This window comes from Melospiza melodia, chromosome 3 (genome assembly GCF_035770615.1).
Source record: "Melospiza melodia melodia isolate bMelMel2 chromosome 3, bMelMel2.pri, whole genome shotgun sequence".
Taxonomy (NCBI): Eukaryota; Metazoa; Chordata; class Aves; order Passeriformes; family Passerellidae; genus Melospiza; species Melospiza melodia.
Window position 1 is genome coordinate 64029982 of NC_086196.1, and position 72089 is coordinate 64102070.

Below are 72089 nucleotides of genomic sequence, written 5' to 3' on the forward strand. Positions count from 1 at the left end.
CGTTTCATCAGGCAGATTCTGCTCTTTAAGGTATTAAGCCTGGAGACGAATATAGTTGTAATGTGATGAATTCAGTATTTTCAGGCCTCTCTGGCTTCATGAGACTTCAAAAGTCGGGATAATTCAGATTGCTTTAAATTTTTATTTTCTAAAAAAAAATCAAATTTGAAAAACACACTATTGAGGATTTTTGTTCTCAGAAGTAACAAGCGTTAGATCAGTCTGACTTCCTTCATCATCACAAACAAAATTTAATGTAAATATGACATGTATTCTGACTATTATCTCTAGCTCTCATAACAGAAAAATTCTTTGGTTAATAGACTTTTCTTTATGTTCTATAGCTCAGAACACTACAGTATTCTCACTAGTTTTAATGTGTCTCTTCACACATGATAGACCTTTCAGGCGTTGCCATTAAGGGACATCACTATTTCACATAATAAACTGGTATAAATAGGAGATTCCATCCCAAAATGTGTAGTCCTATTAGGAATGGGAAAGTGGGTATGTCCCAGTTTGCAGTGTAAAATGCTAATGTCACAATGTATATTAATTTGTAATACTAAAAGAACCATTTCCACAGATTTTCTCCTATGTATCCATTTAACAGTTTCAGGCAAAGTAAATGGCACATAAATCTTAATTAAATAGATTTTAAAACAAATCTAAAAAAAATAACAAAAAAAAAAAAAACCAAAACCACCCAAAAATTCCAATGACCAGGCATCATCATCAGAACAGCAGGTCTGGTCTATTTAAATTTCAACAATTGCAATAGGAAAGAAAAGACAGTGAATTACTTACAATTTGTCTCCATGCCAGCTTCAAACAAACAAACAAACAAAAAATAAATCCAAGTTAGTTTTTAAATATGTCTACCTTTTTAGTCACAATTATACACATGAAGCACAGAGACACACAGGACCTCGTTCAAGTGACAACACGTGTAAGTGAATTACCACGCCCCGTGTTCACACAGCCCATCCTAATCATCTCTGAGGAGCTGAACAGCCTTTCTGTTGCACAAGAAATTGCTGGGATTGTGATCAAAACTCTTTGGGGTGTGCCCTGAAACACCAAATATTGGGATGTTTGTACTATGGACAGTTACCTGTGACGTGCCTTAGCTGGTTCCCCTTGCTGGAAGTCGTCAGGCTGGACATTTGGCCATCTCAATATTGCCACAGCACGAGCTGTGTGTGAGGCCTTTGACACGCCATGTAGGACTGCTTTTGGCAAACCTGCTCCAGGATGACCACAGAGCTCATCCTAAAAAAGTTCAACTGTAAATACACAGGGAAGCCCTGGGAGCAGCAGGGAGCACTGGCAGTGTCCCCCAGGCTGGTTGCTGAGGACAAAGAGCGAGCTGACTCAGCCCGCACTCCATGCGATAACACGACAGAGGATGAGCACACAGGCAGCCTGACAGGCCACCAAACAGCACTGGATCCCAAGCCAGACATGGTAAGCGAGGAATAAAGGAGACTCAAACTTTCTTTCCACAAATACACAACAAGAAATCTCTTATTTGGAGCAGTGACCTAATGCCACCACTGAACAAAGCACAGCTGTGTTCCTGGAAGAGCATGGCCTTACAGAGAGTCCAGTGGAGCAGCTGTGGCCATGCTGTGGGACATTCTGAGGAAAGAGGTGAGCCTGCACTATCTGTGGCCACCTTCCCCATGTTGCAGCTTCCATGCAAACAACATTCAAATGCACAGCTCAAAAGCTGCAATAATTTGACAGGCTGGCTGAGGGGGGAGCTAGGGCTGGGGGGTTGCATGCCACAAAGTATTCCATGAATGCTTTCCAGCCCTCCACACAGGCAGTGCTGCCTAACCCAATCCACTGTTTCTGAGTCTACCTACTCAAGTACTCACAATAAATCAAAACAGCCCCTCACAGCTTTCCCTTACATCCCCATTGTAAACTCATACTAATTTCTCATCTCACACAACAGCATTTAATCACTGTAGGATAAACAAATCAAATCAAATCAAGACAAAACATAAATGATTAAAACCTGCAGCTTCAAATTCTGTATTTCTAGATCTACAAGCTCACCTACAGAAAATCGTAGGTGATGTGCTGATCCAGGTCTGGATCTCATACAGGAGGAATCCAGCCCTGTCATTTTTAACATGGGTTCCAACACCAGTTGAGCTAAACAGGAGCTGGATTGCAATGATCCTGATGGGTGACTTCCAACTCAATCCTATTCTGTGATTCTGTAACCCATCACACACATGCCTAGCACACCTTCTAACTTTCACCTTATGTCTATGCTGACCAACAACTGCACAGTAAGTTCTGGGTGGGGATGATACATATGCACAAGTTAAGTAAGCTGTAGAATTTGGAAAGTCATTCTGTACATAAACACATTGTAACAAAGTTTTAAACTTCTTTTGCATGTTTACTGATTAGTTAAAAAACCTTTACGTGAAGACGTTTTCCTGAAGTCTTTCAGTCTTTTCCTCATCCATGCAAAGAGAGTGGCTTGGCAGAGAGAAACATCCTCCCAAAGTACAACTTCAATAAGCTTGAAATCTTTCAGACAATAAAAAGTATGTGTTTGTCAAAGCACATATTCACTACACAAGAGGTCACAATATCATTTTTACAGGAGCAACATTCATTTCCACAGACTCTCCACTCGGTAGAAAACCCTGCTATCCCTGGAATCTGAATAAATGATGAGGTGCAGTATTTTGCAGTCCCTTGGAGAGAGAGGAGCAGGGCACTGTTCTGCTGAAAGCTCACCATTCCTGGAAGCCCTCACATCAGCACACTCCTTGGTAAAGATGCAACCACACTTCCAGGTAGCTGCTTTCATTACCCAGTTCACCAGAGTAGTCCAAGCTTTGCTGAGTGGCATTTTAATCACATTTACTATTTTAATCTTCTCACATTTATTATAGGTGGTGTCACAACCAGCTCTTTGGTTCCATAACCTTTAGATAAAAGAGCTGAGATCTGGACTTAGATTGTGGAAGGTGGTCCCAAAAAATTTCATGCTGTTTAAATAAAAAACCAAATGGTTCCTCAATCTCCAAGATAAAATGAGATGATTCAGATTTGTGTATCTGCAGTTTTGGGGAAAACTGTAATTAGCACAAAACTCAGATAAAACAGTAAAGCAAGTGCAAAAGGCAGTTTAGTCAAGAGAGAGGCAGTGCAGGGAGGGCCAGCTAGAAGGGCATGCATTGCTCACCCTTGTCATCAATTTGACAGCCAGCAGAATGGTTGCTAGGGGCTCAGCCATCTGATCTTCAGAGATGTCTTATCCAATTAAAATACTTACTAAGGAAAGAGGTTTTAAAATAACATCTAGAGATGAAAAGTAAAAGAGAATGAAAGGAAATGTTTCTAAATCGATAAGCTTTCTAGCCATTGCAGGATGGAGGAGAAAAACAGTGTTTGAGCAGCAAAGATGGTCACAAACAAACTTTTCACTAAGAAGCTCAGACATCAAACAGTGTTCCAGAAGGAAAGGGAAGAACATGTCCCTGCAGAGAAGTGATGACTAAACTTGAAGGAGAGAATCTAATTACTTGGCTTAAGCATTCATTTCTGCTGTTAATTAGGGTATCTCCCAACAGAAAAGCAAAGTCATGATTTAACACTGAGGACCATAAGACTAAGGGCAATGAATAGAGCTTTGAGTGGAGATGCTGATTTAAGACTGTGAGCAACTCTGAAGCATAGTGTTGATCAGTGTCTACTTGATTGTTACTGATTAGTTAATTACTTAGTTATTTTTGGCAAAACTTGCTGTACCACAACAAATTATAAGCTATTACTGAGTCAAGTTAAAATGGACATAGTAAGACTAGACAGGAGCCCTTTGAAAGAACCTGAGGGGGGGAATTATACTGCAGAAATTATCCTTACACAGAACTGAAAGCAGCTCACTGCTCAGAGTGCAAATTGCTCATGATATGGGTACAGAATTATCTCTGTACTCCAGGAGAAGGCAGCCCAAGGAGAGCCCTGTCCCATTAACCAGGGCAGATGGGCACAATATCTTACCTTGTACAGGACGAAAGGGATGCCAGACCTGGCCCTATTAGGATGGAGGGATTTGGTCTGTAGGCTTACTCAGGCAGGAGCCAAGTCAGATTCTCTCCTGTCACCCAAAAACTTCTGGCTAAAGGAGGATAGTAAAAGCTCTCTAACCACAGGGCATGGAAAGCAAGGTTGGGCACTAGATCCATTCTCTGCCCAGCCTGAAATGGGGATCAACTCTTGTGCCTAACCCCTCTCTTTCCACCTACAATAGGTATCCCCAAGGAAGCCAAGGAAGATTGAGCCACATTCAGAGCCTCAGACCATCCTAGGCTTCCTCTTGAGGTGGCACTGGTCCTGGGAGGAGCATAAGGATTGGAAATGGAAGCTTTGTGAAGAAGTTAAAACTGCCAGAAAGCAGGACTCAGGGCAAGCTCTGGAGGGCACCAGTGCCGGTGAGGCACACAGTGCATGCAGCAAGTGATGACCTGCTGCAAAGTGACTTCCAAGGCATCCACCAAGAGCTGTAGCCAAGTAGTGCTTCAGGGCGGTGCTCGACCTCTCTGGGCAACTGTATCTGGAGCCTGTACCAGTCCTAAATTCCAGCCAGAGATACCAGACACCTGAGAATTTAAGGAGGTCTTAAAGTGACACATACCAGTCTTGCAAATAGCTCTTTCGAAGTTTGTGCTGGAACTATTTACAAGCACTTTTCCTTTACCCTCCAATATAACAAAACAAACAAACAAACAAGCAAACAAAGATATAGTTGAGGTGACCCAGCACATAGATTAGGACTCCTTTAAGTATGGAATCAAGATGAAGCTAAAATAATTTAAGGGGGGAAAAAAAAGCTGAAGCTATTGCTGTTTCTAGCAAACACTTGAGTTAAAGTCCTACTCACAGAATGTTTCCCACTGGCTTTTTCCTGAACAGCATAAACACTGGCAGCACTCATCTGATGGTCAGCATTGACTCCACCACATCTGGAACAGTTTAAGCCACAACCTTCATGCAAAGCCATGCCCACAAAGTCAGGAAAGCAAACCTGCAGTTTAAAAGAAAAGCTGGATAGCTCAGGCTCCAATGGTCATTTAGAAGAACAAGGATGAAAGCATCCTCCAACCATAAGTACACAACGTGTGCCAGGCTGGGGGTGGAGAGGAGAGCATCATCACAAGCACTGCTAGGGCAGAAAAGCTGAAGTATCGAGGCGTCCACACACCCGTAGTATGAATGGCTATACAAGCAACCACTTGAAGGGAAAGTGTCTTTTTTCTTCTTGGGACATAATGAAACTGAAGACAAACGGTGTATAAATAAAACAGGGAGCTTCTGTAGTACAGAATGATAACAATCTCAGCAATTCCTCGGCTCACGCCAGGAAATTCTCCTCACACACTGCATGCAAGTTTATCAGCCTTATCAGATTGGACACAAAAAATAAAATTACAAAAGTGAGGAGGCAAAAGTCAGTGTGTCCACAATGGAGCTTCTAAGGAGCAAACACCACTTTACGTGGGAAAACCCAAAGTATGGCTTAACAAAGGCTGGGTTAGGCCATAAAGGGCATTTGGCACTCAGTGCCACACCACTGCGACCCTATGAATTGTGTGCATCATGTCAGCCATCCCTGAGCAAAACCACTCAAGTGCAGATACACACACCTACCTCAGCTCTACGGCCCGCTGAAGCGAGTGTCACACACGTGGTGCTCCTCACCAGAGCACAAACTGTTGCACAGATGAATCAAATATCTTCACTCTTCTTCCACGAAAGGGAAACGTGAGCAGCAACACATCCCACTTGCCCCATGTCCAGCCAGTCTGATTCCAAGCAGTTCTTTGAGGTCCTGTGAAGTCTTTGTCCCACTCTCGAAATCAAGATGAATTTACTTATTCCTACTAAAGTAACAGATGAGAGCTACAACTAATGCTATTCTGAAGATCAGAAACCCTGTAAATGGCGATTTTTATTCATCTGGTAACTTTTCAGGAGAAGCGGTGAAATCTCCACTGAAGGTTTACAACTTTGACTTCCTAGATACCCCATGACACCTGATGGGAAAGTGAAAGCAGTCTTCCAAGCAGGTCCTGCCAACATTATTTCATCCACATCCAAGCTATCAGATGTTGGGAAGCGCAGATGTGAAACCACCCTAATGTTCCTCACACCGCCAGCTGCTTCAGAGGTGAAGCGACAACACAAACCTTTCTTATGGATTCGTTTGTCCAGGTCCTCTGTGTTCAGTGGCAGCAATGCCACTTCAGCAATCTCCACTGTGCTTACAACTCTTGCATTCCATCTAGGAAACCAAATAAATGCTTACTGGACCCTTAGAAGCCCAAGAACAGATTCTGCCCTGCACAACCTGTGCTAGTGTAACAGACAAGTTCTTTGCAGGGCCTCTCCTATATCTATTCCATATACTGACATGTTCTCTTCTAGGTACCTGCCAAGTCACAACACAGCAGCTTTCTAAGAGACTCCTAAAATTCCCTTCCCTAGCAAAGTGATGCAGAAGATACTGATTTTAGGAACTTTAGCTTCAGAATACCTGGTGTTTTGCAACCCTTTTGAAGTATTACTGTGCCTGTATTTTCCTTAGCTAAATACATAAAATACTTAATATAATATTAGGATATCTGCCATAAGTTTTACATAATTTGAGCTTAATATTTAAAACCCACCACTACAACAAGTGAATCAATTTCCATAACTTTCCTTTCTTAATCAATTACAGATTTATTTCAGGTGAGTTTAAAACACAAAGGCTTCTCCATGTACCAATGAAGCTAAAACTACACGGGCAATCTCTATATAAAACAGCCAAAACCACATGGTTTGTTTTCAGGGTTTCAGTTTTCTATTAGTTCACCAGTGATGAGATATAAATACTCCAATGAAGCCTAGACTAAATGTATTTTTAGGAGCAGTGGTCTAGAAAATATATAATTAACAAATTAAGAAGCCCAAAATAGTTCCACAGAGCAGCCCACAACACTTCTTCAGCTTGTCACATGGTTGTTGCTGTGCCCAGCTAGAACTGCTCACCAGCAGCATTTTGCTCAGTTTTCATAATTAGCTATAGGGTTTGCACTAATTTGCTTTGGGAGCAGCTCCCATCAGGCACAGAGCAGAAACACTCTTAGTTTACAGGATGACATCTACATCTGTTCCTGAGTTTGTGCTCATGAGGGCTGTGCTCTAGAAGACACGTCTATGTCACAAAAACATGTCCTTAGCCCACAGCTGGAGAGACAAACACTTTAAGTGATTTAAGTGAAAACGCACTAAACTAATTGATGAATTTCAGGGAGTGATAAAACTTTTGAAGACAACAACTATCAGTCTGTGGATCTCTTCACTCAAGTATTTTAGATAAAAGAGAAAAGAACTCTAACATGAGTTACTGATTACTTTGTGTTCTTGACATGTGCAACTAAATATTTGTAAAACTATGCATTTACAGCACGGACTTAAACTCATTAAACCCACAACTTTTTGCTCCCAAACAAATATAAAAAGAAAACAATATGGCAGTTTATACCCTGTTTATTAAGACAGAGCCATCTATTACTTAATACACTGGTTGGGTAGCCATAAATCACATTATTTTCTTATTCTATTAAGATGCAAGACAGTTTGGCAACCAAATAACAAAGACAAATTAGGCAGGGTGGAGAAACATTTAAGCTGCAGTGAGTTAAAAACCATCTAAGCTGGGGAGACCTACACCAGCAGAGTTACACAAGGTGCTGGCAGCGGGTGACGCTCGGCACGGCGTGCTTGCCAGCCAACTCCTCGAGTGCCCAGCGGGCCTGCCAGGCCCCTCAACTGGAATGTCAGAAAAGGTCCAGGGACCGTCGGGATGCCGCTGTTTTGGACACTGACCAAAGAGCGCGCCACCAAAGCTACAGTTTCTGTGTAGGGATCGCATAGTTCTTTGTAAGAATGAAGGCTTCTGGTAAGAAAGTTTATAGTGCAATCTGAATTAATTTGTGCCCACAGTGTCATTATTCATTTTCCCAAAACAGTTTAAATATAATTGTGTAGGAATTTGATATCTCTGTAAAGATATTACAAAGCAGTGCTTATACAGTTGGTGACTACATAGATTCAATTTTAATAAATACATCTCTTCAAGCTTTTGCAAAACTACAAGCACGAAAGCAAGAAGTGGCAAAGCAGCCAAGTGCTTCTGTATCTTCCGAACGCTATTAAAATTCTCAGGGCTCTAAGGAGTTCAGATACCCTATCACACAGGAAGCACACCCCGTGTTCAGTTAACAGCTGCTCAGGGAAGAGCAAAACCTATTTCTGCTTCCTCTTTGCCAACGTGCCACCAAGTTACAGCTCCTGCTGAGAAGTCAGAGAGGTTGCTTTACTCCAGACAAGCAAGTTCAGATATGTTTCTGCTTGTCAGCATAGCTGCGTGCTTAACATGGAAATTTGTAACATGAGCTGTATTGCACAGAGTTACACACTTTTTTTCCTACTGAAGACAAAAAAGGGTCAAGCACCAGGAGCTTCAGCTCATAAATTCATTGTGTTGGCCCTAGGGAACCTTGCTGGTAACAGCTGTAGCCTTAATGCAAATTTACAAAGGGAACACTTACTCAGCTTGAAAAGCATACACACAACAGTTACCCTGATAACAACAAATACAGTATCAGGTTAACATCCTGTTGATAGACAATTTTTGTAAATGGAATATTTTATAAAATTATAAATGGCAATGCTTCATTGAAATAACAGATTTAATTTGCTTCGTGAAACAACTATTCTTAAATCAGTCTGGCAATATGCAAGCAAATTAAGTAAAAGCACCAGATTTCAGTTTTCAAAAGATTGTAAGGTTTAAGTCATCAAGAGATTGTTTGGGGTTTGATTTTTTTTTTTTAAAGAGTCTTGATTTAAGACTGTGACAGGGGAAAACTTCTAAAAAGCATCTTCAACAGATCCTTATCTCATTGCAAAACATTAACTTTAGGTATTTTGACATAAAAACATCAAACCTTTTCCTTTTCAAAGTCCTCATCAGGAACATTTTCAATTAAACAAAAAAGGCTTAAAATTCAGATATTTGAAGTCAACTACATTCAAGAGATACAACTCATGGTCAAGCTAAATGATTCTCTGTACATAATACTGCAAAAAGGAAAAGAGCAATTAGCAGTGTTACACCATGTTTCATAGGGATGAATACTTTAAAAGCCAACTGATTTGATTTCTACTTTAAAATAAACAGGTATGAAAAATCTCCTTTGGTCACAGTCCAGAGACAACTGTTTAGGTAAGTGTGATGACAGCAGGAAAAAACACACCAATCAACTGGTCATAATATATAGAAGTGCAGGTGAAGATATAAATACAGTAGTCCTTTTAATTGCAAAGCATGCCATACACAGACAGAAAATAGACAGAATTTTTAGAGTTCCAATATATTAATGCTCATCATATTGGTGTACTTCAGTAGCTTCAAAAAATTCCATGAATGTAAACATGCTTGGAGGCATCTTATTAACATATAAATATACATGTGCCTAATACTTGCAGACCAAGGTTTGGCACATACGTGCTCACTTCACAACAAAACTTTAAAAAAATGAGGCTCAAAAAGTGCTGTCATCATTTTAAATGTGAGTTTTAAATGTCTTAAATGGAGAAACACTATTTTAGAAAAGAATCAACTAAGACTCAGTTCACATTTTTCCATTAAATACTGTCTTTCAAGAGAACTTTGGAAAAAAAAAAGAACCATGATGCTTGCAGATAGATCTCTCTGGTACTCAGCAACTTCTGACAATGACAATTTCTGTCTTACATGCAATTCTGCAGCAGAGAAAAGCTTTAAAGCATTCTGCAAATATTTTGGCTTGCACATGGAGACGGGAGCAAACAGGTTTTTTACTAGAGAAATTCAGAATCTTTGCTTGTTTCTATGCAGTGCTGAACCTTAAAGTTAAACACGGACTTAAGGATTTGAGTGACATCTGTAAGGTTCATATTGTCAAACACTACAGAAAAACACACATCTTTTCACAAGTCTATGCTTCTGATTTAAGGACTATCATTTTGCAAGCAGTAAGTCTTCAAATGCGAATAAAATTTAAAAGTACATAAATGCAAAACATTAATTAGCAACTTATTTTCTTCACAAGTTCCATTCTGACAAGTAAATTATCTGGACAAGTGTACTTGCCTTACAAGTATTTTCATGAATTATGCATTTAAAACTGATAAACACCATAGACCTGATAAAACTGCTAAGAGATCCTAAACTGATAGACCCTTCCTGGATACTCAAAATATAGTATATTTTCCTTTCTCCAATTCCACAGGGGCATAAAATACCTTTGGTAAGATTCCTCACAAAACCCTCCTACAGAGTAAGCACTTTCTATAGCTCTTTCTGCTGAAACAAGAGCCACCTCAAAAAAACACTTGACAAGACTGAGGCTCAAAAACTCATCTGTCATGTAACCAAATTAGACTGGAATAATACAAGTGTACCTTTTTACATTGAATCCTACTGTTACATTTAAAAAAAATAAAGCAGTCGTTTGTGCACCTCTTTAAGAAATGTTTAATATTTTCTAAATGAAACCAGAATGAGAAACACAAATAAGAAGTCAACTATTTGCATTCTCCACCTACTAGCATTTTAATGCCTTTAGAACTGAAAATGTATTCATTAAGAAATACACTGCAACTGGAATAGTCAACACTCAAGTCCATCAAAATTTAAAAAGTGATTCATTTTAGCATAACCACACTAGCAAATTATTCTGTATATTTCAGTGAAGCAGAGCTTTAAAAAAATTGTAGAGAAATAGATAATTCATTTTTTGCGTGTTTTAGGGGAGCAAATCTCTCCATAAAGATTATTTATACAAATGCAAGAGCAAACTTTCTGAGATTAGGGTTTGGGGTTTTTATTTTTCTTTCCCAAAGATTCCACCACATGATTAAAAATTAGATGAATGTGTATTCCTGACCACATTGACAATGGCACAGCTAGTTCATGACAAGCAACTGCAACAAGAGTAAATGAAAAACAGGTCCCTGCACTGGGACAAAGCTTGGCTGCAGGCTGACTGTATGACACTAATATTGAAAGCAAGAATTGAAGTAAACTCATCTGGCATTCAGATCCGACTGAGGGAACAGTGAGAACGACACAGTGAAGGTACACTTAGGTGCAATTTCATGCTGGTGACTTTTTCCTCTTTTTATGCTTAGAGCAGATTTTAAACCAAGAGTTGCATATCCAATGACACATACACAGTTCAAAACTTAAGAGACCAAGAGCACAGTTGTACACATAATTACATAAACTTAGTATTTACATATTCTAAACAAAGTTCCATTTTAACAGTTGAAGTCTTTTAACACATGAAAGAAGATAATCTACTACAAAGAATGCATAACGGGATCACAAACTTTGCACAAGCATATAAACACATGTTTTAAAGTGCTTTCTGGGTGCTTCAGATTAACCCCTCGCAGTATGAGCTATTCTGTAGTGCTGTTCCAGTCATTAGAAAATTATTTAAATCACTCCTCTTCAGGTGCATTGTGAGTTCAGGAATAATGACAACACCATTGATGTAAAAGCTTTAGGCTCCACCAACATAAACGTATACATTACTTAGGTTCAGATGAAGTTGTCAAATACTTTGGTTTATCATAGCTTGGGATAAATATTTGATAGAACAAAAATTGCACCTCTCCACTCTCGAGTTTGTTTTTTTTTAACTAAAAAAATACCCCAACATAAATTGACAGTATTCTTTGGTAAAAACAGGGCATTTGGCCAATTTGTGTGTACATCTATTTATCAAAATAGTCTAAAAGTGAACAAATGCCGCTGCTGTACTGTCAATTTACAGGAATAAGCATTCCTCAGTGGGGAGTATCAAAATATTAACCTTAGCAGTTACCTATACAAGCTGAAACACCTTCAGCAACCATTACAGGGGATCAGTAATGTTTTAGAACATTTTTTGCTTAACATTTATCCTTTGCATTACAAAAACCTGTAAAATGCTCTATGCCTGCAGACAAGTCCACTACCTTGCAGTGACTACAGAAACGTTATTCAATGGTGTACACTGTCAAGTTGCTGTAACAAAAACCAGGAGTAAGGTGTGCTGACCAACTAATACTCAACTGCACAGTACTTGTGCATTACCTATCCTAAATACTAAGAAAAGCCTATTAAAAATTCATTTAACTGCTACAAGTTAGGTGAATATATAAAAACAGAGCAGATATACAAGTATAACACTGAACATACTGTACTTTATTAGCACAAAAAGCCAGAACAAGGCACAGCAAGCAGAAAAATACATCAATAGAAGGGTTAGTGTAGCATACAAGAATAACGTTTATTGTACTTGCAGCCAAAGTGTTTCCTACCTCGCACAGGTCACTGCCGTAGAGAAGGAAGGAATCAAATACTGTAGCAGCTGGTAAAGAAACTAGGGAGCACTCAGAATTGGTACAAAACATTAAACAGGGGTCAGGGCATTCCAACAAGATTTTAGTGCAAAATATCTAAGATAGAACTACTTTTAAGTTCCATCTCCAAGTAAATAAGCAAACAGAAGTTAGAATCTTGTTTCTAAGTAATCTGTTGAAACTATCATCAGTGCATATTACTTTAAAACATTTTTAAAAGCGCAGATGGAAAGATATTTACAAATAAAGTGTACCAGTACCTTTGAAACCTGACATTTGCTTCAGATATGTCAGATTTTGTACTCTGATTATAATAATTCAACCACTTGTCATGTTCTCCATAAAAATATCAGACAACTTAAAATAATTAAGAATTTTTTTCTTGTCACTATTACCTTCCACTGTAAGTTACTAGCAGTCAGGACACCAAAATCTGTTTTGGAAAAAACCCACAACCTTCTGTTTCACAGCAATAATCTAATTCTGTGTCCTGCCACAGAAGCAGCAATTCACACTGGAAGGTATTTTTAACTGTCTGAGACAGTACTACTTTTGCTAACAATGCCACTTAAATCTCCAAGTGTTTGTAACAGAATTACAGTACTGAGCAGGCATATTCAAGTCTTAATGATTAGGAAACATTATACACTGTGAAAAGCATGATTCATCTGTTAGCCTCAAAGCACCATTAACTCTTAATGGACTGCTTCTAATGAACTGCTCTTCATTACAAGAAAATATTCACCAGTATTTGGAAACTTGTCTGTGATCTAAATTATTACTTTGAGTTGAGGAAAGTTTTCAAGAAGAGAATTTTTAAAAAAATACTTCAAATATTAGCAAAATGCCCCTCCGATAAAGCCTTTCTTTAACAGCATTTAACACATTACATGAATGCCCCATGGGAAATGCCTCATAGTTTCTTCATCCAATTACTACAGCTATAAAAGGGAAACAAAATATTTAGAAATTAGCAAAAATATTTTCATTAGGCCTTAATGAAAAACGTGCAGAATTGTGTCTGCTTATTGTTTCCAAGAGGCATCACAACTTAGTTTGATTAACAGCAGGCAGCATCTGACAGGATACTAACACTCAGCTTAAATAGGGTATTGCAGAAAAGCTAGACGCCATCGGTGCGCTTGCTGCAGTTAAACTGTAATACACAAAAAAAAAAGCACGTTCCAGAAGCTTATTTTGATTTCCTTTTACTTTGTTTTTATAGGTTCCCGCTCCAGCCATCGCACCCTGACTTTTTGTTTATAGTGATACTCCTTTAGAAAGTCTTGCAACATTGAGGGTAGAGGAAGGTCATCGATTCCATCGTACGTAGTGCACCTGCAGATTACCGCCCGGCAGATATACTGCAGACTAAAGGGGAAGGTCCTGTTCAGAGATACGGTGAGCAAGGGTTCAAAGAACATGCAAGAGCTGGGGTCCTTGTAGTGTTCCAGAAGCCCCGTAACGGTGGAGGAGTGGAACACACAGGGGTCGTGGGCATCAAAGCTGAAGTTGTGGTTCCACTGCTCGATGCGCGCGTGCAGCGAGCGGTTGTAGCGGCGGAAGCTCACCGAGAAGAGGTAGTCCTCCTGCGCAGAGTCCCTGAGCAAGAAAGTGCCTTCGGGTTTCCCCTCCAGAAGTGCTTCTGCCTCGTAGCGGTCCATGACGCCCCAGTAGCACGGGTTACCTGTGATCTGGAGCAAGTCTGGCACGAGGCAGTGGATGTAATCGATCTGAGTGTGCACTTTCCAAGCCCCCTGCCTGCTGATATGGCCATGGCTCTCTCCCGACATCTGACGCTGCTTCTGCCGGCGCGACTGCAGGCAAAGCGTCGTCGTGTCCTCTTCGGAGTCACAGCTCCCTGGAGGTGTTATGGTTTTGTCCCCGGTCAGCTCAGTCATACCAGGGGCTAACTTTGGTCCCAGTTTATACAATGGATTTACCTGTGCTGTAGCTTCAAAAGTGTGTATTTGGGCATTGGGAGGGGGATCAACCCCTTCTTCAATACTAAGCCTACGTCTCTCTCTGAGTCGGTCTTCTTCATCTTCTGTGGAAACCAAGGAAGGATCAAATGTGTCAAAGAAAGTTGAATGAGGGCTCACGGGTGCTGTGTGTTGTTTAATCAGATGCCACTTCTGGGCCAGATCTGAGCCTGCAGGAAAAGGGCATTTCTCAAGCATTAGTTCAGAGAGGTGGATCTTTCTTTTGTTAGAAAACAGAGGTTTGGACTGCTTGCTGTAAGTTCTCATGGGAAAACACAGCCCAACAGTATCTTGGAGACGCTGCCGCAGAGAACGGCTGCCCACTGTCCTGCTGGATACCGCGTCCATGTCATGGACTGAGCTCACCCCGTACCTTCTCTCCCTCCTCTGCAAACCGCTTCGTGTTCTACCAAATCTTTTCTCAGTATCCAAGGAGCTCTGTGTTTTGGTAGAGCAGGAATGCTTCTTCTTCCCACCCCAAGGAGCATGCCGAGAATAAGAGTCCCTTCGAGTGAGCCTGGCTCCTGTGGTGACACATGAGTCATTCTCTTTCTCAATGCTTATTTCAACAATCTGAGGAATTTCTGTGACACAGTTTTGGTTCCGCCTCGCTGAATTCTTTGAAGGACTTAAGCCTAATTGCAAAGCAATGTTTTCTCTCAAAGGACTGCTGGGCTGTTGTTGAGGCAAGTCACTTATCTGGATGGCTTTCTCTTTACCAGACGAGCAATTATTGGAGTTCACAACTATACTTTCATTTTGGCTTCCACCCTCATGACTAAAGAGGTTCTGGCACCTGTATTTGAAATTGTTCCACATCTTTCCCACTTTATCCATGGATTACGTTATCTAAATCAAGAGGAGAAGAAATATTAAAATAAAAATACAGTTTTAAAACATGAGGATACATCTTCAGTTATCATTTAAGTTACAAACCCAAGATGACTATTATTAACTAAATGAAATACATTTTAAAAAGTGCCCTAGCCTTTGCAGGGTTATGTGGAAGCAAGATGCATCACATCATTTCAACATTTAGAAAAATATCCATATTTTTGATTCTTTTCTAAAGGAGTATTTAGTAAAATCACCACAAAGAAGGTGTTTAAGAAATTGCAAACATTTCATTTACAAGTAGGCCCTCCTATTTTTCTGTAGGCATGGAGGTAGGTCTGCATAGTTGTATTTGATAAACAGGAAATACACAATCTAAAATCCTTCATTTAAGAAAGAATTTTTAAATCATATGTTAGGTATGACTCCCTGATAAGCTTCCAATAAGCAGCAGTAAAACAAATCCTGAATAAGAACTCTTCAAGTCACTTCAGACTAGGAGAGCTGTTAGTAAAATCCAACAAGTGCACTGCAAATGTCTAGATGCACCACGTAAGAACAAAAGCTCCAGCTGCACACCACATAAATTCCAAGATATAGCTTTGTAAGATTAAAAGAATTAGCACAAAAATAGAAATTTAGGGGGGGAAAAAAAGCATTCATCCTTATTAGATGAGACAATCACCAAAAGACAATTTTAGAATTACAAAGTCTCTGATACATTAATATAAGCCATATGAAACAGCTGAAAAAAAACCCCAGCAACCAATGGTTGGCTTTATTACTCAAGATATAAAAGAATGAAAGAGCCCAAGGAGCTTTTCTATCTTTAGTAGGAACACTTAAAAAGAAAGCAGCTCTACAGCAGAAACACGATGACAGTGAATCATGAAGATACTGTAAAAAGATAAAAACATTAGCAGTGTGTATTCTGAAACTACATCTTTAGAAACTGAGTTTGATAATTGGAACAAGACTGCCAAAATTACAGGACTGCCCTAGGACAGAGAGAAACAGGCTAATTCTGTACTAAAAAAAGTCAGGCAATGCCAAACTAAATTAGATCTAATTAAGTTCTGAGAGAAGTGCTAAACTTAAAAGACTAAAATACGTCATCTTATCTAATTTAACTCTTTATGGAAACTGCTCTGTTCTTTGGAAACAGATTATTTTGCAGCAACACTCCTCTGTTGCTGCATTACTTTTCTGTTCATAACGGGAGAGGAATCTGAAGCAGTGACTAAATGAACGGGGGCTCATGACAAAGTGGATGATGAACAAGTAGGCAATGCTCTGGTGATCCAGCCCACAAGTCCTTACAACAGGAGCACAGCTGTAAGCCTACGACTTTATAGCAGAGTCCACTGAGACTGGAGAAGAGTCAGAGGCACAGCTTACATGAGAAACATGAAAGTGAACGAATTTTAACACCTGACTGTGATAGGAACAAAAACCAAAAGCTTTCTTTCTCACTCTGTCATCAGATGATCCAGCAAACCCAGGTACCCAACCGCACTAAGCAAGACCACAAGAATTGAGTGTGGATGAGAGAGCTGAGGAAAAGAGGAAATCAGGCCTCCAGTCTCTGAAGGTTACTGGTACAAGTTACCTACAACAGTGCTAAAGGACAATCTGCACAGCACCCACGTGGTTATTAAGGAGGCAAACACTTGCAGAGCAATGTTACACATAGAAGATGCTACACAGGTCCATGTATACATAAACACTGTAAGCAAATGAGCAAAGCACGTCTTCCTGATTAAAATAACAAAATCATTAAATTCTTTTTTGTTCTGGAGTTGTCTGGATCAAGCTGGGGAAATTCTAGGAGCAGCAGAATTACTAAAATCAGACCACATACAAATTTGCAGGAAGCAGCCAACACGTCTCATGTCATTGAAATGATCATAGCTGTTTGTGGTGTCTCAGAATACCCATGCTGACCATGGAGGAGCACATGTTTGCTGGCTGCCAGCCTGTCAACACAATATATATAAGGTTGACTTCTACACTTTTGTCTCAAGTTGTAAGTTTTTTATTCTCTTCCTAGACAGAGAGATGTTTAAAATTTTTGGGAAGAGAAAAGAATGAGATAATATACAAACACCATTCCCTTGGCAAGTCAGGCTAGAAAATGTACACATTTTTGTGACAATGAACTGGAATTACTTTTCCCTCCAAACAATTACATGCTATTCAGTGGTGTCTTTTATTCTGAAATTTCTCTTTATTGCTCTTCCTTTGTGCCACTAGTCTAAAAGGTCTTAGGGTGGAAAGTTCTCTACATGTGCCCAGAAAGCTTCAAGAATAAATAAAAATAAAAACCAACAAAACACTCCACCCACAACCCCTCCAGCATACTGGCTTGACAGACTGTACTTTTCTGAAGTTAAATTCAAAAGGTTAAGTACTTTTTGTCACACTCAAGAGAATAAAGATACCTTTCTTACCCAGAAAAGCAAATGAGTCACTGAGTCTTGTCTTGAGAATATACCTCAACATGAACTTGCTAGATTCCTTCTTTGACTTGTGGACATGTTTACTACAAAGGGAAAAGCAGAAATTTTGTTAATAGTTAGAATATCTTTTCATTTAGACATTTACTGTTAATCACTGACATCAAAGGGATATTTTACTATTTATTTCTGAAATGTGTCCATGTAACTGCCTGGTCTTTATATATTTTTAATGCATATTAACATAAACAAAAAGCTTCACAGAACTTGCTTTTTCTATACATTAACAACATTTGTCAAGTAGTCATGGGAAGGACTCTGAAATAAAACTTTTGACAACCAAGAGCAAAGCCACAGTATCTGGATCATTGAAGTGCCAGGCACAATGGGCATAATCAAGCCTATGAAATGGTTCCCCCACATTTTGGTTTCAAGTTGTGGTTGGCAGTGCTGTCAGATCACCACATACTGTCTCTCCTCCTTGTTTCCAGCTGCTACATCACATCAAAAGGCAGCTAAAAATACACACTTTTCTAATATTACTTTTCCAGGTAAGCAACTGCTGTACTCTCCACAAGGATGTTACACGATTGTGAAGCAAGAGCAATATGAACCATGATTCTAAAAATGGGAAAGTGGAATACAAGACAAGTTCTTTATTAAAAGAGTAGGTCAGCAGTTCCCTAAAATAATCATCATTGTTTTTCAGAAATCCAAGAGGAGTCGAGGGATTTAATATGCTCACACCACTGTCAGAAATCTAACAGTAACAGAACAGAGCAGATTTATTTGCTTCTCCATGCTAGATTCAAGAATAGCAGTAAGAGTTAAGAGAAAACATTGGGAACTTATACTAAAGCTTTACACACAGAACAGGAAGAAAAATATTGAAATGTACTTCAATGAAAAGCTACAGGGTTGAGCAATCTCTAAGTGGATATTAAAAGTTAATATTCCTATGTAGAAACTCCAGAGCAATGGCAGCAAAGTCCAAGTATTACTAGTTTCCATTCCCTTCTGGAGGCACTAAAATTGCTGAAACATTCTTAAAGTTAGGCCACACTATTGCTATTGAGATTCCATAAAAGTAACCTTTTCAGAGAGCAACAGAGTGACAAGCACCAAGGATTTAGCCGATGAAGATCAAAGCACAAGTACAGTTCTTCTGCAACTGTAACGTTTACTCTCACTTATTTTGTTCTGCATTATGTTCCTAGCAAGTTTACAAAGACAAGACAGTCAAACCTATTAAAGTATGTTCAGTGCAAGGCCTTAACAGAGCAAATGCAAGGTAAAGTTGCTAGAACAAGGGCTATCCAACTTAAAACAAAACCTTACTTGGAACATTAGCTCATTCAGCCCTGTGAAGTTCGTCTTCATTGCAAACAATACCAGAGATACTGTTTTACTGGGCACAGGTGGCAAAGGGGCTGCATGCAAACCATTTTAACTCATCAAAAATTCAAAAAACCCACATGGATGCTTATCCTGAAGTGTCATGCTTCATGGCACTAGCTTTATATGGTCCCCATTATTCTCAGTTCTGCTCAGAAACGTGAGCAGTCAGTACACGCCTATCACATCACCACTGCCAGCCAGCTGACACAGGCTGTGGGACAAACTGCCAGGTGGCTCCAGGAGGGAGTGGTTTCTTTGGGAACCAGCCTTCCCTAATGGAAAACAGTTCCTTGAATTTGGGCAAATTGTCTCAGTTAGACATCTCAGACTTGTGTTAGAATAAAAGTTGAGTCACTGGTAAAGTATTTAAAATTCAACCTAGTGATTTTAAATTACTTTAAACCAATGTGCAACAGATGTGTGGTTTCACAGATTTCTTGTGGCAGCACTAAGCTTGACAAAATAAAAATTGTTTCTGAACTGGTTCTAAAGCCATCCTAGTTTTACAAAGGAGCACCGCCAGTGGTTATTCTAGCCTAAACAGGAAATCCATTTCATTCCATCAAAATCCACAAAGTGAATCCAACCATTTGTAGATTTTCTAAGAAAAAAAAACTCAATTATTTCTTCTTAGAAAACTAGAGGTTCTACTGATGTTCTTAACACAATCTCTTTTCAACTAAAAAGTATTTCTACCTACTTTGAACTGGCATAAATGATCTTAAAAATAACATATAATAAGCACTCTATAGGGATTACAGAAGCAATGAGCAGAAATACCTTAGTGCTATACTCCCATTTGCAGTAAATTTAGAGACATTCAAATGCATGAAGTTTGCATGAGTGTAGTCTTCAAGTATTCTGAGAGCACAAATACTGAGACAACAAAGAAATTTTAAGCAATATGATAAAGCTACACTTGCAACTTCTTTGCAATCCTAAAATATCACATATTAACAGATTACTGTGAAAACTCAGACCATTCCTTCCAGAAATGTCACAGGCAGAAAGATCTGCCTAGATCTTGTGACTTTGTCACAAGGAACTCTATTCAAAGTCAAGGCTGTGCTCTGTCTGGAAGATAATACACTCGTTTCACTCTCACAGTTCACCCAATTTAAAATTTACTCAGTATGGTTTATTATATTCAAAGTATTAACTTCTAACAATGTACCATCTTCACAAAAGATGATACACTGCACAAACTATGATATCTTACAGAACAGGCTAAAAAAAAAAGAATCTACAAAGTGAAGTTGCTAGAAACCTGCACACTGTTTAGCTCAATATTAGCTGGAGCCTGCACAGGCAAACTGGCTACCACATTCCCTGAACCTGGTGCACGGACCACAGAGGTACAAGCAAAAGCCTGGAGGGAAACACTGCTTCTATTTGTGTCATTCCTCAAAATGATTTGCTGAGCAGTGGCAAGAGACTCTTATTAAAGACATTGCTTCCATTAAGGGCTGCTTGCTGAAGAGGTCACTGCCCTGTGTGCCCGCTGCCAAATGCCCACTGCAGGCTCCTGCTGCAGGGATGCCCTGAGGGAGCTGCTCCCACCAGTGCTCCTCAACCTCATCCAGTCACAGTGAGGAAGGCTGGCAACCCCTGCATCTGAAGTAACCCACTCGAGGAAGGAAGGGCAGTACTAAGGATTACAAAGCAATTTCCTCCCTTCCAATGCACATTCCAGAAATAATGAATTACTACTGTAATACTAGAGATAACGTTTCTGAAAAACAAGGAATTTGTTGGCTCAAGAGGAACCATGCATTTTTCTACACACACAAAAATGTTGCTCACTGCGGACAGCTCAAAGAGCTGATTTAGAGGCCTGGAAGGAAAAGGTGGCTGCATCTTTTTTTTAACTAAAAAAGGTAAAGGGGCCAAGTGTCTCAAGTGCTCATGAAAGCCTTATTAGGATAAAGTACTACTGGTTTTTAACTATTAGGCTTTGATAAATTGGAAGTGCAGTTGCATAGGAAGATGAATACGAAGGTTTGAATCCCCAAACCAAAACTCAAACCTGCCAGAAAAGAGGTAAAGGATACAGAGCTACAATTCCAACAACACACAGAATTGGCCCAAGTCAGCACTGCAACCAAAAGAAATGGCGTCAGCCTCTTCCTGGCCACCTGTGCTGGTGCAGGAGGTGGTCTGTACACCATATGGCTGCTCAGTCAACCAGCTCAAGGAACTGATCCAGACTAAAATGAATTCTCAGAAAAAGTCTCAATCATTTACTCCATCTGGTTTATGACTTCTGTACAAACATTCAAGTTAACACATGGGAGGAGCAGATGAGGAGGGAGGAAGCAGCAGCCAGGGCAAGATTGCTTCCTTCCACAGCAGCACTGGTTAGTTCTGCTGAAGTTATGATGTTCTTAGATGGCTACTTCGAAGAGAAATCTCCATTCTCAACTGTGGGGCTCTGGCTGCAAAGAAAGATATTAAGACTCTATTTAATGTGCTGCTTTGAACACTTATATTGAAAGCCCAGCCACTGAAAACCTTTACTTCAAAATTAAAATGCCGAGTTGGCTTGATGAGTTCTGCTAAAACACAAGGAAAGCTGCAAGTTTCAAGGACTTAAGCTGGCCGACTGTCAAGTCAAAGCCAAATAATGATATTTTGCCATTGCTCTAACCTGGAGCAAGAAGTAAACTCCTCCTCCCCCTCCTTGGTGCAGATTTGCATTGAGCAAAATTCAGTCTTAGCTTGGACAGCTGATGTTCTGCCAGTTTCTCCTTAAGCAGCTACACATTGGTAACTTCAGTCCAAAAATACCGCTCCAAGACTTTCAACAGTGCAAACATTCTTGTAAGCCCCTTACTAGGCTTTGGGTTTCCAAAAGGACAATTTTGGGACTATGTGTGTTCACCCTGCATTGAAAAGTACTGTACAGTTGCTATCCATTTCTTTGCTAATCAGAAAACCTGAAATCCCTGAGGCAGACAAGCCATCAATAAAAGAACAGAAGGTTATGGCACTGAATCCAAACTAGAGACAACTGCTTTTTAAATACTTCTTTCCCTCTACTTACACAAGTCTAGTAGGTAATAACCATCATGAGGAAAGCTGGTAGTTCTAATTAGGTAAGAATCACAGAGCAAACATGAGCTTCAGATATTAAAACAGAAATAACACCATACAAATTTACCAAGAACTCCACATAGTGGTAGATTTCTATGCTAGAAACTGCAAATTCAAGACAATGGCACACATCAATTCCAAGTCAAGAAACCTTCAAATCATTTAGGCAGCATCCTGATGGCAGCCACTCATTGTAACATGTAAGTCCACACAAGCAACATTAAATTAAAGCAGTTTCCTTTAAGCTACCTCCATACACCCTAAGCAGGCAATTCAATTTTACCTTAACATTTAAAAAAACACCAAAAACAATGAGCATTAAGTTAGCAAGGTAAAATACCTGCCATGAAAGGGAACTCTAGGTGATTTAGTGTAGTAATGGCTCCCATACTGTTACATTTAACTCTTCTCACACAGAAGCTGCCACTATACTTTTTAAAAATTCATGTGGATAGAATAAATGGTTCCAGTCAGTGTTCAAGTCAAGTACAGCAGCCGTCTTGATGACTTCTGCAAAAGCCATAAGTACTCCAAGAAAAATGATGGAGCTCTCCCCTAGTAGAGAGGAATTTGTTTCTACTTCTAAGAACACTAATGAAGCATATCCTCCTCTACAAAGTTCTAAAATATAAATAGGTATCAAATTGATAAAAAGAGTGATTTAATGGTTATTTGTATGTAATTCTTGGAAGTTCTGAGTTAAGAAATAGCATACCTTAATAGCTGTGCCTCACTAAAAGCAAAGGAAATTGGAAGCAAGGTTGAAAAGATGAGTCAAATCACATCCCACATCTTTGACAAGCTCAGTAAAAACATCCAATTTAATATATTTTGTAAACAGAGCATTTCATTCAATTGCAAATGGCCTATTTTCCAAACACAATCCTTCTGTTCTGGGGTCAATTTATACTGGTTTAACAGTCCTATTTCTTCTCACAACATTTTTCAAAAGCTCAACAGCCTGTCTAATGCCTCTCCCTCACCACTGTATCCATGCCCCCCATCAGCTTACAGGCAGCTCCTGGACACAGAGCTTTGCTCATGCACCCTTCCCCTGTGTCCTTTCAACCTGACCAAGCAAAAGATCATGTTCTCCAACACAAACTAGCTACTTGCCACCTCTTATCAACTGATAAAAACAAAGTTGTACTTGTCTTTCTCTAGCAATGTACCTAGAAGTGATCACATAGGGAAAAGCATTATTGCCATTCATGAAATTTGCAGAAAAAAATAAAATAAAACAGTCTTTCTCTCAAATTTAAGTGAAATGGAGCCAAAAGTTCAAAAGTTTCTAAATCCATGACAGCTGAGAAGACTAACAGCCCAAGCTGCTACCCAGCTACAGCTATGCTTACAGCAAGCAGGAGGTGGCCTGAGATGGACAGTCCTAATAACAAACTTATAAAGTGACCTTCATAATGACTTAACTCCCAACTCACATTCTATCATGCCAGAAGTTTGGCAAGTAAATGCTATCACTACAGCACCACTGTAAATCTTAGATCAGTTTCTGTACAGAATACACTTCAATAAAATAGAAAACTGAGTAACTGCAGAATGAGACCAGGGGATTTAATCTGCAAAGCATTTGGCAAGCAAGGAGTTAAAATCCTGCCTAAGACTAGCCCACAGCTGCTGTCAGCAGTCAGGCTTGTCAAGAGAAGCTCTGGGCTGTCTTGACAAGACTAATTGGCAGCAAGCACCTGGTTCCCCAGGCTGGGCCTGGGGAGGGAAAAAGAACATAAACCCTGCAAAGAAGAGGGAGAAGCAGCTGGAAGGCTGCCACTAGGTCTAGCCTGTTTCATGTTTTCACTTCAATCCACAGGCAACTTTATGCTAGACTCTACCCAGCTAGAGCTATCAGAAACATTTCAACTTCCCAGCTGAAGGAAACCTGTGCTTTGTGGTTCTGTACCTGCAAGTTCTGCCAGTGAGCACTCACTAAGCCTTGGAGTGCAGGGTCCTGCTGCAGCACAGCCAGCTGCAACATCAACACCTGCACTAAATTCCAGTGCAACTGACATTTTGGTTTTCTAATGCCACCATTTGCTTAAAGGTGTTACCATACCTTTAAAATTATAGACTAAATTGCCAGAAAATCTAAACTAAGACTGTTCTGGATATTCTGTACATTGAACACATAAAGCATGAGCAATGACAACTTATGAACATTGCAAATTAAACTGCATCTTTAAAAAAAGTAAAAAAAAAAAAAAAGGTTTAAAAAATCCCCAACATTCTGAAAAGTAGCTAGAAGTAGAATGTATGAGGAATTTTAAGTGGGATTTCCAGAAAAGTTAAAAGACTTTAAAAATATTTTGACCTCTTCTAAGAATCAAGATTTCAGTGAATGTGAAGCTTTCTGAAATTCTGCCCTTGTTTTTTTCAGATTAAAACTCAAGTTAAAAAAACTAAAAGAATTAGCCTTGCAGGTTTAGCCCCTGAGGCAGGAAGATCTTTCTTAGGGGTAAGGAACAAAAAAAAAAAAATCCTTTAGTTAGTTTAGCTGAGTTTGTATAACTGAATCAACAAGCATCTACCTATATATAGACATACACAAAAATTGATATATGAAAATATGTATAATATCAATATACATCAGAAATTTTTGTGTGCAAGACAGTGTAAGTACAAACATTAAAATGTCAGAATTAAATTTCTTCAAAGCAAATTGCTCAGCAAATACATTGATTATGTCTTGGCCCATTTTCACATCTTAGGCGTTTTAGCTTGCTAGTCAAGAATTCTAACAATGCAGAGCAGCACTGAGTTTCCACATCTTAAAACTGGAAATGTGGAAGTGTACTTGTACATAGTCTCAGTCTGAAAAACACTTCCATCAATAAGCATTCATGCCAATGGATGGTGCTTGGGAGAACAAAAGATTCCAGTGGAACAGCTTGATAGTCAACCCATGTTAGCAGTAGAAAAACCTCACGCAAAGAGGCAGAGTGTATCACTGCGCTCTTACCTGGGACACCGCATGAACTATTGCAGCATTCCTTTAACTGCTCATGATACTAAGCAGTACCAACACAATGATCCATAGGCAATATCTAAAAAGAAAACACCCCAGGGTAATGAGATTAAAAGTTACTGCGTTTAGTTACTGCTCTAGCAAAAACAAAAAAATGTTTCTCTGCCTGACAGCAAAGGGTCCAGCCCTTTGCAACACCTGCTCTCCATTTATATTTCAAGACTACTAGTGAGTAATCTAGAGGCTCTCTTGGTCTCCACTCATGAGCTTCATGACTCAGTGTTTTTTTAAAAAAACAAACAAAAACAATTATAAACACCTAACCAAAAAACCCCACCCCAAATACAAACCAAGACAAACAAACAAAAAAAAAAACCCAAAACCCACCCACACCACACTTTCCTTGTGCCATGCAAAACCAGGAATGCCCATGATTCAAAACACAGGATCAAGACATACCATAAAAGCTTCAAGGAATAATATCTAACCCTTCAACAGTCAGAAATGTAAGACCATGACTACCTGCACAGGATATGCATTGCAGAGACTGAACAAGCACTGATTCAGTTGCCTCAGTCCATTACAACTGAGGTGCTAACTAGATTATTACACTACTATCTTATCTTCAAGGTGCTAGACTCCATTGCACAGGAAGATGAAATAGGACAGCAAGATAGATAATATGTGGCTACATCTTTCTTCTTTGTTTTACATAAAGCAATCAGTTAAATAAAACTATTTTAATGAAATGCTTATTCTAGCAAAGAGGCACCTGTGCATGTTCCATAAGTGAGCCCCCACAGGATGAGAATTTTCTAAGAAAAATATATGTATTTGGTTAGCTCCTAAATTCTTCTCAAAATATAGAAATGCTTTGTCTTTTGAAATCACCTATCCAATCCAAAAGCTGTCTCCAGTTATCACTAAAGGATTGTCCCAGCAAGACCCTAGCCATGAATCACTAATTCACTGGTTAGCTAATGGGCATTCCTATTAATCAATAGGCAAATGGCCTACCTAAAAAGACAACTCACTAACCTGTGGTCCCACTTGAATACCTGCACACCAGCTCATTCAGTATTGGAAAGCTGCTTGGTATCCAAGGGCTCCTATCTGACATGGATGAACACAACTTACAGGCTGCAGGAACTCCAAGAAGATGCAGACCAGAAAAATGAATCTTCGCACCACCATTGCCAGCTGCCTGGCACTAATAAAACCTGTAATGCTCTTTGGCCCTGTGAAAGCAGAGACTCAGTTGCATGAATGGCCTACCCTGCTTGAGCAGGGAGGTTGGACCAGATCATCCACTGCAGACCCTTCCTTCTAACCTTACCTATTCTGGCATGCTGTAATGGCTTAAGAGGCTGCATTCCATGCAGGAAGAGCCTGCAGCACCACAGAAAATTGAGCAAACCTAAATCAATGATTACTGAGTGATAAACTTGTCAGAGGGCAGCTATTGAAGAGTACAGTTCTTTCTAGGTTGTTTCTCATGAACAGAATTCAGCCATAGAAAGGGCACCCTAAGGGTGATAGTCCATGATAATTAATCTACCACTGCTTTGCTCCTATTAAAAAGGATATTCTTGCTTTCCTCCCATCCCCTTGCATCAGTTCCAGCATTCATCTGACCTCCATTTTCACCATAAGCTAATTGTTGGAAGCATCAGACAGACAAACAGCACTTCAATGAGAAAAAAGAAGCCAGAAGAGAGAAGTGATAGCACGGAGGTAGGAGAATTTTAAGTCTTATACCAAGAGAAGGAGGCAAAAGAACCATGTCTACCAGCAGCAGTGAGCCATTAATGCTGGTTTAGCCATTTCTGTGAAACCTACTCCTTAATGTTAACCAGATTCTCCTTATAACCTGAAACACGTTTTATTAAATCAAAATCTTAATTGTAAAACAAAAACTAAAACAGCTTCAAGACTAACACTCATCTAGAAAAACAGTGTACCCTTCAGAAGATCAGGAACTGTAACACTGCTAACAGGGAAAACTATTAATATAGAAATATAAGAAAAATTCACCTTTATTTTTTCAGAAACATGGTTCAACTGCTACATGAAAGACCAGACATTTTCTGGTATTTTTTATAAAGAACAGGAACATTTTAAGAGCACAGGAACAACCTGTTCAATAAAGAGTTCAGAAAGTTTTGATCCTTAAGTATCCTCCATGATGAAAAATACTTTGATTCTTGATGCAAAAAATAAATTTAAAAAAAGTCATTATGAGACATGGCAATTTCCACATCTAACAACTTTCACCCAGGGGACAGGAATTCCTGAAGAATAACATTCAGCATGGTGATCACAAGAATAAGAATTCCAAATTCTAGATTCAAAACTAGATGAAAACGAAGAAATTTTCTTAAAATACTTATGCACAGTCACAGCTGGAGCACCCTTCAAACCATTATATAAAGTTGTAGGGTCCAAATAACTAAAACCAGTTGTGCAAGTTCAGAGATCTCAAACTCTTCTGCTACAGACTGGCAGGACTCTGCCACTTAGGTGGGGGGAGGGAAACCCCAGAACACTGCCTAATGTTTGACTGTACACAAGGCTGCAAAATTCTGATTGCACTGGCACCAGTGGCACACAGACATGCAAAATTAACTTGTAGGTAACTTAAAACATGTCATGATTTGAAGAAAAATTATTTATCTTCATAAGAATTCTGATCAGCAGGCAGACTGGAACATTCTTGCAGCAAAATCTGTTTGCTCCTATACTGAATGAACATGGAAAAGAAGCACCTGATCCAGCAGGTACCAACTTCCCAAGAAGTTCACACTGCCACAGTGGGCTCTGCTGCTGGTTCAGAGGAAGGACAGCAAAGAAACTCAGGAAAAGCTCTCTCACACAGCTCCAAACACCTACATAATTAACACAGATTTTGCTACAGGGGAAATGCTTCTGAAAAAAGAAATTTTCAGCTGTGCTGTGTCAACAGGCAACCCATCTTTCTTAAAGTTTAAACTAGTCACCTTAAAAACAGCAAAGAAAGTCAGTCTACTTGGTGGCCCCAAAGTCTTTTCCCAACGGGACATGATTCTGAAAATATTTTTTCTCTTTTTCCTTTTTACAAAATAATTTATTTACTACTTTCACCTAATGCTTCCTATCATCAGGCACATTCGATTGCTTTCTCTAGCTTTCTGATTTGGTCAGAATTTCACAGGCTAGGTAGCAACTGAAAATAGTTCTTTAAAGTCTAAGTTGTTGGAAAAATGTCAAAAAACTTACATTTTGGTCGCCTTTAAAAAGCCACCACCTCATTTTATAAATGCAGGAAGTTCAGCCTTTGTGTGGAGTATCTTCTGCTACCTTTACAAAGGTTCAAATAAACTTGGTCCAGTTTGGAACTCCTGAAGAAAAATACCTTTAGGTTCATCAGCCTAGTAGTCTTTTGAGATTTTATCTGTGAAGGTCTCTAAAGAATCCTATTGAGTTTTTTGGCTGTCACAGCACTGAGTCCTGACCAAATGCATAGACCCTGTGTGTGGGCAGTGACTGAGCACCCCCTACAACCCCAGCTACATACATGGGCGTGATGAGTGACATCCTTGTGGTGCTCAGAAGTAACAAAGGCATTCACATACAGAAGAAGCCAAGCTTTAGCCCAGTATGGACACCTCAGCTTCTCTTGAATCTCTACAAAAAGTCACAGTCAAAATACCAGTGTTGGCAGGAGCCTGGAAGTACTGCAGAGCCAATGGGGCAGGAAAGGAGGAGGCACAAGTGCATGATTCTGGAGCTGGCACATGTCAGGGCTGTCTCAGAGACTTCCCAGCTGGCTTTGTGCCATAGGACCCCCCTCAATCAATTCATTTGGGACAATTCTGGCTCCCATGCTCCGCACAGCTTATTGCAGGCCAGAAATGTACTTGAAAGAAAAACCCTGCTGAGCATACAGAATGCAGAGAGTCTCCAGGGTACCCCACAAAAAACAAAACAGAAAACTGTCATGTCCAGATCAGAAATTTTCAAGAAGAGAACTGGCTCAATTTTTACAGATTTTCATGTAAAATTAAAACAATACTGCTCAGCCAGAGGCTGCCCACAGACAAATTTCATGTAAATGTTCCAGTTCAGAGGTGCACTACAATATTTCAAAGTAGAGATTGACATTAAAAAAAGGCACAATTATTCTAGTTCTGTTTCTGAAAACAGATGAAGAATTTTGGCAAAAAGCTTTAAACAAAATTAAACTCAAGGCAAAGAAAAGCCTCTAAGTATTTTGGTCCAGGAGGTCAGAGATCAGGAAAGTTATAAATGATTGAATATACCAGCTCTCAAAATTTTTCCAACCCTTCCTATTATCTGTGGAAGAAACAGATGAAGGAAGAACACCACTGGGAACAATGACTTGTGTGAACTCCCACTTTCACTTAACCAGCAACGCTCTTTGTTACAGAAGTCTACAGCTGGATAACAAAACAGGGTGCTTTGTCAATGATACAAAATCAAACCATTCAAATTGTGCATTCTGACTTTGCAAACTGCTGGGTGAACAGCTGGACACTCTAAGAGTTATCTGTGTGATGACCAGTGTCAGGTTCAGTGAAATGACAGCACAGGATGGAGCCAGCAAACACATATAAAACATAATAATATCTTCCTTTCTAAAAATTCCAATTGCTTGTTTACTCATTGTGATCAGGTAACATTAACACTCCATACCATCTTATTTTTTCCTGAAAAAATCTGAAGGTAAATCAGAGTGACCTTTGCAAGCCTCAGAGACAGACTCAACTGGAAGACTTCATGACCTTGATCCCAAACAATGTCATGCTCCATCCTAAGAGAGCAAACAAGTGAAGCAACATGGGCATATACAGGGACAAGATTCTCTTAAGTTAATACTGACAGTAGAGGACTTTTAGGCCTACAGCAAACAGGAGCTAAAGTCCATAAGGACAAGATCAGACCCCTCAAAGAAAAACCCCACCTCAACAGTAAGAAAATACACAAGGACAGTATTCCTTCACTCTTCTGACTCTCTTACAAGCAGTCCTGGACATTCTATTTAAATTCCATCATATATAAGTAACACCAGAAACAGCCATGGCCATTAACTCTTTACATCCAGTCACTGTTGTTCAACTCCCACTATGGGCAACTGTAAGCTATTTGAAGTATCACCACACCAGCACTACCTGCACCCAGCCTAAAATTACTGCAATACCTTTGAACACAGCTACATTTGGTACAAAGTTACCTTTGTCTAATTACTCTTTTTTGTTGTTGTTGGGTTTTGTTTTTTTTTTAGCTTGTTTGTTCTATAGAATAGAGTATTTCAGTTGAGAGAGACCTACAATAATCACCTGGTCTAACTGCCTGACGAATTCTGGGCTGACCAAGTTAAAGCACATTTTAAAGGCAATGTCCAAACACCTCTGAAACACTGACAGGCTTGGGGCATTGACCACCTACCTAGGGTGCCTGTTCCAGTGTTTGAACAAATGCCTCCCAATGTTCAGTCTGAACCTGCCCTGGAGCAGCTTTGAACCATTCCCACACATCCCATCTCTGGATGCCAGGCAGAAAAGCTCAGCACCTCCCTCTCCACTTCCCTTCTCAGGGAGCTGTAGAGAACAATGAGGTCATGCTCAGCCTCCTTGTCTCCAAAGCAGACAAGCCCAAGGCCCTTGGCTGCTCCTCACAGGACACTGCTTCCAGGCCTTGCACCAGCTTTCTTGCCCGCCTCTACTTCATGGTACGCTCCTTTGCTGCTGCTCCTCACCAAGGAGGCTCAAGTCTGTCTTTCTGTCTGCTCCCACAACAAGCAGAGTGCATGAATACACAGTTTACCCCCAGCTATTTGACTCCTGCACACACAGGACAGGTCTGCTTGTGCAAAGCCTTTTGAGTAGCAACTTTGTACACATATTTATTTGAGCCCCAGGCTCAGCTCCTGCATAGAGGCATCACTTCCCTTTAGAGCTAAATACACAGTTCAACTCCAAAATCAGTAAAAAGACAAAATAACATGCAAAGCTAAATGAGTGGGAAACAAAGATTAGGAGTACTGCATTCAGCTATACTTAAAGGATTTGCAAGCAGTGCTATACTGGTAGGCCCACTAGCAAGATTTTGTAAAAGAGAGTTACCTCTGTACACCGACATTCTTTTGGAGATTTGGCTTTCTTTCATCACTGTCCCAAATCAAAGACCAGAATGTTTTCATATGTAGCTGCATCTGTAACACCACAATTCTTATCTACAAATCACAAGGGTTTCCAACAGCAAAGACCAAGACTATTTTCCCATGCTAACAACAAACTCCTCTATGTTTGCAAAATGCTTCCCTTTGGATCATTCCTTATAGCAAGACTATGATGTTTTTATAAAAGAAAAGTGCATCCTGGGCATAAGGAAAACTTACAGTGATTAATGAAACCACAGAACTAAACATCCTTCAGAAGAGAGGCATCAGCTGAGCACTCTCACACGCTATTGAATGACTAAAGTACGTCATCCTGCTGCCTCAGAGCACCACTGCTGCCTCTTCAGCCCTCCAGACTGCAGGAAGGCACATAAACAAGCAAGGCAGAACAGAAGAAGTTCTCTTAGGTATGTCATCCATGATGTCAGCATATTCTTAAATCAACAACTGCTAACTTACTGTCCCCTCTGAATTCAGAATAACTTGAAAAAAGACAGGGTACCATGCTTTAGAGATGACGACCTTACTGTTGACAGGAAGCCTGGCAGCAGCAGGTTTTAAAAATATCTCAACATCAATTTGCTTCTAAGAGTGAAAACTAAAACACTTGCAGAGAATGGCTGTCTATTTTACAGGTAAGCTGTACTCCAGTAACTTCCTCACTAAATTAAATCAGTTTTATACTTTGGGCAACAGCTCACACTACATCTACAAATTACCTAGGTAACAGTTTTGAAAACCTTACTAGCACATATTCCTATATTTGCCTTTGGCAGAAAAAAGTTTTTGACTCATTTTTACGTTCAATTAATCCACAGTCACATTCTTCATAAAAAGACTTCTGGAAAAACTCAACTTGCTGGAAACAGTAACTGTAATTACTGACCCTCTTGAAGTCAGCCAAAATTAAATTGCAAAGTAGATTTTCTGGCATTCCAGCTAAAACTTAATAGTACAAAGAAAAGCAAGTCTACAAGTGAAAGAAGAAACCAAGCCCAGCATTTGTGAGAACCCAGAAAATGAGATACAAGTGGGGAGTTCATAGGGAAAACTGAGAATAGACCCTGAACATTCTCCTTCTACATTTGTACTATATAACAAAAAGAGTAAAACTTCTGCTTTGCTCATCTTTGCAGTATCAAATCTCTGTCCAAAAAAAGCATTATTATTAAAAAGGACAAATAAGACTTCGTGAAATTTCATAGTAAAGAACAAATCATAAACTGTAATTGTATGGCATTTTATCTCCTTACATAACATTATTCTCTTTTCTCTACAGTTTCCAGGTTTGTTTTACTTATCGCTCTCTGCAATTATGAACCAAGTCAAACGAAAAATCGTGGTGTCTCTGTATTTCTCAGGAAAACAGAAAACCCCACTGCAGGTGTGCCATTAGGAAACTTGTGTGAAATTGCACATGCCACTGTCAATGAAACTGTCAAATCAAGATTCTTTTCACTTATTACAGGCTTTAAAGCAAGTACAAGGATCACACATTCCTCAACCATGCACAGATATGCTACTAGTATGCCACATTAACTTTACTAGCATTAAAACAATTGGCTTATCATGGTGCAAAATGAATGAACATTTCATATTTGACTAACGCTTAAAAATATAGAATTCATGGGCTATGTAGACATTCTGAAGTTTTTGCTTCTACTGAATTATTTGCATAACAGGAAAAAAAAAAGTGATTTCATTATGTGATAATTTTTGAGCCTATAAGCAAGAACTTCCAGGACTAAAACCCAAATAATTTCTACCTTAAAAACCATTCCCAAAATAAGCTGAAGATCTGCAGTTACTGCTATCTATTGTCATCTATGATACTCCAGGAGAATATTTTCTACCCACCTAAGCTATTGCTGAAAAAGGGCTGTAAAGTTCCTATAGAGCACACTAGCAACAGGGATTTCCATATGTATTTAAATATAGGTACTGTCAAAGAGACAAGCAATGGTACATTGCTATTTTTTTCCATTTTTAAAATTCTGATCAAAACTAGTTGTGAAAAAAGCTAAACATCAGGCACCAAAAACTACAACAGTGATCATCAAATGTGGGGAAGGGGCAAACCAAACAACTCAAAGCAAGGACATTTCAAACTTTCAAGCTGCTTAAGAAATCGGGTTCTGGCCTGAAAGGAAGTGTAAGTTCAATCAACAAAAAGTCAGTTTTTCCTGAATTATACAGAACTACAGAACACAATATTTTTCCAAATCTAGTGCCATACTGAATCTAGGTCCAAACCTTGATCTAAGATACAAGATGCCTACTACTATTTCAGACACCAGTTGCTCTACTGGTCTGTGTCTGGACCTTAAGGCACCAAACCTCGTTTATTTTGTTCACAACTGTTGGACAAATATCAAAATAGAAAATTTGTTCAACACAGTGGTCATCAGTCCCCCTCATAAGCAACTCTGAGCGGTAGTGTGTGCAATTCCTTGACAGTTTTGAATGTAAAAGTCACAATCATTCTGACAAAACCACTGAAATTCCTTTGAAAGACACTTCACTCCTAAAGGAGTTTGAGAGAACAAAGCCATGTTGTATGCTCATGGGGACTAACAATTCTACCAACAAAAATGCTAGATCCTCTAGCAAATGCTTCAGACCCCAAGGAATTTGAGAAAACAAAGTCATATCATCTGCACATGAGAACTGATACTGGGCAACACAGACTCTTGAGGCACAAAGCTTTCTCACTTCTCACAGCACAACTATTTGAGCATTATAAACATTAAAACTCCTGATTCCCAGATTTTATCTTTTTAGTTCCAGTAAAGGGAAACAGAACATTATCAGGTCAACCTGAAAGAGTGTGTGTGTTTATTAAAATAACTTTTGCTAGAATACAATTCAATAAAAGTACCTCTATATTATAGTCTACTATGTAGATTAACTGAATTTGGAAATAATTTAACTGAGACATGAAAGAACCAAAGAAGACCTAAGAGAATTTAATTTGGAATTGTCATATTGGAAGACTAATTGCTAAGTTATCTTTCTAATAAAGAACAAAAAATGGATTTTCTTTCTCAAATAGACTAACTGAATAGGGGTAAAAAAAAAAATCAGTATTTCTACAACTTTACTAGTGCACATTATGCGAAGTGTCAAGTATAAAGCCAGATTTTCTGAAAAAGACCATTTCAAACATTCTCAACTAAAGAGAACTAAGTTATGGAAAGAAACCAACAATTACAATGTCATAATCCGGATGGGACAGAATTTGTTAATTGCCGAACCAGGCTATATGCTAATCATGTCAGCAAATACTAACAGGCAGACAACACACTCCTGAAATACAGTAATGGGATGTAACATAAGAATAGCCCTGACCATCACAGGGTACACCTAATAAAAATCCTGTCTGGCCAATACATGCTGCTCAGTAGAGAACACAACAACAGGTGAACTATTTTTTAACACAGTCCTCATATCCTTTCACAGAGTCATTACTCTGCAGTTCAGTGTTTTTAAACCCAGAAATAGTACTTTTGCATTCTCCAAGATATACTATACAATCAATACTTTCAATCTCTTAATTTAAATCTAAATTATGACACATAATCTGTTTTACATCTGTAAGAACCAGAGCTCCTGTTGTCAAAGCTCTTGCTTCCATAAGTAAAGTTTACCAAATCTTAAGAACAATAAATATGAGGAACTTCTTTGGTAGATAAACCACACATATTTTTGATGATAAAGCTGGTTTGATACTGAAACTTTAAATCTGATTTACATTCCAATCTACCATCACTGTGACAATCTGCATTAAGGTCTCAATGTACTATGAACAATAAAATTAAAGCAAAAATCAAAGATCAGGTTTGTTGCCAAAATTTTAGATCATGTCAAATGTCCAAATGAGTTAAACTGCTGGCAAGAACCTGCCAAAATACCCAGTGAGATACTGGCAGCAGAAACTTCACTCACTGAAAAGAGACTTTTCTTACCTCAAGAGTGCGGCTGGATGAGACTTAAAAGAGAACAAGTCACTGCAGTCTGAAGGGACAAGGTAACACCATCACCCCTCTGTACCCCCACGCCCTGTCACACAGCCCAGAGTTGGTCTCCCTTAACCCACTACCAACTAATGCAGAGGAAAAAAGAAATTAGAACAGTGTGGATTAAATCAACTGGTTGAATAAAAATGGAGAAACTGTGTCAGAGAATCTGGAGACTCCAAGCGGGTAATAACACAAGTGCAATTTAAGACAGGTCAAACAGAAGCTTTATTAACCACGATCACAGTGAGAGAACATTGAGAGCATCTTTCCTGGCTCTCTGCCAAGCAGCTGCAGACCCCCAAACCATACATTGTTTCAGAGAAAGGCAAGGAAAAGCAATCACATCAATGTTAACAAAGCCAGGTACCCTCCCTGGGAGGGATGGACTCCTTAGGTCTGCTGCTAAACAGCCACAAATCTAATGAGGACTCTGGCACTAAATAATGTGACAACATGGAGACGGCTGGTGGTGGAGCCTACAGGGGTGGCCTGGTATTATCCTATCTGAGATGCAAAGTTGGAAACAATCAGACTGCTAGCTTTTGGTTGAAAGGAATGTTGTAGGAGTAAAGATAACCCCTTAGCCAGACCTCTCAATCTTAACTGTTAATAATTTTACCACCGTAAGGCTTTGACAGCTTAAAAATACATTGCTGCCTTCCTCTTCCAAGCCAAGAGTAAGACCAACAAATGGAAAATCATATCTACCAAGTCAAAAACACTGCAAGACACAACTCAATTGAAATTTGAACTTATTCAGCAAATCTTAAATTAAAAAAAATATATATTTGATAAAATTGATGAGTTAGTGCTCTAGTGGAATGATTAAAACGCCTCCTTCACAGACCCCAAGTATAAAAGCTCCCTCAAACCAAAATTCAGTAATAGGTACTTTTTCCACAAGTAAATCAGTCAGTAAATCAAACAGTGCTGCACATGTCTTGCTGCAAAACCAAAAACCCAAGGTACAGAGGCAGAGTATGTAGTTTGATATAAAACTAGATGTACCTAAGCAGATGAAATCCCAAGAATCAGAAGTTAGAGACATCTTGAAGATGGAAGTTCCCTGTTTAGGTTCTTTTCAAGAAACAGGGTCTACCCCATTAAACATGTTCATCTTTAGCTAGGCAAGTTCCATGAATAAAATTAAGTAAGTCAAACTGGCATAAGCACCACTGCAAGCTAAATTTTTGTTATTAGAGGCCAAAAAGTCGAAGAAATTCTCTTGATCAATTTTCATAAGAGTTTTGATCAAATCTAATTCATTCAACTGCTGTCCCTGAGTCTCTACTAGCCTAATGGGAATATTAGGTAGTAAGCCCCAGACATTTTTTATCCCAGAATTACAATTCTTAATCCTGTGACTGACATTTGAGTCCTGAGCAATGAGGCCCAAGTTATTTCATTTGGGAGCCAGGCTGACCATTGAATTACTATCAGAATTCATTCTGCTGAGGAGGAACAAAAACATATCAGATTTAGTACTGCAGAAAAATTATTTTTGATTGCTCCTACTCCACTTCAATTTTTAAGCAACATCTCAAATTTCACCTCCGTAAATGTGCGCCAGTCTGAAATCACTGAAGCACTTACAAAAACCGTAAAAGTTTCTGCCTCTTACAAACTGGTGCTCACTACAGGTATTGCAATACAACAGTATCTTAAGGAATGCTTCACAATCCACAACAGCAGTAAAATATTCCTTGTAAAAACCTTGAGTTTACACAGACTAGTTATGTAGTGCACTGAAATTGCTATTATTCTGCTGCAACAAAAAGAAAACCAGATTTCTGACTTCTCTGATCCTTCAACTACTGTAAAGATTCAAACTTTCACAAAAAAGGAGTACTGGTTTAAATGCTTCAGTTGATAATGCAGTACATAATCAAGGAGTCTCCAGCTAGCCCTGAACACACTGTATTCGGCTACATAAAGAAAATACTTCAGAGTCCTCAAGAAGTATTACTGATCTGGGCCAGCCTCCATCTCCCCCTCCTTCTTATCCCAATCTTTCATAGATAGGCTTTAAATGCTTTGCAGCTGTCCAACATTAAGGCTGAAGAATTCAACAACCATGGCACTATAAAAACACAGGGTGAAAAGCAACTATGTTCAGGACCTGTTACAGAGCTAGAAGAGGTTCCTGACTGCAAACTTCTTCACCAAAATCTGGATAAGGTCCCGAGAGCAGATAAACCTGTCAAATTATTCCTTCTTCCTTCCAGATAATTCTTCAAGTGAGTGCCTACCATATAAACTAGTGCAGACTATGCATAACTGCATTGAGTTTTAGCCAACCTCTCTCACAGCCAAAAATATCAACCACCACCACTGCACACATTTTCTTAGTGAGATTTTCAGAAGGTCTGCATAATCTTGTAACTACAAAGTTAGTGAGCCATTTCATATTTCCTGAAACTAAACTGCACATCAGATGATTCACCAATTAGTGTATTCATGAAGCTTTAAGAACCAATCAAAATTTCATTTTTGTTGAAAAATTTAACAGAAATGTCCAGCTGTATGCATGGAGAGAGCATGTGGGCTCTTCTCCTTTATTTAACTTAACTAACAGCTACGTTAGCTGGTGAAAAATATTCAGTGTGTCAAAGTTAATTTATCAAGCTGACAAAGTATAAGGGCTCCAGAAGGTATAGCATACATTTACTAAATTTTAAATACAACATTTTAACTAGATATAGCTCAAAGATTAAAATAAGCTGTCCAACAAGCAAACCACACAAATACATATCACTCCAGGGCACTTCTTATTTAATGGAGCAATTGCATGCTTGTTTCGAACTAATGCATAGGTCAGCATATCAGAAAAGCTGATCATCCTTCAGACCTCAAATCCCATAAATCAAAATGTGTTCTTTTAAACTAGGTGGATATCTTTGGAAGACAGAGGGCTACTCAGTACAGTGCAGGCCATGATCAGATGGAGGGGAGGCACTGCTTGTTGTACAACCACACCTTGCACCCCCTGGAAGCCTCTAGGCACAAACACAACCAGGTAAAACCAAGTGCTCATTTCCCCCTAAGGCTGAAACTAGGAAGCACAGCTCTTGGGAAAACAAGCCAAGGAAATCAGCCTAAAGCAGACAATTATTCAGGAATTACTTAACTAACCAACCTATTCCAATACTTTGGAATAAAAATCAGTATTTTAGGAGTTTATGACGAAGCCTTTACATCAAGTTATTTCATCTATGAAGTCAGGAATGTACAATTTAGTAAACAAAAAAGGCATCCTGTTTAGATTTTACATTTGTGTTCGCTATTTGCAACAATAAATAAAATATCACCAGTTTAACTAAATTTTAAGAATAGGTAAAATTGCTGTATGGAAGTTACATGGAGTGATCTGAATCCACGAAGTATCTATCAAAAATTTAGCTTTTTTGCAGGAAGCTATCAGAGGATGAGGTGCTTTACAACTATTAATAAAAACCATCACTGTTGTTTGATTAGACTAAAATCCATCTCTAAGCATAATGAATGAGCCCTAAAAATGCATGTTATACCATCTTTGGTTATATGTCCATCAAGGAAACATCTAATTTGAAGAACAGTCATCTCTCTAGAACCTTGCTGCAGAGAGACAGGTTTCACATGTTGCAAAGAAGATTTAAAAGAAACCCTTTCTGCTTGAACACAGTTGATTTCTAATCCCTTGCATTTGCTCCCTCTTTATTAGATGTACCTGCCATCATTAAAAGAGCAACAGAAGAGAAATTCTAGATATTCCTACAAGGACTTATTCAGCCATTTTTGCAATGCTCTCATACACATGAAGTCATGTCAAGCTACTGCTACCCAACTGTCTGAATTCACTGCCTGATTTGTATTGCTAATGCAATGCTGAAAACCAGAGCAGAGGCAGGGCATTTAGACCAACTGGAAAATCAGAACAGATTTCATCCACTCAGTCCACCAGGTCACAAAATTGGTTTGTTTTCTCTTTCTTGTCGCTTGCTTTGGACTGACAAATAATTCACTCTGCCATACTTAGTCATGTACAGAAATGTAAAGAATTGGATTGTTCTGACAGAAACTCTATTGCTAAGGCTATTGCTTCGATATGAGGTCCATTTGAGTATCTTGGTTTACAGACTGACAACTGAATGAAGTAGGAGGTTGCTAACTTGGAAACTTGCCTCCTTTTCAAGTGTCTCACTGCAGCAAACTCATCAGCTGAGGATATTCAAGGTAACAGGGGTTATGCTCAGGCTGAGAGCTGCATGAGATCTTCAGCACAAGCTTCTCATGGCACAAACTTGCATGACACAAGGTCTTGAGGTGCACGGATCACACTTCCAGATTTCTATGGATGTAACATTCCCAAACAATACTGAAATTAGCTCCAGTGAAAAAGCATCTTTGGTTTGTGTGGTATGGCCTGGGATCAGACCTCACAGTATGGGATATGGTGCCACATGATGAACAACATAAAATGTATTGCTTACAATCAGAAACAGTGCAGAAAACTTCAACAAGCTTTACAGGAGAGGGGAAAAAATACAAGAGGGGAGGATTCTGTAAGTATTCAGGGAATGGAAACAGACTATTGTACATGCTGGGTTCATAAAACCACATCACCAGATTATACACAACCCTGATGAAACAAATATTCAGGGACAGAAATGTATTCCATGGGATTAAGCTCCTGTGATTCAGTGCAAGTATTGAAGTATAAAGTTAACAACAACAGCAGAAATAACTCGATTTACTGTTCCTACAATTCCAAGAAATCATTCACAACTTCGAATCAGATGCGTCTAAGGACCACTTGCAAACTTTTATGCGCTCTCACGAGGGAGCCCGGCCCGCTGCCCAGCGCACGCCGCTCCGCAGCGAGGGTTAACGGGAGCCTGGCCGCGCCGAGGTCCCTTCAGTGGTCATTCTGCCAGGACATTTCCATACGGACAAGCCGTGCGCGCAGACTGGGGCACAGGAGAGCGCCGAGCGCTCCGCTGCTCCCGCACCGGCCGCACCATGGCCCCGGTGCCGACCCCGGGCAGCGCCGTCCGGCCGGGCAGGTTCGATGCCCGCTCGCGGGGCTCCGCTCGAGCCCTCAGCGGGGGCCGGCACCGAACGGAGCCGCCCCCCCGCACCGCTCCGCGCCTCCCCCGCCCCAGGCGCCCTTCTCCCGGCCGCGGCTACAGCCCAGTCCTCGCCGTCTCTTCCCCCGGCCCCCGACGCCCTCGGGCCGGGACAGGGCGGCAGCTCCCGCCTCCCTCCCGCACGCAGCCGCGGCCTCGGCGAGCGGCAGCGGGGCCGCGGCCGCCGGGGGGCGAGCGGCGCAGGCAGGTCCCGCCCGCCCGCCGCGCCCGCGCCCCGACCGGAGGCAGCACCTACCGCTGCGCCGTCCCGGCGGGGGCAGCAGCGCCTCAGCGCCGTCCCGGCGGGGGCAGCGCCCGTAGCATCCCCGGCCCGGGCCCGCCGCCGGTGCCGCTCCCGGAGCGACCGGACCGAGCCCCCTCCCTCCCTCCGCCCAATGTAAAATAGTTCCCCGGGCCCCGGAGCGGAGACACCGGGAGCGACACCTCGCCGGCCAATGAGAGCCGGCCTGGCCCCCCGCGGCGCCAATGGGAGCGGCGGGCTGGCGGGGGCGGGGCGTCGCCCAGCCAACCGGGGCACGGCGCTCGCACTGACCCGCTAGGCTGTCTCCGGTGGCCTCCATTGACCACCATCTTGGAGTCGGGCGCGATGCCCGCGCCGGGAATGGGGCGGCCGGCCGGCGGCCATCTTGGGTCCGGGCGGAGCCACGTGCGGGGGCGGGCGGCGGGGAAGGGGCGGCCGAGCGGAGCCCCCGCCCCGCCGGCAGCCGGAATTCCCCGCGACAGCCGGCGTCAGGGGCGGGGCGGAGCGGAGCGGAACGGCGGGGGGAAGCTGGTGGCTTCTCACAGTGCGGCTCCCGGGACGCCGGATGCTGCGCAGGCAGGGACCGCCCCGGCACTGCGCCTGCCGGCGGCTCCTTGCGTGCTGCAGGGAGCAGCAACAGCTTAACGCGTGGAGGCCCTTGGAGACACGTCGGTATTGTGGAAAATGCGTATTTTAGGATTGGCTTTTCGCAAATATTAAAATGAATATTATATGTGTTGTGTTAGAAAGTAATGCTGTATTAATTCTCTTAATTAGTGTGTTTAATATAGTTTTAGGTTATAAAAATTGTTAAAATATAAACTATGCTATGTAGGATACTTTTTTTAAAGAAAGGACTTGCAGTGAGATAGCAGCCACAGGACACCTAAATCTTTCAGAGAAAGAGAATTTATTGCCCCATTATCAGGAGAAACGAACTTCTTCCCATCTGGAAGGCGCTGTTAGGATTCAGAGGAAGAAGTTGACGATGACCAGACAGAATCCTGTGTTTGAATGGAATTTATGCATCGTGTATGAGATGTATGAATACGCAACAGGCTATTGTTTTTAAGCGTTAATCCTTTGTTAACGTGTGCCCTTTTTCGGGCCTGTGCTGCCCAGAAAAAGGTACCCGGGCGTCCATAACTCTTTGTTTCTATTGTCTCATATTGTCCTAATTCAAATTGTCCAAATTATTATTACTCGAATTGTATTACTATTTTTATAACTATTTTATTACTATTAAACTTTTAAAATTTAAAAAAACCCAAGTGATTGGCCTTTTTACAGTGCTGTTGGGAGCAATACCCCATTCAAAGCAGTTTCATCTCCCTTCCCCCGTGTAATGGAGAGCACATCCATGGCTTGGCCTAAGCGCAGATGAAGGAACATCCGATCGCGTCGGCAAAGGAATCGCTCTCTGCTGCACCAGTGCAAAAAGATGGCTGCTATTCCAAGTGACAGAACATATCACATTTTCCTGTGTCTGGCAGGCACACTGGGACACTACGGTGCATTCAGATGAGGAAGGATGCAGGACCCTTTGGAGGGAAGGGTCCAGGGTTTACTCTACTGGGAGGCAGCAGCAAGCAGAGAATGGCAGGAGCCAGTTCTCTCGGCATCTTTCTCAGAGGCTTTTGAGGAGGACACAGAGCGTGTGCTCAACAAGCTTGCAGGTGGTGCTAAAGCAGGAACAGTGAGTGCTGAAGGATAGAGCTGCCATTTAAGTGCATGTAGACCGGGTGGGGAATGACATGATAGGAAGCCTGTGAAACCCAGCAAGGATGAACACAAGGAAATTTGACCGGTCCTGCACTTGGGAAGGAACAGGCCTCTGCAACAACACAGGGTGGAGACTGATGGGCTGTGGGGCAGCTTTGAAGCAAAGGATGTGGGGTCTCGTTGGACAGCACATTGGTGTCAGGCCAAGAACATCCTGGGTCATACTATTGGAAGCATAGCCAGTAGGCCAAAGAAAGAGATTATTTATTTCTGCTCAGCTACTTGTGGAATAGTGCATCCAGTTTGGGGTCACAAAATGCAAGGAAAATCTCAACAAACTAAAACAAGTTCAGTGGAAGCCACCAAGTGCTCCAGAGGAAGGGGCAGCACTTGCCCTGTGAGCAGATTTTGAGGTAACCACCCTGGATTAGCCTGAAGAAGAGACAACTTAAAATACTTCAGTATACAGAACACAACCTAGCATCTACATTACCAGCAAAAAACCCCAAAGATTTAATAATACACTGTATAAGCAATTCTGCACCTTGGAAGAGGATGAAAAATATAATGAAACATAGCTAATGGATGTTAGTTGCATTCAAAATGATACTGATGAGGGCAGTGTGTGAATTTACATTTCCAGAGTGGGGTAGCACTCATGAAGGATTCATGTGCACCCCGCACAAATGCAGCTGAATTGCCACTTGGCAGCCCTACATAAACAGTGCAAGAAAGAATGTGCTAACACGTAGCAACAACAGGCAAAATAAATATAGAGCCAGCATAGCCAGGATCTGGTTAACAGCTCAACGTGGGAAAATGCAAGTCCTGCACCAGGGGAGCAGCAGCCCCAGGTGCCTGTACGTGCAGGGGGCTGTCCCAGCAGCTTTGTGGGAAGGTCCCGGTGGGCACCAAGTTGAACACGAGCCAGCAACACTCCCTTGATGCAGAGAAGGGTAGCAGCATCCAGGGCTGCATGGTGCCAGCAGGTTGAGGGAGTTGATTCTGCTCCTGTCCTCAGCACTGGTGAGGCTGAACCTGCGAAGCTCCCCAGTACAAGGGAGGTACAAAGCTACTGGAGAGAGCTCAACAGAGGGTCGCTAAGGTATTAGGGGATTGGAGCACCTCTCCTGTAAAGAGGGGATGGAGGAGATGGAGCTGTTCTGGCTGGAGGAGAAAAGGCTTAGAAGAGGATCTTACTCAGGTGTATAAATACCTGAAGGGAAGATAGAAAGAGGATGAAGCCAGGGGTTAAACCACAAGAGTCTTTTCTGCAGTTATCCAACACTGACTCCACTTGTATAAAAGTTCTATGAATCAGTTTTAACCTCAACTTATAGGCTGTTTCGCTTTTTAATTAATTCTGTAGCAAATGGTAGCATTTTCATTTCCAGTACGCAGTAAAAATTTTTATGCTAGATACTTAAAACTTATCAGAAGTATAAAGTTTTAGAAACGTAAACCCTCAGATTTGCTACGTCTCTTTATATTTGTAGAGCAGGTCCTCTTGATTTTACCATTTTTGTCAGGATTAAAGTTCAGCCAACAGTTTTCATCTAATGAAAACACCTGCCATTCTGGCCTGCTACTAGGACAAAGAACTTACAACTGGCTGGAGAGAAATAATCAACTGCTTTGTTTCATTTTAAAGATCTGATGATAGGATGGAGGAAAAGAAAGGAAATAGGTTGCTACATGCTATAAACAAGAAGAAAAATTCCTAATACCATTCCTAATACCAGCAGAGCTAGGCTGTGGGCAGAGCTCAGGAGAATGGAGACTGTGCAGCTGGTGGTTATCATGTCCAAGCTGGTGGTTATCATGCCCTGACCCACACAGCTGTAGGACATACTTTGATTTTGTGAGGGATCATTGATGCAAGGGACCAGCTCTCAGTCCTCAAAGCATGATGGAACTTGCTGTGGCTGCTCTGCACTACTGTGTGGGGCTCTGAAGAGCTCTGTCCATAACACTGGGAAGGATATGAGAAAGCCATGGACTGCGGTGGGTGTTCCAAACTATGAGGCTGCAATGAGCCTATTGGAAGAAATCAGATCACCTTTCTTAGGGTGTGCACACAGTCTTGAATGAAAAGCAATTCCCTGGGGAAATTTCTGGGCAACCCCATCTTTCATATGGCAATTAATTTTCCTGATGGAGGGGAATGATCTGTGCATTGTAGGAGGACATGGGGATGCTGTGAGGAAACACCACTTGGAAGAAGGTGATCAGAGGCTGGAAACTGAGCTGGCTGCTACCTCCCACATTGGCTTGCTTTCATCTTTCAGTGTTTATTTCCCAGGCATGCCGCCAGCCCGGGGTGTGTGCTGCCAACAATGCAGCGCTGCGGGGCATGCTGTGCACAGTGCCCTCAGTCTGCCACTCCTGGGTGACACTGCCCACTTTCTCTGCTATGGGCCACCATGCTTGCTTCACCAGCCCCACATTAACCATGTTTCCTTAGCCCAAATCTGCTGGATTGTTGCTGCTCTGTGTGTCCCTGGCTGATCCTGCTTCTGTATTGCAAATTGTCTGACCCTGGCAACCTCTGCAGCTCTGGCCCCAAGCACTCTCTCCCACTTCCTTGTCCAGAATTTATCCTCTCTTCTGCCTAGAGCAATTCTGAGAAAGCAAATGCAGGCATAGATCTTATGATGATCTTAAATAAAACTTTTTCATTCCAGATGGAACTTAATAAATTTGAAGAAGTTAGTCAATGTACATGTTCTGTCCTCACTCCTAACAGCCACATACCAAACCTCAGTGTCAGGGGTTGTAAAACTGGACTTCAGCAAGGCAAAAGAGCACTTTTAAATTCTGGCTGATGTGGCAAGCAGCCTTCTCTGCAGACCCATCATCTGTGCCCAGAAATCTGTGTGTCTGTGGAACTGAGGTGCAGATACAGTGGTAGGAATTTCCTGTGCTAGGGTGCATTTCTAGGCCATGGTGACACACCAAGCCAGAGGATTGCCCATGGGAATCAGGGTAGTCATCATTAGTGTGAGTACTCCATGCTGCCTCCTTACTTCCAGTCTTTTTCCATTCAGAGTGAGATGAATATTACTCTCTCCTTCAGCCAGGCAGAGAAGAATAATTAGTGATGGAAAACCTAGTATAATAGCAAGGAAAGAGAGGAGGAGTAAAACAATAAGCACTTTCATTATCCTGCTGAGGAAATCTTGGTGTCTGTGGATAAATCCTGTCAGCAAAGGACACCTTGAAGCAAAAGGCTGATGAGTATGTACTAGATAAACCACAAGATTTGGCAAGAGGGACTTGCAATAGGGACAAGAGATTTCTGCAAAGCAAAAGTGGACAATCCTGGGAAAGGTAGAGAAAATGCAGGGTCTTGTCTGGTGTCTAATCTAACAAAAATAATCCCAACATGGCACAGCTTCAGGATTAAGAATGGAGGAACCCTCATCAGCAGGCCAGCCTGCTGGGCACCTTCACCTACCAAGTGCTGCCCTGCTTTGCCTTCACTGACCTCTGGCAGCTTTGCTTACATGTAAAATCAGTCACAGCTTGGTGATCTGTTTGTTCACAAGCAGAATCATGTTAATTTTACAGGACCAGAAGTTCTATCTTGCCTAAATAAATAGAAGGCAAGGTTGCACTTAAGAATGCAAGAACTTCAGGTATCAGAAGAAAAATAGATTTTTAAATGTTGATTTGAACATCCAGCACACCTGCCCTAGCCAGGGACTGCCCTTCAAAGAAAAGGCAAGGCTGGTGAAGTGACTGGACTAAGCTGGACAATATAAATCCAAGTTTGTTTAATCTGGGCTAACTGAACATGACTAGAAATAGAGGGGCATGAAATAAGGATACCCCAGTGTAATCACTGTGGTGGAGGAAGAGCTCAGAAGGGGCTGGTTACTTGCTTTCCAGCCCTCTGCTTCCCTCTGCCTCCTCCACTGCAGCTGAGCTGGGGAAAAGACCTGGAAGCCTTTATGATTTTTTTGGAAGCGGAGTCATTTGGGTGGATGAAATAAGAACATCTATGATGCTCCTTTCTCCGTTGTTCTGGACTTTGAATAAGCATTGACATCAAAGCTGAAACATCAACTTTCTGATTTGGTTGCAGGATCCCACTTTGCATAGGTGTTAATAGTGACTCCTCCTGCCAGAAAAAGGACAGCCAGGCTCCAGGACAGCTTCAGGCAGGCACAACACATGCAGTGACACTCACAAGTTCTCTGACACGTCCAAGCACCACCCAAGAGTGTAGTATGCATTCTTCATCTTTCTTTTACTGAGTAATACAAAGCAACTGCTAGAACCGGTCCCTAGCCTACCCTCTTTTGCTTGTTTGTTTGATCATTAAGTAATTTCCAGTCATCCCAAGAGTTGAGAAGTCTGTTCTTGCAGGTGCAAGGAAGGTATAATTTTTCCTTTGAAATGGATTTATTTGTGATCTAATGTGGTGCTCTGTTATTAATTCATGAATTGGCATACTTTTGTCACCAGTAAACAGTATCTACCATGATCTTAAAATGACAGGGTCTGAAGGTTTTGAGAGGGAGCTTGACCATTTGCAGAAAATCAGTGCTTAGCCTTTTCTGAAAACCATCTTCAAGGTATTTCAAACTGAATTCATAAAAGCAAAGAAACCTCAAACCATTAGTTACTTTTGAAAATTTTAGCCAGGGAACATTTTTTTTTTAGTGCTGGTTGTGGAATCATTAATTATCATTGCACAGAATGTAATGACAAAGCAGAGCTCCCCAGTGGATGAAAGCAAACCACTTCTCTTCTAGCTTTTTTTTTTTTTTTTTTTTTTTTTTACAGCAATAATAAAACATATTATTATGCACTTCCAGCCATGAATGTTCTCCAAAGCAATTTGATATTAAACTCCAAATCATCTGACTGGATGAGTTTTTACAGATTGTTACAGCAGAGCAAGCCAGCAATGTTATTAGAGTGCTTGAGGCACAGTGCTGTTTCACAGAAAACGAGGAACAATTAAAAATTTAAAGAGTCCCAAAGTTCCTTTTCTCAAAGGGGATTTGTGGTACTGCTGAGATTAGAGCCATTCCTATTCAAGCAGCTGTATTCCCGAGGAGACCTTGGTTTGTGCCTGTTTAGTCTGAAGGATCTGGTTCATTTCACTGGGGCAGAATACTAATGTGAGCTGGTGGCTCTGTTCTCTGCACTTGTTTCGTTTTCCTTCCTTTCTTCAGCAGCAATGCATTTGCACAATTTTTCAGGCTACAGCAACAGTAGGAGGAGGTTGGGTTGAAGCCAAATTAACACCACCCAGATGCATGCCAGGCTTGTATTTTCAGTGCTTTGTCCCTCTGACTGTCCACTGTACTGCAGGATTGGCAGACCATGCCTTCCATGATTCAACATGGAAGACTGGTTTTCAGCACTTGTAAGAGCAATTTTAATCTGCAGAAATCACCGTTAGTTGGAGAAAGGTGAAGAAAAATTGCGTGTGACACCTGACACCAGCATCAACAGGGCTGTGTTACACTGACCAAGGTTTTTTACTGAACAACCTACAAAATAGCTCTAAAAAATCTCTTGGTTCTCCAGGTCACTTGATTGTCAGCATAATTTGAGTGTAAAAAATCAAAGCAGCTGCACAGTCCCCGAGAATATTTGTGCAGGCTGTATTCTTCTGAGGCAGTGCCTACCACAAGGTGGTTTGGGAGACATTCTGGTTGGTGGCTTCATTCCACTTGGAGATTTCTGGACTTGCAGCAAAGATGTTTTGAACAACTTCTGTGTTTTCAAAGCACTGAATATCAGCAATATAGGATTTAGGATTTAGCTATTTTATTTTCATAAAAATCTGATGATAATCAGTAATGGCTGGTGTTAGTGGCTACTAACGTGATTTTTGAATGCAGCTAAACACTCCCAAGCACCTCAATAAGGGCAGCAGCTCTATTGTGATCCCCAGGTAGCCCAGGCTGTCTGAGGAGGAGTGAAACAGGCTAGGTTGGAAATGAAGAGGGACAAAATTCAAGGCAATAGATAAATTGAAGAAGTTGGGAAAGTTTCAAATGTGAATATTAAACCTAGAAGGGAATTAGATTGTCATAAATGTGCTATATTTTGAAAATATTTCACGATTGTTTGCCTTATTTTTTAAATGAGGGAAAACTTTTATTACATGTTCAGCTAACTAAATAGTGGCTAATAACCTTCTAAAGTAGTTTTTTAATATTTGTCTTCTAGGTTAGAACAGAATATATTTATTAACCTACCTACCTTGCCATTGGCACTAAGAGAGCATAGGTTTAGTTTAGGCGAGTTACCTGGTGATAGAGCCAGGTAAGACAACTCCTGGCTCTCCTGCCTCACACACCCACACACACACACACCCAGAGTGGTTTGCCAATGTCCCTAGCAATGCACTGAGCACATCTGTCAAGCACAGTGCTCTTCCCAGCTCTGCACAGCTGGGCACTGATACACCTCCACTGAAGCTGGCCTTGCTCTTCCACCTCCGTGTCACCCTGTTCTGGTGCGGTGACAAAGAAAACAGTGAGCTTTGGGGCACTGTTGTTGTTTCCCACAGGCATAACACATTGCTGGGGATCTTTTCCAGATGCCATTTTGGACTTCAAATGGGTTCTTGGGATTGACTTTGGTAAAGTCACCCAGGTTGCAAGATGGGAACAATAAACTGCATGTCTCATCAGACCTTCACCAAGTAATTCCAAGAGGGCCACGCTTCATTGCCAGCTACACAGACCATTCCTGCATCTAGGATGGAGCCTGCAGTGTCTGTCAGCACCAACATGGACTCCAGAAACAGTCATAGACATGTCTGAGAAAGCAAGCAGCAGGTTATGGTTGTTTTCAAGCCTCTTCTGAGGTGAGAGGAGGCCTCAGGGAAACATCTCAAAGTGTGAAACCATGACCAGATTAAAGGAGATTTAAAGCACAGATTAAAAGGAGCCCTTATTAGAGAACACATTAGAAGAAGTAGGACAACCAGAACATTTTCTCAGGATGTGCTCAGAGCCACACAGGAATCGTTTCAAAGAGCAGTGGCTCATGACTGAAGGAGAGAGTTTAAAGTGTTTTTGGAGATCATATGTCTCTCCTCTTTACCACAGGTTTAGCCTTGCATGGGCAAACAGTCCAATTCCAGCACAAGGGGCGTCTCATTTATTACTAAATGATGCTATTTAAGTGTTGGCAGTTTGAAGCAAGGGTGCAATGCTAGATTTTTATGCTCTTAACCCTCTTCAGCATTTTTGGGATGAAAGCCCATTGAGTTAACCTCCACACAGTGGCTGGGTGAGAGCAGAGCTTATGGTCAAATACTACTGGTTCCAGTGCTTATTTACTTAAGTGATTATATTGTCTCCAGTCAGGCTATTTCCATTGATAAAGACCATTCTTGTGGTAAAGGAATCTATTAGTAGGGTTTTTTTGGTTGTTTTTGACTGACAAGTAAATGGACTTTTAGCTGGCAATATCTCTAAAGTATATGTAGCTGTATGACTAGAACAAGATTTACTTGAAGAAACTCAAACATTCATTGAACTTGCCTTAAAATTTAAATGTCAGAGTTTCCAATCTTTGAAATATCTAACTCCCACTGATTCCAGTGAAAGAGATAATAATTACCCTTGAGGATTTGAACCTGGAGCATAAGAGAAGGCAAAATATAACTCATAGGAATAATAGAAAAATAATTCTATTGTAAAAATAACTTGTAGTGCTGTTGCAGTGAATAATCTGCACTTGGGTATTTCTTTTAAAGGAATTTCAAGATTTATAAATCTGGTTCTACAGTGTTTTAGAATTCAAATCTGAGGTAGACCATGGTTTGTTTTTTTTTTTTCAATGCCACAAACGTATGCATTTAGTTTAAAGTGGTTCAGCCTACAAGAATGAGTATGACTTTCTTGACAGGCTCTATTTTCTCCTATATGTATTTGATAATGTAAGCTACAGAATCACTCAGTTCTGCCTGTGTAAAGACTGTACCTCTGCAAAATTCCAAAAGTTCTCAAATCAGTGTGCTAGAGATAATGAGCTATATTGACTGTTATAAGAACAAGATATGGATTGAGCTTTGATGTTAGCTATCACCCGTGGGAAATATTACTAGAAATTGGCAACAGCCAGCATTTAACTTTGTGTGACAGGAAATGTAAGATATGAGGTTAGTCCCAAAATCCAGGTGATTTTGGCGAAAGAAATCAAGTTTTCACTTTTAAGCACAAACCACTGTAATTACAAACAGGCAGTTTGTATCTGCAGACAGACAATGAACTGTCTGCCCAAACAACAATTAACACTTCTGGTGTGCTTTTGAGTGAGAATCCTTTTGATATTCTGAATCTAGGTATGCTTACCTTGGATTCAGTAGAACATAACAGATTTTCAGGTACCTTGTTTTCTCACTTTGTGAAATTAAAACATTCAGGTAGCTTTCCACTCTTCATCATCTGTATTATATAAGTTTTCGAGTGAAGTGAAGGCTCTATATAAGTGAAGGCTCTATATTTTAGTCCTTGGAAAGACTGCTACACCTTATATTCCCCAGAATCTCCCTAGGCCACACAAGTAAAATTTGGATGGTAAATCTGAGCTTCCCATTCAGAGCTGGACCTGAGTCCATCATTCCCTGTTCTTGGCCTCTGCTTTTTGAGTGGAAATTACTGTAGTGCCATCTAGTGCTAATCTGCTGATCCTTGTATTTGCTGTATAGTTTTCAAGGACATTGCTCTGGATTCAATACTTCCACCTCTAAACACTCTGAAACCTTAAAAATGCAATTACCGTTCTTGGCAATATTCCCCATTTTTTCTCAGGCAAGTCATCATATAGATTATATACATTTCTATAACAGACTTTGCAGCAATGCATTAAAATTGGTTTTGAGCAGTGTGACAGTATGGAGTGGGGAAGGAGCTGGAGATTATCTTGCAAAGAGCATGTGTTCCCATATCTTCAAAATGTGCAACTTTTAAAAATAGGAATGCAGAAATTGCTCTGGAAAGTATGCCTATAGAAGGGAAGGAATCCTTGTTTCAGGGATGATTTTGAAGCATCAAGCCCAGCCCAGCTGGTGAAGAAACTATTCTTTTCCCTGTAAATGTGGGGTGCTATATCTGTTGAAGAACTCACAGGGATTGTCACAGAAGAAGAAGACTTCCAAGACATTCAGTGCAATTCTGTTCACTAAAATGTACCTGGTTCATGCAGCAATTCTCCCTATTAACCCATCCAGGTCTCCTTCATTCCCAGACTGGGAGGACTAGAGGATTTGGGTATGGATATGGGACAGCTGCCCTAACTTTAGCTGAAAACCAAATACCCAAAAAGCAGCATCTGGCTGTCTGCAGCCTGAAGCAGTGTGCTTTAAGACACCTAATGCCATATTTTTGAACTGTTTTTAAAGTATTCCTACAAAGACAGTCCCTATGAGAAACCAATTGGAAGCAAGCACCTGGGGACTTGTGAAGATCCTGCTGGGTTCCTGTCTACATCTGCAGAAGTTTTTGAATCTGACCTCAAGACACCTTGAGGTCAAGCAAACCTACTTTGCTAAAAGTGGCTGATTTTGTGAGCTGTGGTACAATGTGACCTGTGGCCTGTGGGATTAACAAAAGTACCTGCTGTTGCCAGATGTTCCACATGTCTCCCCTGACCTCTTATTTAAAGGGCTGGCAGCAGCTACCCACCAGCAGTCCAGCACCCAGTGGGCCAAATGACTAATTCTGTTTTCTTGGAGAGCTCTAATGTTGACACATTTATCTGAAGTAGTTTAAGGCCATGCCCATGATAACAGGTGGGGGATAAATAATTTCAGGTAAATAACAGGTTCCACTTAGATCAGTAAACTCTATTCTATGATTTCTTTAATCTCACAATCATTATATAGTTCAAGAACTATATTGGGCTTGCTCTTGAAAAGTCCTACTGATATTCCCAGCATTTGCCTTTTCATCACACCTTCAATATGGATCTAAAATTAGACTCTGTTCCTGAAATGAATATATTGCTCTTCAATACACAAGCTGCAAATTGAACAACAAATTCTTGTCTCAGCATGGAATTAATTTGAGGTAAGATAGGAAGTTTTATGTTTTGCCACATCTAAGATAATGAAGTAAATAATAAAAATTATTTTCCATTGAAACTTCCAGCAATTTACTGGCTCACAGAACAAACTTAGCCTGAAAGAAAAACTATAGGTAAGATACTAAAATAGGTAAGAGAGGGAAGCTTATAAAACTTTAAATGAAGATTCACAAGAATTTAACCCAACCTACAAATCTAGAAGCATTATCACTTTTTTTTTTAAATTTAGGAATAATAGGCACAAACTTCCACATACTTGATATAAATGTCTAGACCTTATTTTGTTTGAGTGAATTCATGTCTATTTAATAAGCAGAATGGTGCCAACAATTTTATAGAGAGCTCCACATGGTTCATTTTTCTCTGGAATGTCTCCAAGCAAGTCACACTCTTAAAAAAATATTTGGCCCTGATCCTGTAAAGCCTTGTGTATGTGTCAAGTTTTACATGCTGTGAATAGCCTCATTGATTTAAATAGAGTTAGTCACTAAGTAAAATGTTAAGCCTCTGGTGCAAATTTCACCAGGTTAGAACTTTTGTTTGAAATATATTTATGTGTTCTCAAGCTTCCTTTTGGAAGAGCCTTTACTGTCCATTGCTCCATTTTTGTGTATCCAACATTTTCTATAGCTGTTCTAGTATTACTCCAGCCTGAATTTGCTGGAACATTTCACAAGATTCTGCGAGCTGTGGAAGAGGAAACTGCAAGTAGGAAACTTACCCAGTCTGTATTTTTCACAGATCAATAGTGCAATAAATGATCCTTTGAGCACTATTAATATATTTCTGTAAGTTAGTGACAGATAGAATTTGATCAAAAAAACTGTCTAAAATCCAATCAGCAGGATGCCCCCACTCCCCACCATGAATGCCAATATCTTTCATTTTTAAAAAAGGTTTCTAGTGCTGTTCCTGAAAAAAAAATTCTAAAGTGACTTAAGAATGACACAGTATAGTACCATCTTCCTGAGTTCACAGAAGATTATTCCAGAGTGTCTGCTGCTGCCCAACACCTTCTCAAATTGTAAAGAGGTACAAAAACCTTATGTGAGAAGACACTTTTCAGATTTTGCCATGTAAGTCCTACAGAACGACAGCAAACCTAACATCTTCCTGAAGTCTTTGAGGTGGCAGTATAAGCTATTTCAGAGGTGTTCACTGTCTATCTTGGACCATGCTCAAGTTAGAAAACTGAAAGCAGTGATTTATAATTACCATCTGACTGCCATCCATTTGGAACATATTACAGGAACTGTGGGAAAGACTGATACAGTTTAATTTAGGGACATTCTTACTGACTTTTACTTTCCATTCTACGTTAGCTCTGATAAGAGTTTCAATTTTAAGACTGTGCTAAATATGTCTTAGCAGTAAAATATGCCAAGAGTGAGAATGAGCTATCTAAATTTTACCCTTTTTTAAAGGTCAGGATTACACTCCCATTCTATCTAGAAAACATTTCACACATTTTGTGAGCACAGTGTATTAAACAAAATGGAGCTGATTGACAGTGGCACAGCTAAAGACAGTACACAACTGTCTCATTAATTTAAAATGTCAGATAGATGTTCTGCTCTGGTGTACTTCAAACAGGGTAAGAGATTTACATATAACAGGTGTAGATCACTTTTCCACTTACTACACAAGCAGTAAGTATAATTCAAGAAACAATATAGAAAGAAGGCTTTAAATACAAGTACTTCCTTCCCCTAGGAGCTGTACAGGGGAGACAACACATGTGACTTCTGAAAATTCAGACATCTGGCTTAACTTTTTTTCTGATTATCATGTGATATTTGTCATATAAAGTTCTCCTCTCTGATACTGTTCTGGCTGCTAAACCTTTAACCTTGATTTCTGTCTGAAGGACTTTTTCTTGTCTGCTTTTTTTGTTTTGTTGGTGGGTTGGTTGGTGGTTCTTTTCTTTTGTTTTGGCTTTGGTTTTGGTTTTGTTTTTAGGTTTTTTTTCTAATTACCCTTTGCTGCTTTTACCTGTGGGAGTGAACTGGTCTAATTTGCCCTGTCTTTCATGGATGATCCTGAACATGGTACCAAGCAACAACAGAGTAGGGAACCAACCACTGCTCCAATACAAGTCCTTTCCAGAGACCTGTGTGAATAAATGATCTCTCCACTCAACCTGATGCAGGAAGATAAGTAACCATCTACTGCTCTATTAAGTATGTGTTTCATAAATAAGAGTCACATAAAGGGTGTGTGCACATGAGCATGAAGAGAGAGGTCAAAACCCTGTTCTAGAAGACATTGCTGTTGGGTGTTAGAAGCTGATGCAGCAAGACTTGGAGTTTACAAAGGTGAAGAAAAGAAGGAGCAAGAGTGTGGGAAGAGAGCTGGAGAGGGGAGGGTGTGAGTAAAAACCAGGATGCACAGGAAGAGTGAAAAGTGGGTGAATGAACTAAAAGAGAAGCAGCAAACAACAGCAATGGGCTGGCAAATGGAGGCTGATGCAGAAATAGCAGAAGCCAAATTTTGGAGTTCAGAATTGTGGGCTGTGTCCAGAAGAACAAGGCTCCTTCCAGCTGTTGCTGTGCATCTCTAGGCAGTGGGAGAAAAGAAAGCATTTCAGGCCCATGGCTTTTACTCCCTGATCTCAGCTTTAAATGGATGCTTTGAGGAAGAATAAGATTTTAAAATGCTGAGTGAGACAGAAAGAAACAACAAGAGAAGGTGAGATAGGAGTCAGGCCTCAATGTGACTTGTGATTTTATTTCAGGCTGCTTGCCAACACATTTTATTTATTGTTCTGGTTACTATTGGGTAATGGAAAAATGTGTGTCAAGTTGTGCACTGTCAAAGGTGATCAGAAGGCTTTCAGTCCCTAGCAAGGAAAAGGTTCTGCCACATCTCAGGTTAAACATTTAATATGGCCAAGGGCTGTCTGTGAGTGCAGTGCAGAATTCAGCTGGAGCTGTGTGGGGTGCAGGTGGTCTCTGATAAAGACATCAGATAAACGTGAGAGCAAACTGGAAACTGAGCTGTGAAGAAGCCTGTAAATGTCAATGTCGTGTAGCCTAACATCTCACTGAAATAAAATACATTTATAATTTACTCTTCCAGCATTAAGAAAGATTCAGATACCTTGATGCCCTTGAGTATGACAGGTCAGTGCCTGGGATCCTCTTGCCAGCTGTGCTGCTCTCCCAGTGGGAGGGAAGCTGTCTGATCTGCACTGAGACCCTGACTTGTAGTTGTGAAGGTAGCAGGGAGTCCATTCCAAACTGTCTCATCCCAGATATCTTCTTTATTCCTTACTTCAGCACCTTTAAGAGTGAAGAGGGAATTGGTGAATGCACACTGGATGCTGTCACTGAGCTTCAGGGCTCAGGGCTCGGGTGCAAAGGTGCTGCAGCATCCATCTCCCTGAGGCATGGGGTCCTCCATCAGCCTCCACTGCTAGAGCAGCAGACTTCCAGAGCCAGTACTGCAAAGCCAGCCTCTGGAGCAAAGGAGGGATGCAGAGAGTTATTCCACCCCTCCTCTGTTCCCTGTTGTAAAGTAACAGTGCATGGGCAAGTCGTTTTCATAACTCACTACAGATTAGCTGGCACTTAATAGGAGTTGCTGGTTTTACTTTCAAAAGAACTGACATGTTGCAGGATTGTCAGCTCTGGAGCCAATCTCTTGCAAAGATATCCCATTTCACATTGCTGACTAACACACCCATCTCTCAGTGGCACTGTTTCTTATCCCTTCTGTTTAACAGTCAGATTGACTTTCATTCTTTATTACCATTTCTTTAGTTTTACACAGTTCACTGCTGTAAATCCAAATAATCTCCATCTGGAATATCGCTTTGGCTCTCTTTTTTCATATTACTGGGAACTCAGTTTTGTCAGTGTTTCAGTTTAACTCTGCCTTCTTTTTTTTTTTTTTTCTACAATTTTGGTGGTGAGTTGCTGGAAGGCTGTTAGCTGAGTTTCTTGGTGGATTGCATTAGCTTCTCATTCTGATTTAAAGGTACCAAATGCTAAAAGTTAACAGATTATGTCAGAGCAGAGATAATTTTTTCAAAAAACAGGAATAATGCTTGTAATGGATTCCTTTTTTGTCCTCCCAATAGTTGCTGTATATTTGTGATGGACAGTATCAAGATAGCAAGTTTATACATGAACTTTCACAACTGTGCATTTGTTTTCTGAAGTCTCTGTAACTCCTTCATGACAGTGGAATGCCTTTCACCCTGCTCCAGTATTTATACAGGTTCATGTCTCAATAAGTTTAAATATTATTTTCATTTAATAGTGATAATGTGGATTTCTACATAACTTCATTTATCTTTCCATAAGATCATTTTCTTTCTATTATTCTTTTCCCTTACAAATGTAAGCAGTGTCTTAGAACAGACTTACCTCTACCAATTATTGTGTTCAATTAAAATCATCTAAGGGCTCCTCTTTATGATTTCTGCACATGCAGAGCAGAAAGCAATGAACTGATAACTGATTCAGGACAAGGCTCTGTCTTCTTTTTCACAGTAGATCCAGAGATCCCTGCTGACTGGTCTGGAGTCGTGGTGCCTTTGTTCACATAAGAACAAATTTTTTGCTTTAATGTGTAGCCAGCAGCACAGTTCTCGTATTGTCAGGAGGATGTTAATTCCTAGTAGTGTTTAAACTTTGCTTTCAGAATGGTTACAAAGTTATCAGATCTTTTACAAGTGTGGTCTGAATTTACATTGATAAATTCAGGCGTTTCACAAAGGACTGCAGAAATCCTTTACACTGTAAAATAAAGACAATTGATTTTTTTAAAATCTACCCTTCAAATTTGAATTAATTGGAAATCTCTTTGACTGCCTTGGCCATCCTTTCCCACAGTATAGAATGAGGGTGCTATTGGAACAAGTTGGTACATACTGGTGCAGCAATCAAACTCTCTCAATATGAAGGATTAGCTGTAGTTGTCTCTTAAACATTTTCCCCTTCCTTGGGCCTAAAATTTGGCAGATTCATAATCTGTTCAGAGGCCTTTCTGTAATATGGCTGAAATGTGTTTTACAATTAACTGAGCCAAGAAAAGGGCACAGAAATTATTCTTCTTATTTTCTGTTCATTTGGCACTGCTGTGTGATTTGATATTCTCTGACAGACAAAAATACTTGGTTTGCTGACGTGACTTCTGTGATCTGAAGTAAATATTGTCAAAACTGAAAAGTTTGAAAAGGAGTTTTCATTCTTTTTGAATCTTTAATAGCCCTACTCTTATCCAGCTCTGTAGATTTCATTCTAGGCTTCTGTATGTATGTTAAAAAAATCCTGTCCCAATAAATGGGATGTCCCTTCACTAAGAGTGACACTGAGAGAATACTTCCCACCCACTCCACACAGGTAAACTCCCTTCTTTTTTGGGGCCAGAGTCCTTGGGTTTACCTTGAGGGTTTCAGGGAAACTGGAGAAGGCTGGCCTGTGGATCCCTTGGCATCTGCCATTTCAAAAGCCAGGCTGGGTGTATTTCTACTGGAAGTGGAGGGCTTGGTTAGTGAAATCCAGCTGCCCCTACCATGCCAGAATAAGACAAGCTGATCTGCAATGAGTCTTTCTGGCTGCAGGGCTTATGAATAAATGAAGTGATTAAGGGACACACAGAAAAAACTCATGTTCTTGAGGAGTCCTCCTGCACAGGAGGAACAGTAAATATGTTCATGTGCACAAAAAGCAGAGTTAGAGAGGCTTAAAGGATCTTCAAATTATTTCCCGAGATCTTCAAACTTTGCTTTCTGTTTTTTAAGGTAGAGGTTTTCCATAGAATTCATCTATAATTTGAACACATGTGAAAACTTTTATTATTTTTATGTAGTAATTCCTTTCAGCTCCTGACAGAGCAGCACTGGCACAGCACTGCAACAGCACTGACACTGGCTGCAGGATTCCCATGTGTCACTCACTCTGTCACAACACATTTTTCTACCTCGGGAATGCTTTTCAATTGACTGCTCTTATTGCAGTCTTATTGACTGCTCTCATCTACAGCGGAGAGACACTGAAAAAAGTTGTGGGTTCTCCTATCACATGTTTGCTTCCTAGAAAGACTTATTGCTTTTGTTGAGGTATTTATGAAAACTAATTAAATTTGGCTTAGAAAACATATGAGTTGCATTATTGTTTTAAGAGTTGCAATGATTTAAAGAAAGTATCTTATTATAGCTCCTAGGCTCTGAAGGAGCATAAGTTTTCCATAAAATAATGCTTTATTTTTCAAAAAGAGTTGGTTTTGCTCTACAGGCCAAAAGCTAAGACATTTGAGAATGTGAAAATCTTTTTCTATTTTCATTGGAAAAGAATTTCCCTTTCTGATGATATATGATCTTACAGCTTTGTAAGGTGATATTAGCCTCTATTATTGCTAACATTTATTTTGGAGAAAAAGTCAGCAGGGAGGACTATGGGGCTTAGCAAGAGAGTAGAGACCATTGTAACTACCTTAATTGTCCTGGCATTTTGAATATTTCTTCAAATAAATTCATCTGAGTGTTACAGATCCATTACAGTTAAATGTCAGTAAGATTTACAGTGTTGTAATGTGGTTTTAGGATTTAGAATGACATCAAATGAAATCGCTTTTCAGACTACTGTATTTTTTCAAAATAAAGTTCATTTTTAAGATAATTCTTTACCTTGTCTCTCTTTACAAATTTGCCTTTTTTTAATAACAATGCTGTCTCCACACTTTTCAGGGCCATGCATGGGGCTGGGCATCTCAGCTGCAGCCCCAGACTTATTTAAAGGTTAGTGTGACAAAAAGAAAGTTCTGGAATGAAGTGAAAACAATTAAGTGGAAGGAATTAACTGAAGTGCAGTGAAATGAACAGAAATGTAATGAAACTGTACTCATGGAAATCTTGAGATATCATTTGCTTTCATACAAATAAAGAATTTTCATAAAAGGAAATTAAATGAGAAAATAATAAATGAAATAAAAAGAGAGGAAAGTAAACAGAATGTAGTCAAATGAAACTGAAAATATGACAATTCTGAAATGAAAACAATTAAACACAATGGAATGGATGGAAGTTCAGTGAAATGGCCAAAACCCTTATGAAATTATAATAATGAAAATCTCAAAAATTCATGTATTTTTTTCATGAAAATTCTTCATTTCATGAAAGGAAATTAGATGAGAAAAGAAGGAATGAAATGAAATGAAAAGACAGGAGAGGAAATTGAATGAAAAAAATGAAACTGAAAAAAAAGAAAATTCTTAGGAAAAGTTATAGGAATGGAATTGAATGGAATGGAGTGAAAGTATACTCATGCAAATCTCAAAATGTCATTTCTTTTCATGAAATGAAAATTCTTTATGAAATGAAATGAAATGGAAAAAAAACCAAAATTCTGGAATGACTTACAGGTGTTCTAAACCCTTTTGCAGCAGCAGCTGGAGTCTGCTTAGTGTGTAAGAAGACAACAGATGCTTCTGATTAGGCAAGTGAACCTCAGTGTTTCCACAGTGTGTGCTTCAGGAAGGAGTTTCTCTTTCCTTGAAATATTTGATGGAATTTGCCAGAATCTGAACTATTATAGCTGGAAAGTTTTTCCTGAACTTTGAATACATCCCTCTCAGTCCTAATTTTTTGCCAGCTGTAATCTTGTTGAGTGGTCGACTTGAAATAAAGGACATAGAATGCAACATGCAGTTACAGTCAACCCTAGGTAATAATTCTGTATTTTTTTACACTCATGAACATTCAGGTTGCCTGTACAGTGCATATACCTGTCCTAAAGTGTTAAATTCCCTGAATGCAAACACTAAGCAAACAATCTGGGGGTATGAGGGGTGTGGGGAATGCTACAGACATCTGTGGTTGTGATAAAAGGAGTTAAATGCTTTCCTCTGTCTTGAATTTCCTGATGACAGGAGTGGAAAACAATTACCATTTTTCCAGTTGAATCCTAAGTTTATTGTCTTGGGAACATTCCTTACAGATGACAGAAAGGGAAGAAACTATCCTACCAGATGTACTTTTAGCTATTCCATTACTTATCTCTCCTGCCACTTGGAAGGCTGTGTATTTGGTTTATTAAATATTACAGCTCCCTGTTTAAAATACCATACAAAAGAACTGCTAGAACTGCTATGTTATCCTCCTTTGTTCAGCTCTTATCTGACAAGGTCATTGTTTAATGAGTCCAGGCACATAAAACCTTCAAGACACAGTAAGACAATAAACTGTTCTCTTTTTCCTATCAGCTAAAATCTGCAGGATGACTGACAATTATAAACACCTCAGGAGGTGAGGTATGAGATCCTTTTTAATACTGAATTCTGATATATACATTCTGTGTTGGAGGCATGGTCTCTCTAGAAAAGAGCTGTGTTAAGCAAATAAATTGGAACATATTAAATGTTCCATTCTTAAGGCTCTGTTGCATCTTGTTAACGTACACTCAACATTAGTAACTTTTCCCCCTGCCCTTCTCTTCTGTTTCTGCATCAGACATAAAAATTTTTGTCTCTCAGATTTCTGGCAGCTAGTGAAGTTCTTCATCACTTTACAATAAAATATAAACTCCTGCCCCCGTGCTTCCTACATGGCACACATGGCTCAGTGAGGAATGTATCTTTCACAGGACCTTACATTCTATATTGGTCTGCACTTTAAAGATACTTGTGATACAAACATTTAAATAGGTTAACTGCATTTGGTTCTTACTGTCTCTTCACTGAGACAAAGCAACACAGTGGCTAAACCCTGTGCCATGATCTGTGTATGACACAAAACAGAGTAGGAGTGCACACTTCTGAATTAGCTCAGAGTACCTTTGTTCTGATGAGAGTGAGTGCAGTGATCTGGGACAGAAGTGAGAAATGGATGGACAAAGGCAGCACAGTCATTGTCCAAGACAGGTTCATAGTTAGGCACAAGGGGCTTCCTGCCACCACTGCAATTTGCACATCCAGAGGCAGCCAAGGCACACCAGCTCTAGGGGGGAAAACAAGGGTAGGCATATTATTAAATTGATGGGAAAGGTCATGTATAGCTGTCACTCCATCTGAGCAAAGTAAATACAGGTTTTCCTGAAGTTTAACAGCATTAACAAGACAAGAGATCTATAGCTGGAAGGGATTTTCTGGTATCATTTACTCCATGCTCCAGCATCAGCCCAGAATAATGTCAATCACACTATTCCTGACAGATGCTTATTTATTAACAGCTGCCAGTTAAGGTGATTCTGCAGTAATCACAATCAGCATTCCCTCATGCTACTTCATTGCCCTTCTAACCCGACAGCTTTTCTAATTGTCAATCCAAATCTGGTTAAAACTAAGGTAATTATTTCTTAACTTTGTACCTGCAAAGCCTGCAAAGTACAAAGCCAGTTGAATCAGTTTCATGAAAACTGAAAACATACTCAGTAGATTCCTATAATTTCCCTTTTCTCAGTTTCCTCATTTTTTTAAGCCTAAATTCCTTCAATCCTTTCTCACAGCTCAGGGTTTCTGAACTGCCTGTCAACTTTTCTCTCAGCTCTCTCTAGTTTTTCATTCTTTTAAAAACACAGTGCCCAAAATGTGGCTCTCTATTCCTGATGTGGAAGGAAAATCACAGTGCCAAACAGACCCCAAAATTTATCTTCTTTAGCTTATGTATGGTCCTGTTATTAAAACTTCCCAGAACATTGTTGGTTTTGCAATCCTGCCACGTCAGTGACTCGCGTTCAGCTTGTGACCCAGGTAAGGCAGGGTGCTTCACTGCAGAGAGGGCTGTGGTGAGCCCTGCTTAAGGGCCTGAGCTGACTCTGAGGGACACATGAGGATGGATCATGGGGTAGATCCCATCATGTTGTGACAGCTGTGAGGGAAGAGGGCCTCAGGGCCTGTATCCACCAGCCACAACCCAACTAGACACAGTTCAAGGATAACGCTGTCAAATTGTTTCCACAGGGACCTAGGTGCAATCAGTCCCTGAGAAAGGCCTGTTCCTGCCCCTGGTTTTAGGAGTAGATCCTTGCATTCATCAGATTATTTAATAGAATAAAAATGGACTGAAACAAAAGTAAATGAAGTAGAGGGCAGTAGGGAAGAGATGTCAAGCACATGCAGGTCAGCTGACATACTTAGAGGTCATGGGTCTCAAGACTGCCATGCCTATTCCTTTCACCCTCTGTGTACTGAAGAATGCCCAGAGGAGGGAGTTCACACCACTAATGGAGTGCTTTTCTTCAGGGGTCTTCTTCTCATCTTGCTTCTACCTCCAAATTAGTAGAGGGTTCATCCCACCTAACATCTCAACTGGTGTCATGTGTAAGCCCCTTTTGGGTTTTTCAGTAATCTGGGGAAAAAAAAACAAACTACCTTTCAAACCCTGGATTCACCCCATCACAAAATAAATGTCTTAGAGATGAGATATGAATCATCTCCTGAATGTGCTGCCTCTCTCCACTGATCAGTGAGGAGTGACTAGGTCAGCCTTCGGCCAGCTGTCAAATTATTTGACAGCCATGTAAAGGCAATCACAATTATTTCCTTAATGATGGGCCAGACTCTCTAGTCAAGGTGATTACTTTTCCAGAAAAGCACTCATAATCTGTTCCATGCATAACAAAATTCACTATACATATGAGAATCCATAAAATTTAGTTTAAATGCTGAATATCCTCTCTGTTTTCTGTCTTCCACACATCCTCTGCCTCTAGCTCTAGTTATCTATAGCAGATTGTCTTTTTCCCAGCCATTCCTGGCAATACCTCAATAACCAGCAGCTGGGTCACATTCATGGAGCCCCAAGAACAAGATGAAGCTATCAGTTAAAAATTGTATCTCCTCTCCCCAGCTTTCATTGGCCTGGCATGAACTGACAAAGGGATGTCAATTTTTTTTTTTTACCTGCCCACATTTCTCACAGCACGTAGAAGGAAGTGTAATTTGCTGTCACAGCAATTTTTCCCTTTCACACTTGGCTAGCCACACTGTACATTTCACACAGATCTTTTCAGTCAGCTGCTGCAAGTAATGGCCCAGAGGTATCAGAAATCAGAGACTGTGGTGTCTCAGCTTTGTTAGCAGCCATAGAATTCTATGCTAAAACAATACTTTACTCACCTTACTAAAACAAATACTTTGGTAGCAAACTCATGAAATGCAAACTGTCAACAGAAAGGTTTTGCTGGCAGATTTTTGCAGAGTGGCACATGTACTACTACATACATTTATATGTATCTTTGGTTCTGCCAAGCTTCATGCAAGAACCAGAAGGTAAATATCAATCCCTAGAAAGAGGAATAATTAGCAGCTAAATGTGGAATGCAAAGGGCTGCTGTTATGGTTGGGTCAGAAGCTGCAGAACAGCTCCAATCTAGAGCAGAAGCAGAAGATAATTTCTCCATCCAGGCTGTGCTTGAAGATTTATCTAACATCATACTAACCTCCATGAAGAGTACTGTGCATTTGCCACTACTGGGCACACAGAGGTCCTTTTCTGACATGGATCTACTAGTTCCAGTGTAAAGTCATGGGAAACACAAGGGAAATCACAAGCACAGAAAGTCTTTTCTGTATCCTTATCTATATTTGTATTTGGTAACTGGAAAAACACAGTTGTGTGGAATTAATTAGGTAATGGTTCAGAGCACTGTTAGCTTTTATTTTGGCTGAAAGCTCTTTGTAGTGATGCTCTGTACTCAGGGTTGAGAGCTGATCTGCATTTTCAAACACTAGATGGTGCCAAGGGTTCACATATAAAGAAAAGCAACGAAAATACTCATTTTACTGGCAATACTGGTGTAGTTTGGTCGTTCTGTAGTTCTGAATTAGTTCAAAATCTATTCTTAGAATGCCTCATTACCAAGGAAGTCACAGGGAAAAAATTCTGTACAAGAGGATACTAACCCAAGTAACCCAAGTCACATCTAAATTATTGTTGGAGTCCCGAGAGAGAACAGCAATTCAGACACAAAGTTTCAATACAGGGGTGTTATCAGAATGGACCTAGTGTTTTCTTGGATAGAAAATTTTATATTTGCTCATTCAATACTCTTACTGGTCGCACTATACAACCAAACTTTTGGGAACGAGAAACAAATTACCCCAACTTTAAATCAGAAATGCGTAATATCCTCTGCATACTGCTTTACAGCAATATCTGGGGGAAATCTGTAGCCATTTTTCAAGCCAGTATCATACTTTCTTCAGGCAGTTTGTATGAAATTGTTATCTGTGAGACTACAATACTGATAGTTTGCAAGAAGACTGTTATTAAATTAACAGCAAGAAAGGTAAAAAAAAATTTGATACCTCATTAGCATTTTTATTCTAATACTCTATTGTTTCAAGTTATTGACACTGTTCAATTTTCCCAGTCCAGATTTTCCTGTTTCTACTCAGTCAGAGTTCTGGGGAAGAGGAATGTCTGTCTGCCAAGGATATGCAAGAAGTGTGGAATTATCTGAGTCTTGGGGAAAGTGCCCAGTTCATGCAGTTATCTTCAGCACAGGTGTTAGATCCCAATCCTGCATTCAGAAGGATGCTCCTAAGGAACCTCTCATAGATAACAATGTAAGTGGACAGAGAGTCTGTCTTCTCAGTGGAGAAAAGTACCACTTCTTAAAGCCTTCTGATCCAAGTCTTTAGGAAGGATCCTTGGATCCACTTGATGAAAAATTGCTCCCTGGAAACCAGGCTGGGATGCCTCCACAGTGCAGTCTCTGTGTGTCCTGTGGCAGCGCCATGCGCACCAAGAAAGGAAGTTCCTCCTGGATGACCGGCCCACAGGTGCCTCCCCCATGGCTGACCCAGTCCCCAGGACACAGGAACAAAGTGCTGCAGCCCAGCACAGAGCAGGCTGAGCAAACAGAAGGCACCTTGTCTCTGTTGTTTGTACATCCTGCATTTACCAGAGCTGTGCTGCCCCAACAAACTTGTGTACAGAAGCTGTGGTGGGGACAAACATTCCAAAGGGGAAACAACAGTGTATCTCTGCCTAATGGATAGTGATGTCTGGAGATCACAAAGTGGAGATGTGGAGAATGAGGACAGATCAATAATACAGAATGGTCTGGGTGGCATGCTCAACTGGAAACAGAAGACATAATGAAACATAAAATCTTACATCAAGGATGAAAGCATAACCCTCATATTCAGACAACTGGTGAAGGCTGGGTGAGCTCTCATGTGAAAATGTGACATTGGAAAGGATTTGGCAATGAGTAAGGTGGATTGACTGCTGAATATTCAGCCTAGGCTCTGATTCTGCAGCCAAAAGCCCTAATGCAATCCTAAATATACTCAAAAATCAAAACTGAAGGCGCCTATTTGATATTTGTGTGATTGATCTCCATTAATTTCAGTTGGAGACACTAAGAAGGTTTAGAGTAGACTCATAGTTGCCATAAAAATTGGAAAACAGTTAGCAGTGAAATATCTCAGGAATTTGGTTTGCTTTGCTTATGAAACTTATGTAAGTCTATGACCCCCTGTGCAGTTTCTCTGCAGATAAGTTCACTTCTCATGACCACTGGGTCATTTCTAATGCATGTGTGTGTATAGATCAGCTAATTAGGGTGAGGTCATTTCAATCTCATTTTGACTTAGTTGCATTTTGCAAAGTTAAGTTAAATACTTTCTTTTAAAGAGAGGCCCAGTGACAGATGAATTTGTTACCCATCCATGTCATGTAAGAAATAAGGACTTTGTTTAAAAACCCAGTTCTGAGAACCAGCTACCACAAGTTTCACCTCATGCCTGTCTGTGCAACTGATTGTTGCAACACCATCCCCAAAAATCCAGGGAAGTCATGAGTACACAGGTGAGCCCCAGTGACACAGGACTACAATTCATGACTGGGGGATGATCACAAGCTGGAAATACCAATGCATTTTTGGGCCAAATGCAGCCTTGTTGCCCAGGTGTTGAGCAGTCCTGCCCTTGAGCACTCCTTCTTGTTTCTTGCCATTGTCACTGTAGATCATCTGTCAAAGAGTGGATAGCTTCAAAAAGCTAACTTCAATTTCTAGGTGTCCTTGCAAATCCACCTACACAGCATCAACTCAAGCCCAAAGCCAGAAGTCTTCAAACTAAATGACACTGCAGATAAATGAGCTGCAATGCTCAATAAGCAAAACTTTTCCAGTAGCAAGCAAAACATCAAATAAATGGGTTTTATTTCTCCTTTTTAATGGGAGGTGAGAGGAGAGAAGAGAAGAAATAGCAACAGATCCACTAGATATACCTGAATAGAACATAATTCACAAGTCAACTACATCACTCCCAGTATGAGATTAGAAATAGAGGCATCATAATTCTTCAAAAGCTATCAGGAATGACTGAGATAAACAGCTCCTGCTCTCAGATTGATGTTCAGGCTCAAGAGGGATGAACTGGTGAGTACATCTATGAGCACACTGTGAAAAGAATGTTCATTGTCTAGGGCTGGCAAGCAGCTTACAGAAATAAAGTCAGCGTGTGATACAGACCACATCAGTGTTCCCAACCCACAATACAGAACGATTATAGATCATTAGAATGGCCCTGGGTGTCAGAACTGTCTTTCCCAACTTTGCTTCCCAACTTAAATTGGCTATGTGATACCATGGCAGAGTTTTCACTTCCACAAACATGAGTTTTACACACATGTTCACCTAAGAAACTCTGTTTATGCTCCAAGTAAGTAAGAGTTAAGCTCAGGCTAAGAAGCTAAGGAATAAAGAAATACTTAACCAGATCACCATCCATTTACCAGTTTATAGTCATTAAAAAAATTTATATGTTTTCCATATCTAAATTTTTCAACTGAAAAACCCAAATCTTAGTATTTCCATGCTTCACAGTGAAGTCACAAAGTCTAATCCATGAAACTCCAAAGTGTTATGAGGTCCTCAGCTAGAAGATAGCTGGAAGAACAGTAAGATTTATTAGAAAGTAGAGAAAATGATCTGAACAATTAATAGGAGGGAAATAGACTCTGTTTCACTCTATTGGGATGAATGGCATTTTGCCTGGAATATGAGTCATGAAAAACATTATATTCTGAGTGTATGACATGGCTAGGCAAGAAGGAAGGGGGAATAGTAATCTGGAGGATAAATTTCAGGAAGAAATAACTAATAATAGACTGAGGTGTATATTAATGCATGAATAACTACTGTAAGATTAAAAGCTCAGCTGCATCTTATCACTTTGAAAGTCATTCAAGTTAAAAGCCTCCAGAATTCTGCTGATAGAATTACTCACATCTCAAAGCCTGTCAATACAGCACAGGAGAGCACAGCACAATGCATTCTCACTCTGGGACACCTGCCTCTGGAAAGAATTTTCAGTACAGGTTTGATGAATCACAGTCAGAGCTTTCTTGAGTCATTGCAAAACATTAATTAACAGTTTCAGACCCAAATAAACATCTGCAATAATAACTGAAACTCACAGCTCTCCCACAGAACAATGAAGGTTTAGCAGACACAGCCTGGTCCAACACAAAGCTTTGAAGAAAGTGAAATGTGAGAAAAGCCAGAGAGTCAAAATTGAAACATGATTCATTGCTTCTATAAAGAAACCCCCAGAATTACCGATGGCATACTCATCTTCTCTGGCCACATGTAGACATTTTATTGGTACTTAGGTAAGTCCTTTGGCAAAATGATAGTAGCAATGCTGGCACCAATAACCACACTCAGAAGTCTCAGATTATGGTGGCAGCAGTTTCTGTTTTCTCTTTTTTTTGTGGACTGGGGTCACTGAATCTTGTCTGGGTATTGCTGTTGTTGCCAGCAGTGAGTGTTCAAAGGGAAGGACACCAGAAACACAAAAGCATGTCAGGACTGAGATGGGGAAAGCTGTGGGCATATCTTAGTGACAGTAGGAAAAAGCAGACAAACTTCCAGGGCACAATGACTATATTTTACCTGAACTGCTTGCCAAATGCAGTCCTATCCACTGTCATTAACAAAATCCAGGCCTAATAAATGTCATTTGTGTAGAGTTGTTGCAGGACCTGATTTGACACATCTATTACTGACATCACACAAGTCCTGCTTGGAGGAATTTTTGATTGAATGTGCTGATCCAGACTGCATCCAAAGCTATTTCCAGAGGACTTCAGAAAAATATTGATTGCAGCCGTAACCTGAAAAAAGATGCATCTAGTATGTTTTACACATTATATAGCTAAAAAATACATTGGATAATTTGATTTGCTGCTATAGTTGAATGTACTCGCTTATGCTATCAGCATAAAAGCAACTCACACACACACTCAGATGCACTCTGCCTAGTTTTTTTGTATTACTGTGCACGTGGACTCTGAATTTTGGTTTGGCAATGTATGAAGCTTATTGCCTAGAACTTCTTTTTAAGGCTATCAGTTTTATTTAATTATATTCAGATTTTAAATGCATGGCTTTGATTTTTCTGTCTTGATTCAATGCCCAGTGAAGTCAGTGGAAAGTTCTTATTGACCTAAAAGGAAGTTGTTTGAGGCACTTTTGTGTGGCTGGTTTGATTTGACATTAAAGTTCTTCTTTAAATATGTTCCCCACATTTAAAATGGGTTTGGAACTGTCACAAAGTACTGAACAGTTTTTTGAATGCAGAGAAATGACTAAAGAGCACAGCTTGTGGGAGCCTGCCCCAGCTCTCACTGAAATCAGCAGGAGCTGTTTCATTTACTGCAGGGGAAGCTGAGCTAGAGCTGAAGATCAGAATGACATTTATTCCAGGATTTATTCCAGAAAGTGAAAACCTAATATAAAAACCATATGGTTTTGCCCTTTCTGGGTCTTTATTGAGTTGGAGAGAAGGTAGGATCCCAGTGCTGGCCACAATTGAATGAATTAAATTAAATTAAATCCACAGATTTAAATTTCCAGTGTTCTGTGAAACTCTCCACTTTCATCTTTAAAAAAAAGAACAAAAGGAAAAAAGTAAACTAACTGCTTTTAGAACTACAGAGAAAGGTGGAAAACCATAAATCCTAAGAGCTCAGAAATAAGAAGGCCAAGTCCCTCCTCACAGAATGATACGTGGTAAAATGATATGATTTTTAAATCAGCTTTGTAGCTTGGAGGACTGATTCACTTTGAAAGGCTTAGTGTCATAATGCCTCTGTCTCACTATGCTGGATAATTATTCTCTGGGCCATTTCTCTCAACAGAATCAGCACTCCAATAATGCCAGAGGCTTTCCAAAAAGTCAAATTTCAAAAGGTAAGATTCATGCAAGCATGTCATCAAAATTAGTTTTATCATGAACTCATATGCAAATGTATTAAATATGGTGTTAAAGCTACAACATTATAGTCTGCCTTGTTCCTTGTATAAAATCAAAGTGGAAGAGAGATTAGAAGACCTTCCTCAAAACTATCTAAGTATGCACCAGATCATGTTTTTTTCTGGAGGGAAGCCTGTGTCATATACAGGATACCATATATCTTTGGCAAACAGATGCTGCTTGGAATTCCAAGGCTCTATTACTGATACAAGAATGATTACTGACAACCCGAAGTCTAGATGTGATCTGCTGCTCATCTGCTGTACCCAGATTTCTTCAACACAGAAACTGTTGAGGGAGCAGCTATATCACACACTGCTCATAAATACCCGAGCACTTTACCAGCTCTGCACACCTTGTTATGCTACTCTGCTGTTCATATGGAAAATGCTTGTTGTTTTCTCAGCTGTCAACATCTTCAGGACCTTCTCCCCTCCATTGTCTCCTGCAGTACATGAAATATGCCCTGCAGACCTGAGCTGTGAGATTTTAACATGTACCTCCTAAGGCTGGGGAAATCAGACATTCCTAATATGAAGGATGCAGCCAGTGCCTGGCTGCTTTCCTCTTTTCTTAAAGCACCATATTACCACTTCTTGGGAAATCATTTTTACTTAATGAGGTATCCTCTTGCTAAAATGGCCTATTAAACCTCATGAGTCTGCCATATCAGGCTTATAAAGAATATTTTAATGGAAGAAATATTTTTAAAAGGCCCTGCTTCCAAAAGCCAAAGGGGTTTTATAATTTTATGAATCCCCAAGCTTTTATTTTCTTTTCTCCATTTTTTAATAACATGGATGATAAATAATCTAAACTTTAATACCAAAGTTTTCTCCATTTTTTAATAATATGGATATTAAATAATCTAAACTTTAATACCAAAGAGTACATTTTGTAAACTTTAAAATCTTAATGTTCCTTTGGAAACACATTACACACATTATTTCTATCACTGCCACTGCTGGGTATTTTTAATTCTGGAAATTCACATAACAGTTGATTAGAAAAGTCTCCTATTATTTCTTTTGTTGAAAGTATGCAAAGGATAAGCCTTTTAGTAGGGACCTTTATGAGTCAGTATTTAAAGACCAATTAAAAAACTATCCCCATCCAAAGAGAAAAATCAGCAAGTAGTTACAAACACATTGGTCATGAGTGAAATGAAAATAAGAACAAACAACAATATGCCCAATTTTGTTTATCATGTGAGAATCTGTTCCAGGGCCACCTTTTAAGATGCTTCCTTTTCAATTGCATAACAATTTGATGTAGGCATTACCTCTGTTCACATGGACTTTGCCTGGGCTAAGATGGTTAAAGTGATGGTGGTCCTGAGGTGTTCACCAAACCAGGTCATAGAGCAGGTCAGAAGGAATTCACAGACAGTGACCTTAAGACCAAAGAAATGTCAGGGAGCAGTCTAAAAGCAATTAACATTTAGAGTGTGATGAGAAGAGAGATTTGCAGAGCTCATCCTTCTTACTTAGTCTGACTGTGCTTTCCCTTTCTTTTGCTAAGGCCTTCTGGGATTCATCTCTGTTTTTGCCCTGGCAAGCTGCTCGTTTCTTTGGCTAGTTTAAGGCTATGATAGTACTGTAGCTTCATTAATAATTGGTAAAAGCATTTTTAGGGATTACTGCAGCAATGACTTGAGGACTTGAATGAAGAAAATGAAAGACAGTGCAGGGAAGAAGTGTGCACAAAAAAAAAGGTACTTTATGGAAAGTGTGAAAAATGCTTTACTCAAAAAACTTCCTTCAATAAATTCCATCTTCTGCTCACTTTCTCTAATACTGGAAAATTACCTTCTTTTTTATCACTGCTTTCTGGGCTGAACCCTTTTATTTGTGAAAGGAAAGAACTATTTATCCAGTGCTTTCTCTGTGACTCATATTTCATTTGGGGATCACAGCTTCTATGTGTCAACTTGATTTTGCTCTCATTGTAATTCAAATGTTTGTGAAGAGGTTCCTCTACTGCTGCAGTGCATGGGAGACCTATTTTCTCATCCCCTCAGCACAATCACTACTTGTAAACTTGGGGTTCTAGTTTGATTTTTCAGAGTTTATTAGATTTTTTTTTTCTGTATAATAAATCCATGTAGTTTTTCAGTATTTTGAAAATATTCTAAGACTTCACATTTAGAAGGTCCTCTCACTCTGCCTTGATTTGCATTCGGTAAAACAGTTAAACAAATAAAGTTTAACCCTAGAAATTTATCACATTGTGATTGCGACAGAAATTGGCCAGAACTCAAATTTTGTGAATTCTCAGCAATATTCAGAACCAGGTGAAAAGTTGAAG

The 72089-nt window shown here is 40.2% G+C and overlaps 1 protein-coding gene across 3 annotated transcripts; it reads right to left on the reverse strand.

The window, feature by feature from the left end:
• Nucleotides 1-7548: 7548 nt before the first annotated feature.
• On the reverse strand, nucleotides 7549-41162 carry SOCS5 (suppressor of cytokine signaling 5). Of its 3 annotated transcripts, none has more exons than XM_063152049.1 (3): nucleotides 41073-41162; nucleotides 17744-17835; nucleotides 7549-15308 (listed from the first exon to the last, which is right to left on the reverse strand). In XM_063152049.1, exon 3 carries the CDS (start codon nucleotides 15294-15296, stop codon nucleotides 13686-13688), a length of 1611 nt encoding a protein of 536 aa, XP_063008119.1. In that variant the 5' UTR covers nucleotides 15297-15308; nucleotides 17744-17835; nucleotides 41073-41162; the 3' UTR covers nucleotides 7549-13685. The 3 variants fall into 3 exon arrangements, with proteins under 3 accessions (XP_063008119.1, XP_063008118.1, XP_063008120.1); XM_063152048.1 differs by lacking the exon at nucleotides 41073-41162 and adding an exon at nucleotides 40776-40862; XM_063152050.1 differs by lacking the exon at nucleotides 41073-41162 and adding an exon at nucleotides 25212-25240.
• Nucleotides 41163-72089: the final 30927 nt, after the last annotated feature.

Bases quoted from the DNA above. Each gene is read 5' to 3' on its own strand.
- SOCS5 (XM_063152049.1), bottom strand. From the start codon at position 15,296: ATGGATAAAGTGGGAAAGATGTGGAACAATTTCAAATACAGGTGCCAG.